Source organism: Argentina silus (genome assembly GCF_951799395.1).
Source record: "Argentina silus genome assembly, chromosome: 1".
NCBI classification, from domain to species: domain Eukaryota; kingdom Metazoa; phylum Chordata; class Actinopteri; order Argentiniformes; family Argentinidae; genus Argentina; species Argentina silus.
The window spans coordinates 14,891,638-14,962,339 of NC_139655.1; the positions used below are offsets into that span (position 1 = coordinate 14,891,638).

The 70,702-nt window shown below is 42.9% G+C and overlaps 6 protein-coding genes across 10 annotated transcripts in view; 1 reads left to right on the forward strand and 5 right to left on the reverse strand.

The window, feature by feature from the left end:
* Positions 1-1,203: 1,203 nt before the first annotated feature.
* Positions 1,204-6,676, reverse strand: sox19b (SRY-box transcription factor 19b). The gene is made up of 2 exons (XM_083669048.1): positions 5,620-6,676; positions 1,204-3,639 (listed from the first exon to the last, which is right to left on the reverse strand). The coding sequence occupies exons 1-2, from the start codon at positions 6,264-6,266 to the stop codon at positions 3,396-3,398; spliced, it is 891 nt and encodes a 296-aa protein (XP_083525174.1). The 5' UTR covers positions 6,267-6,676; the 3' UTR covers positions 1,204-3,395.
* An 8,369-nt stretch (positions 6,677-15,045) lies between these two features.
* On the reverse strand, positions 15,046-23,601 carry eif4a1a (eukaryotic translation initiation factor 4A1A). Of its 2 annotated transcripts, XM_083678972.1 has the most exons (11): positions 23,571-23,601; positions 22,142-22,211; positions 21,705-21,837; positions 20,978-21,117; positions 20,299-20,467; positions 19,450-19,559; positions 18,823-18,966; positions 17,921-18,058; positions 17,459-17,548; positions 16,843-16,922; positions 15,046-16,345 (listed from the first exon to the last, which is right to left on the reverse strand). In XM_083678972.1, exons 1-11 carry the CDS (start codon positions 23,591-23,593, stop codon positions 16,201-16,203), a joined length of 1,242 nt encoding a protein of 413 aa, XP_083535098.1. In that variant the 5' UTR covers positions 23,594-23,601; the 3' UTR covers positions 15,046-16,200. The 2 variants fall into 2 exon arrangements, with proteins under 2 accessions (XP_083535098.1, XP_083535099.1); XM_083678973.1 differs by lacking the exon at positions 23,571-23,601 and having other exon boundaries at positions 21,698-21,837.
* A 901-nt stretch (positions 23,602-24,502) lies between these two features.
* Positions 24,503-31,035, reverse strand: senp3b (SUMO specific peptidase 3b). The gene is made up of 11 exons (XM_083675215.1): positions 30,903-31,035; positions 29,107-29,862; positions 28,671-28,826; positions 28,292-28,403; positions 27,685-27,832; positions 27,532-27,579; positions 27,301-27,378; positions 26,782-26,919; positions 26,223-26,306; positions 26,035-26,085; positions 24,503-25,450 (listed from the first exon to the last, which is right to left on the reverse strand). The coding sequence occupies exons 2-11, from the start codon at positions 29,822-29,824 to the stop codon at positions 25,340-25,342; spliced, it is 1,644 nt and encodes a 547-aa protein (XP_083531341.1). The 5' UTR covers positions 29,825-29,862; positions 30,903-31,035; the 3' UTR covers positions 24,503-25,339.
* Positions 31,036-31,118: 83 nt separating this feature from the next.
* On the forward strand, positions 31,119-48,387 carry acox3 (acyl-CoA oxidase 3, pristanoyl). Of its 2 annotated transcripts, XM_083675195.1 has the most exons (18): positions 31,119-31,354; positions 31,958-32,125; positions 32,466-32,699; positions 33,102-33,176; positions 33,588-33,677; positions 34,113-34,256; positions 34,587-34,675; positions 35,156-35,252; positions 36,687-36,869; positions 37,305-37,427; positions 37,625-37,745; positions 37,913-38,035; positions 38,388-38,501; positions 40,638-40,753; positions 43,069-43,243; positions 43,585-43,652; positions 44,010-44,096; positions 48,213-48,387. In XM_083675195.1, exons 2-18 carry the CDS (start codon positions 31,958-31,960, stop codon positions 48,330-48,332), a joined length of 2,127 nt encoding a protein of 708 aa, XP_083531321.1. In that variant the 5' UTR covers positions 31,119-31,354; the 3' UTR covers positions 48,333-48,387. The 2 variants fall into 2 exon arrangements, with proteins under 2 accessions (XP_083531321.1, XP_083531320.1); XM_083675194.1 differs by having other exon boundaries at positions 31,119-32,125.
* Positions 48,388-57,929: 9,542 nt separating this feature from the next.
* Positions 57,930-68,780, reverse strand: htra3b (HtrA serine peptidase 3b). Of its 3 annotated transcripts, none has more exons than XM_083667140.1 (9): positions 68,267-68,780; positions 63,155-63,254; positions 62,510-62,732; positions 60,512-60,706; positions 60,235-60,267; positions 60,021-60,135; positions 59,716-59,773; positions 59,324-59,419; positions 57,930-59,040 (listed from the first exon to the last, which is right to left on the reverse strand). In XM_083667140.1, exons 1-9 carry the CDS (start codon positions 68,676-68,678, stop codon positions 58,872-58,874), a joined length of 1,401 nt encoding a protein of 466 aa, XP_083523266.1. In that variant the 5' UTR covers positions 68,679-68,780; the 3' UTR covers positions 57,930-58,871. The 3 variants fall into 3 exon arrangements, with proteins under 3 accessions (XP_083523266.1, XP_083523265.1, XP_083523264.1); XM_083667139.1 differs by having other exon boundaries at positions 60,015-60,135; XM_083667138.1 differs by having other exon boundaries at positions 60,021-60,267.
* A 1,612-nt stretch (positions 68,781-70,392) lies between these two features.
* The window catches only part of sh3tc1 (SH3 domain and tetratricopeptide repeats 1), a gene marked incomplete at its 5' end in the record, with an annotated part of 9,965 nt that continues 9,655 nt past the window's right edge, over positions 70,393-70,702 (reverse strand). Inside the window, one exon of the mRNA XM_083667597.1 lies at positions 70,393-70,702. This exon is cut by the window's right edge and continues 874 nt beyond it.

Below are 70,702 nucleotides of genomic sequence, written 5' to 3' on the forward strand. Positions count from 1 at the left end.
CAGATTGTCAGAGAGAGCGAGCGAGCGGTGGGTTTACTCACCCCCACCTCCTCCCTCCTAACCCCCTCCGAAGCACTCATCTTTTCCCCTGCTCCCATCCCCTCCCCTTACTCGCCGATTAGCCGGTGCGGGCTCTCCTATTTCCATGAGAATGGCGACGGGCGGTGAAAGGGTTAAGCCTGAGCTGGAGAAGAAGGGAGACGAAGCCCCGAATGCAACGCTAATTTTCTGCTCGGCGGGGGAGCGAGAGAAAGGGAACAAAGCGCCCCGGGGGAGTCGCCGAGGACTCAGCGGCTTTACTATGTGCACCTGCGAGCTCAAAAGCTACGGACAATGTGCCTCCGAAACGGCCAATTACGGCCGGGCCAGCCACCCGCTTTCTCTCCGGAGAGGGAGAGAAGGAGGGAGGGGAGGGGAGGGGGTGAGCAAGAGGGGGGAAAGTGAATTTTAAAAGAGGGAAGAGAAGAAAGTAAATGATCGACCCTAAATCATTCCGCGCGCTACCCCGCCTCTCCCACCCCGGACGCCCATGTTCTTCCCCCAAACTTTTTTGTTCGCCTCCAAGTTTTATTTTAAGCATCCTAAGCAGAACGGGTCCACCTGTGGTGCTGCTGTTAAACGTAAACTGGCTCGTTTTGATTGAGCGTATGTCGTGATTGTTATTTTCTTAATGATGTGGGACACATGAGGTCATCGCTCCAAACAGCTGAGCACCAAAAGTGATACAACGCAATTCGATTTGTTGTAAAACATTACCAGTCAACTTGATAATAGAAGCATATTGGCTCGTTTGCTAATGGTTTTAAGGATATTCACCAGTTCAATGACTAGAGCCGTACATTTATTTAAAAACATGTCCCCCTTGCTTTATCTCAATCCTATTGCAGTAAATGGGGCTCATATTATTCCCAAATGAATAACCTCAGTGTTGAATCGACCTCTCAATCAAACGTGTAATCTGTACATTATGCAAATGAACACATTGAAGTTCATTCAGCAACAGGAGTTCCCACTATATAAATGATGCGTAATCTTTGAAAAGGCCAGACCTCTACTAATTAGAAATTACAATAATGGTACATAACCCACGAAAAATAAATTTCAAGCAGAGATTTTTTTTTTTTTTTTTTTACTTTTTATTAATACTTTTTTTGTTGCCATTATTGCCATATGAACATGACATTTTTTTAAACAAAAAAAAACAAAAAAAAGACCCTTAGTATAAGAGCCTTAAAAAGAGTTTTATACACTATGCACATCAAAATTGCAAGAGTTTCCTCTCACACTATTTACAAGCAGGAGTATTAACATACTAAAATAAAAATACACAAATTGTTTACAGTAGAAAAAAGTTAACTTTCACACACTTTGATTGCAATGTAAACATTCACATGTGTTTCCATTATTACTTTCAGATAAATTACAGCATTTAAACCCCTCAGGACTTAAAGTAATATTAGTAAGTGACTAATTCCCTTTTCAAAGTTGTGTTAAATTAGTGGATTACACAATACTAGGGGACTGTCAGAACATGACCAACTAGTGAGTCTATACCACTGCTCTGCATCCTAAGATTCACCCACTTAGTAATCCAAATAAATTCATCATACCATACAAAACTCTTAGCAGCACTGGTTAACTAGTCATGAAATTGGGGTTTGAGGGTGCTGTGCGAAAATAAACAAATGAACCATAGTCTTGTTAGAGCTGGCAATTTATATGAGAGGAGATGTTGAACTGTAAACTAGAATTTGAGTTGGTTAAAAAGGAAAATGGAATGTAGGACCTCAAGTATCAACCAGGTGATGGTCCTACCAGACAACTGACAAACTTAGAATATAACAAAGTTACATCAATGTAAATTATGCAGTTTGGAAGTCTAAATTACCAAAGTTTGTTCATTGAATTTAACAGCAAGTTGACCAGAGGATAAGCCTGTGAATAATGTCTGGGTGAATTAAGCTTTTCAAAAAGGGTCAGTTGGAAAAACTTAATTTATCCAAATTGCCTATGAAAACCAAACATAATTCAGTAGTTTCTGAAATAATCAAGACTTTGATTTGGAGGTACAGTAAAGAATGAAATGGAATGCAGCATTTTATAAATTCTCATTCAGTTTACAGAGTATTCTAAGGATCAACTAGTAAAACACCTGCTTAAACACAAAGAGGATGTGAACAGAACCAAGGGAAACATGGGACATTGCCAGTAACCCAACCTTAACAACATTTACAAAAAGGGGTGTCAAATGGTCGTCTAATTAACAAACAATAAGAGGGAACATCAAACACCATTGCAACAACAAATGATGTTAAGGTTTAGACAAACCTAAAATGCATTGTATGGGGGTTGAATGTAGGTTCCAATATCCATACACAAACCTTTTAGAATTAAGCAATGTATTAGTTTGCATTCTAAATAGTTTGGTATTGTGCATATTGGAATAGAGCCATATGCCTCCATTGGATCCAGTGAACTAATAAGATTGTCCAACAGGCTTTTACCATGTCATCCCACGGGATTGTGTTTGTTTAAAAAAAAAAGAAGAAAAAAAAAGCGCACTTCACTCAACGCAAGGCACCAAGAGGCTATACTTATAAAAATACCACTCTTCATCCAAGTCATTATCTGTGCGTTTCTCCCATTCACATGACTAGCAAGCAGCGGTTATATTCAAGCTCATCCGAGAGGCCATCGTTGGGCCAGACAAGAAAAAACTGTTCTAGAATCAGAATCCTCAGGGTCATGTGATTTGTAAGTCACCGGCCATAGAGGATGTTGATTGGCTGACCCGGTTCCCAGTTTGTTGTCCCACAGGACTCTCTATTGTATGTGTCCCTCTGGGTCTGGTCCTGATTGCCCATCGCCGTGAGAGGAGCCAACCAATGCCGAGTCAGGACAATGCGGAGAGCACAATGGCACATTGTTGAACGTTCAGAGCTGCTCGTCACGTGTTGCAACATGGACCCGGAGACTTTGTGAATGGAAGTTAATGATGTGGATTTTTTTTTTTTTAAGAAAAAATTAATCATATGTACACATAAAAAAAACAAACAAACAAACATAATCATCGTCACAAGGGCAAAGTCTATATATACACCCATCAGAGCAGTCCTTCATAACGAGGAGAAGTTCATTGAGAAGGGGCGTCTACACAGAGACTGAGCGACCCAGTATAGGAGGACGGATGAGGAGGAGAGATTCTAATCAAAATGCAGAGGTAGAAAAATAACTTTTCATAAAGTCACTGCTTTTAAACGCAACACGGAACCATTGTGTATGTGTGTGTGTGTGTGTGTGTGTACGCACGCTTGTGGACTTGAGTATTCAGGTCCAGAACAGGTGTGTGTAGTGTACTGTCCATCACACCCAGTCCCTGCCCCGTTGGCTTCTCCCTAGATGTGTGTGAGGGGGACGGTGCCACTGAGGTAGTGTTGCTGGACGCTGGTGTAGCCTCTCTGGCCTGTGGGGTCGCTTGTGTCCCCTCCAGGGATGTACATACTGATCATATCCCGCAGGTCCCCTTGTAAAGGCCCACGGTGGTGGTTAGCTGCACCTGTTGGAGAGTGCGTTGGCTCTGGCTTCACCATGGACATGACTTGGCTGGGCTGCTGAGGACTGCTGCTGTAAGACATCGGGCTGTTGGGGAGATAAAGGAACACTTACAATTTCAAGCTCTAAATCACGGTAAAAGGAGGACATTGTAAGACTTGAGTTTATGACGAGATTATTAATATAACGTTACTATTAAGCCATTTCATGTTACGCAAACATATGTTATAAGCCAGCGGCACCCTCCTGCAGAAGCCCCTGACATTTTATACATCAAACCACCATCATGTGAAAAGTCCCAGTATTTAACTGGAATATTTTTTTTGAGAAGCAAAAATGCATTAGATTAATATTGAGTCCAAGACTATCAAATCTAATATAAACCTTTGAACCTGCATGATCACAGGAGAGGGGGATACAACTGATGTTGCCATGTGACGACCAGGTCTGTTTGATTTAGCTTGACTGGTGCAGTGGAACCAACGGAAAAGTAGAAAACTCCACCTAGCTAAATTAAAGTTTCCACCCAGACCTGGTGCAGACTTGACTGATGTATGACAAACAGTGAATCACTCGCTGGGAAAGCCACAGATTGTGGAATCCTTGTTTACAAAAACTCATGGACCAAGGGACACGGTAGCAAGCCCAAACAAGTTAGGCCACCAACATAACTAACACCATGATGTGAACGGGAGATATCCCGAGTCATGTCCAACTTTAAAACATTTAGTAAAACATTATCATACACCTGGGCATAGCATGGAAGATATTTCATTTTATGTTTATATTTTGTCTTTATATTTATCTCAGTGAATCCCACTGCCATGTCTGGCTTCTCCCAGAGAAGAGCAGTGTTGTTTTTAGTGAGGGGCCCCAAAGCATTGTGGGTAAAAGACCACACACAGAGCTTCCCCCATACATAGGCTACACACAGCTCAAAGTATAAATAAAATACAACCAATGTATTTTCAATAATATGGTCAAAAAAACAGTGCATGTAAAGGAAGAGCAAAGTTTTCAATTAAAGTTAAGAAGACTGAAGTTAAGATCATCTTTGGACCAAATAATGATGTTGCTTTCGAAATGTGCAATAAAATGTTGCATTTAAAAAGAAAAAAAAGTCTAATCATCTCCTATAGGTAAACAATTTGGGGAAAAAACTAAAGTTGAGTTGGATGAGGGTTCCAAGAGCATGAGGCATTCATCTCAATTTCTGACAGGCAAGTAGATCCAGTTTGGCAACTAACAGGTAAAACTAGTGGCTTATCAGATTAAATATTAGCTCAAAGTCTTATGTGACTGTGTGTTTAAGTGTTTGTTAATGTGAATTTTAGTTATTTAACAAGAATAATTTGAGAAATTACAATTTGCTACAAAAAGCGCGCACGTCGTTTAATGTTTATTTTGACTAAACGAAAACCAAAAATAAATCGTTAAATCACAGTAGAAATAAGATGACCCGGGCTTGTTGCATATTGCACGGAAAAGAAATAGAAATAAACTAGCAAATTAATATGGTGTTGTCAAAAGGGAAATTGTGTCTTGGCCATTTGAACATCAAAACGAGGCTATTCTGTGTGTACAATTGCGCTTGCTGATAGGCTTCTGAAACCCGTGGTTATCTAATGGGATTAAACAATTAGTCTTGATTATTGGCACATTCTACAGGACACTGAGGAGAGAAAAGGGCAGAGAAAGTAGACTATAATCTCACTCCAATCCCATCACTAACGAAGCATGGCACACTTCACCAGTGGTTCAAATTAAGATTAACATGATTACGTGATGTTGAAGTTGCAAGACATGCATAAATGTAAAGTATAACCTTTTCTAATTTACAGGCCTAAGAATCAAGCAAGCCAACACAATTTCATTGTCTATATAGAATCTACTGAATTGATGTACCGCGAAACAGATGCACCTGCTCATTAAATCCAAGGATGAAATCACAACTCTGGGAACACAGAATACATATCGGCTTCATCATAAAACTCATTACTCCCTAACTGGATGTATAACTCAACCAACACATTCCCTCGATTATGCAATCATCGGAAGAGAACCCACCTGTAGGAGTTTGCGCTGTTCATGTACGTCTGTGCCGCAGTCATCGCCTGGGGGTACTGGAGGGCCGACAGGTCGTAGCGGTGGAGCTGCTGAGTGTAGCCGAGGGCCTCTCCCTGCATGCCGGCGTAGCCCCCTGTGGGACCCCATCCGTAGCTCTCCATTCTCGGACTCCCACCTTGCCCCTGCGCCGCTGCAGCTGCCAACAGGTTGCCGGCGGAGAGCGGGTATTTGCCAACCTGGTTGTCCTTCTTCAGCATGGGCTTGGTCTTGCGGCGGGGCTTGTACTTGTAGTCGGGGTAATCCTTCATGTGCACCGCCCGCAAACGCTTGGCCTCGTCGATAAACGGCCTCTTCTCCGCGTCGGTCAGCAGTTTCCACTCTGCACCCAGTCGCTTGCTAATCTCAGAGTTGTGCATTTTGGGGTTCTCTTGGGCCATCTTGCGACGCTGGCCCCTGGACCACACCATAAACGCGTTCATGGGCCTCTTGACTTTGTCCATGGGGTCCACACCGGGCGGGCACACTGATTTGGACCCGGGATGAGAGTTGCCCATGTTGCCGGTAACCGGGGACATCCCCTGCGAGGTCTGGTGCGATTGAGGTTGGCCAGAGGGCTTCAGCTCGTGTTCCATCATGCTATACATCATGGCTAGAAGACGCCTCTCGATTAAAATCAAAACAACTTAAAACGAAGGATAAAACCAACAGGTGAAAATTAAACCGTCACAGCCTCTGTCGCCTGGTTACCTGGCGACTTTTGGCCTGGTTTTCCTGCAGCTGAACAAGTGGAGCTAAACGCACCAAGTGTTCCAAATGAACTAATTACTAGACACACCCGAAAACACCGTGGAAACGCACGCACGGGTATTAAATTACGAGTCGGTGTGAAGCGGTCATTACCTCAAGCGAGAAAGTGAACTCACACGGAAAGTTAAGAAACAAACCCTCCTTCAATCAGTATCTCTTTCTTTCTCCTCGCTCGTAGCACAGAGTTACACAGGCAACCACTTGTAGAGCACCGATTCACTCCAACTGAAGAGATCTGCGTGATCACAAAAAGTTCTTCCTTCCACTCGTGCGGTTTTTAGAGATAATTGTATTCCAGCCTTGACCAATCCAAGCGCAAAGCGCTCCCCCGTGCGCGTACTCATTTGCATCACTATAGGCGGGGTGCGGTGATCTGGGTTGGAGCGGAGCACTTGTTGATGAGGGGAGCACTAGACAGTGCGAGTGTGTTCGCAATGAGAATAATAATAATCCAAATATACCCCCCATTTAAAAGTGTGAATTTTGGTCCAATTCTTTATCATAAAGAATTTAATAATCATACGATGACACAGCATTGACCTAGGCCTACTTTCCTTCCTCGAACCATGGCAACATGTAAACAGATAACAATACAACGACAAAACAACAAATTTCTTACGTTTAAGATATTAAATCAATCTTTATGCTACTCTTGTCAGAACTGATCATTTCTTGGGGTAGGCCTATGGCTATAACCTACTTTTATTGCGCGTTAGTGATAGCCAATTGATTTGCCAGTTTTGCTCTGGAAATCAAATTAATTCCGAAGTTCCCTATTTCAGTCCAGAAACAACAACATAGTCTATTTCAGCATCTGAATGAACAACTTTGTTGTGTCTGCGAACGAGCTCGTTTCGAGACGTCTGACCTCTTCAAACAATTGTTATAAAGACGCAAGTCTTTACGTGGCTCTATACATGGTATTGATTCGCTTACAATGGCGCACAGAATGACTCTGGGTCCATGAGAATGAGGAGAAGGTCTGTTGGTTTGGCCAAATAGCGCTTTTATTATGCTCCCGTGGAAGGTCTTTGTTAAGACCAATGTTTCCCAATCCTACCAAGGGGATGCTGCACTATACCAACTTCTTCCATCCTTTGCAGACACTAGTCTTTTGGAAAAGATAGGATACACATCTGACAGCATTCAAAGTGATCCACATTTAAACGGATCTGCTCATCAAAAGTTCAAATAAAAACCTAATCACATAGATAAAGTAGAACAGCCACTAAAATTCATTTTTTAATTAAATTCAAACAACTTTAGGTGGCCTTGGGGCAATTTACTAACTCCTGTTCCTTGCATATGGTCTTTGCTGTGTATATCAGATATTCACTTAGCAGTGGACTCCACTGCATGATCCACAATTCTATTCCACTCAAGAGAACCACACCATGCTATCCTATTACACACATCCGGTCAGATCATTCCTGTGGTGCTTTCTTCAATGGTAAGCAATGCTTAGTGTCTCCTACTTAGGGAGTGTTTTTTTCCCCCAGTAAAGTGTCCAACAAGTGTATAGTGCTCTGAAGTTTAAGGGGGAGAGTGTATTTTGTCTTTATTTGGATCCCCATTAGCTGCTGCCTAAGCGACTACTAGTTTTCCTGGGGTCCACAAAGAAGACATGACAGACGATTACAATTTTTCTCAATTACTTGAGCACATTTATTGAAACAGTATTAGACTTTTTAAAAAAGTTAACATGTTCCCCAGAACAGTTAACACATTTGCCAAAACACCACATTTATTTTGCAAAATGCACTATAACTCTCAAAACTTAGAATACATGTTACAAAAGCAAATCAGTGCATCAAAACAGTATCCTTTGTCATCTAATGAAAAGTTCAATCCACCATTCATTTCATAATTCTCAATAAATCGTAACTATAATCATAAACATGCATTGCAGGTTGGACAACTTTCATTTTAAAACAAAAGTAAAAAAACTGCAAGAATGTCACTCAGCAGAAAAACGTTGTACTATATTGTTTATGGTAAAGTACTTTCATTTGTGATTACAGACTGATTATTAGTTGAACTGTTGAGCAATGAGAGTGTACATGTATGGAGTAGAGATTCACTATAATGGGAGAAAGAGCTATATGCTGTAAGGAAATAATTAAGTTTGGTTTGTCAACACTTACTCAATAGATTTTTGTGTAGAGAGTTGTGTTAGCTGTTTTGCAAAAAGCTGCTTAACATTAGCATTTTGTGTGAAAGCAATAAGAAATTACTAACTGTTTATGTTTACTAAGAATGACAATGATGAACATAAACAAATGTGGCAGAATGGAATGAACTAAAAAGTCACAAAGCAAAGTGACTGAAAGGACATTATAACACAGACAACATTACATAAAGGAAAAGTGGCAACATTGATATACATACATACATCATACTGTACATACATACATACATACATACATACATACATACATACATACATACAGTATACACACACACACACACACACACACACACATACATATATGCATACATACATGCATATATACATACATATCAGAAGTGCTTTTTGAAATATGTGTGCAGTCATATGTCATATGGTCAGCCTCATGAAGTGTCTCGGGTTGGAATTAGAAAAAAAAAACACTAGAGATTCATCAGTGTAATATGACTGGCCATTCAACTCCAAATTGCATTTTTATGTGTCAAAAATGATTTTAACTCTGAGAACTCAGTTCCCAGTGTAACATTCTGGTGATACAGGTTGGACGCATGGCTGTGGGAAGAGTTCAGGTGAGAGAGAAGCTTCCCCCACTCAGACCGACAGTTTCTGTGAAAGTCACCTAGCACCTGACTGACAGACTTTATCCCCTGTTTCTGTGTCTGTCTGTGTGAGTTGCTTGTGGTTTGTGTGGCTTTAGGGGCAGGTCTGAATGTGTGTCTGTGTGTTTGTGTATGTTACAGTGAAAGATGTTTTGTTCTGGGCCTATGGAGTGCTGGTGTGTACTGTATGTCAGGTGAGGGCTTGTGTGTTTATGTTTTGTGTGCTGCAGGTGTGCAACTTTGTGTAGTTTAGTGTGTGTGTGTGGGGGGGGGGGGGTGCAAGTGTGTTTCTGTGTGTAGTTGTTTACGGTGCAGGTGTGTATATGTGAAAGTCTGTGTTTTGTATGGTGCAGGTGTGTGTGTCCGTGTGAGAGGATGTGCTACATATATATATGGTGTGAGTGTGTGTGTGTGTGTGATGCAGGTGTGTTTATGTGTGTGTAGTTGGTACGATGCAAGTGTGTAACCGTGTCTGTGTGTATGTGTGAACATGTTTATTTTGTATGGTGCAGGTGTGTGTGTGTCCATGTGAGAGTGCTTGGTATGGTATGAGTGTGTGTGTGTGTGTGTGTGTGTGTGTGTGTGTGTGTGTGTGTGTGTGTGTGTGTGTGTGTGTGTGTGTGTGTTGTATGGTGCAGGTGTTCAGTCTTTGGCCAAGGCTCTGTTTGTGACTGACAGTAACGCCCTGACGCCAATCAAACCGGGGATTGTGGGGCTCCACTCTGCCGTTTCCGTTTCCAAGACAACCCCCTTTGGAATCTTTTCCAACACTCCCTCCCTTTCTCCTCTCCCCTCTCTTTTTTATATTCAGTTTTGCCCAGTCTATTTTTTCTTTTCCTTTTTTTCTTCAAAAACAACTCACCAACCTCAGAAGAACTTCTGCCTGACACACACACACACACACACACACACACAAACATACACACAGAAGTTTCTCCCCCCTCTCTCTCTCCCCCCTTCTTCACACACGCACATATATGCACCACCCACCACTTTGCCTAGGCCACTCTTTGTCAGTGTAAAATCCTGTTTTCAAGTCCTTCAAAGTTGAAGTCCGCTGCAGCAAGTTACAACAAGGTTTTCATTCCTACCAGTTCACAAAAGAAAGGCACTCTCACTTTTGTCCTCAGCCTTTCCTAAATACTAATAGCCTTGTGCTCAGCACCTGTGCCATTGTACCGTATGTTTACAATTAGAACCCACTAATCACTTAAATGTGGGTTTGGTTCACAGCGGTACAAATGTGCCCCATAATAGAAGCTCTGCTACATTGGATATCCTGGGTATATACTGTGACCTGGTTGTTGTGAACCTTTTTCTTTTTCTTATGTGATATATATTAAACACAATTTCTTGTCATTTATTGTGTTCAGATTTTAAAAAATAAATAAAAATAAATATCATTCCTTTCCTTGCTCCTAAACTTGGGTCCTTGTAGGCTACTTTCTTTTCAACCCTTTGTTGATCTTAAGGCCTAAATTATTCAGGAACTTTCTGATGCTAACCATCAGAAACTTTCTAAGGCAAAACAAAACGTGGACATGATGGAGAAAATATTGAGGCCTGTCAAAAGAGATGGGCCTAATTCCGGGATTACACACGTTTATTATATCATTCACTCGATTTTCTTTCGTCGGTGTGACAGTTTCGGGGTCATTACATGTAATTACTCTCACACCTCCGCTCTCCCCCCCCGGGCGTGTGGAGAAGCATCTGCGGCTCTGAATGCAGGTGTTAATGACCGATACCTGCGCTGATGTTCACTGTCGCCTGCTGGAGAGCTTCACTGCAGTACCGTAGACGATAGCTACTGCTGCTGCGCCCCCCGACTACTGTTCAGCGCATTAGCATTGGTGACAAATTAGCAGCACCTTTATCCATGGCAATGCGCATCGCGACAGGAGGGTAACGGCGAATAGAATAAAGATCGTGTTTTCGAGCGTCGAATCTCACACGTCTCGACTAATATGTCAACGTGAGAGAAACTGAGAAGTGTTTGCACCTCGGTGAATGCTGAGGGGGTGTTCTGAGGGAATCCTGCCGATGTTGGAGAATAAAATAAATATAGAATTACGCACCGCGATAAGCGTCTGATAATCATGTGTAAACAACCCTAATAACGTTATTGTCATGGTGTCTTGGAGAGAGAGAATCATATATTCCAGTTTGCAGTAAAATCATTTGTGGTGGAAAACGTTTCTTACAACATCTCAAACATTATATTTCCATGTCTTAACTTGAGTCTATAAAATCAGTAGGTCTCATGTAGATTATATGTAATCTATTTTTCTGTAGCCACACTTTTGGTAATCTGGGCCTTTTAGGTACAATAATTAATACATCTTTCAAATTTGTGTTTGGCGTAAAAAAATAATTAGGGATCATTTTTAAATCACATAATATCTTAAAAATATATATGTTGTAAATGTATTTTCCTCTGATACCCTAATAATATACAAATGTGGATGTCAGTCAATAATGTGAATTTGAGTAGCATGGCCAGCCTTTGAGTCACAGGACTTATTTCAGTGTCAGAGGGTATATCCATGGGTGTATTAGAGGACTCATTTGCAGCAGACCAAATAATGAGGATTCAAATGCTATGGAAATCACAGAAATAAAAATGGCTTGATGGAAAGGAGAGGAAATCTGAATGAACAGAAATTAAGTGGGATGAAATCAAGAAATAGAGGAGGGAAAAAAGATAGATTAAGAGGGCGAGAAAGAAAGAAAGAAAGACGGGAAAAGGATGGGGGGAACGTTGAAGTGAAGGAAAAGGAGATAAAGAAAGGAGGAGAGCTGAAGAAAAGAGAAGGGGTTTGTGGAGAGGGATGGAGGGAGAGAGTAAGGGAAGGAGGGAGGGAGGGAAGGGGGGGGGTTGTTCCTCAGTCTTCTATGACAGGCTCATTGAATGGGCCTCTATTCTGCCTCTCCCAGCTCTCTTCTCATGTAAATGCTGCCTTCAGTGTCCCAGCCATCCGTCACAGGCCAGAAAGACCTTGGCAGGCCCTTTACGAGCCTCCCACTCGCATAATCCCCTGGCCCACAATCGAGCAGCCAGCAGGGGGGAGAGGGAGGTGGTGGTGGGGGTTACAGCCAGAGTGAAAGTGGTGGATGGGCCACCTACACTGAACACGAATAATAACATACAAAAACATAACATGTTATAGGGTATGGACAGCCCGGGGAGGGGAGCATGGACCTGTTGTTGAAAGAGAGATATGCTGGAATGGAGAGAGAGTAAGAGAGAGAGAGAAGTTTGGGAGAGTGGGGGGAATTATAGGTAGAGAACAGAAGGAGGTGTGTTTATCTGTGTGTGTGTGTGTGTGTGTGTGTGTGTGTGTGTGTGTGTGTGTATGTGTGTGTGTGTGTGTGTGTGTGTGTGTGTGTGTGTGTACGTGTGAGTGTCACGGTATGTTCCCTTGCTTGTGTGTGTGTGTGTGTGTATGTGTGTGTGTGTGTGTGTGTGTTAAGGAATGTCGAACAAGGGTGCCTTCCGGCTGAAATAGGTCCACTATTATTGGAATCAGGAAAGGGATGGTGGGAGAGTACAGTAAATTAAAAGCCTAACAGGCATCAGTGATACAACATACTAATAAACCACACTATATAGTAGTATATACCGGTAGTCCTATAATTGAAAGGTCTCTGAATGCACCTGAGTCATTAACTGCCCAACATCAATGGAAATGCTCACAAAGGCAGATATAATTGTGAGGCAAGGTACCTAGAGTGGTACTAGCTAGTAGAAATACCTAACTTTTGGTCTGTCAGAAAACGACCTCTAGTGGACATTATGTAAAATTACACCTGTAAAATCTTGAAGCCACAGATTACAGGGCGCTTTCTAGGCTTATAACTTTCCACATTTGTAAGCAATAACACTACTATGTAGTCCATATATATCTAAAATAGACGAGAGAGGATTGTAAGAGATGGATATAAGAGTAGGTAGTATGAATCAAGTGCGAAGACAAAGACTAAGTGCACAAACAGTTGAATCATTTAGCCCCTGATTCGGTGCTTCAGTTGGGCCGCTACACACTGGCACATAACACCGGCACCTCAAATTGTGTACTGATTGAGTAGCGCCACCTCTTAGAATATTCACTCTAAAAATGAACGAGCACCTGCATCTATCAGTTGCCTACCAGCATCCTTTTCATTCCACTTCAAGCACGGGCCTGATCAAAAGATATCCCTACCTGATCATGTCTGCCATCTCTGATGTATCTAGGTACAGTGGATCTCGACTCTTCCATTGAAAACAATCTTCTTTATAAATAAAATTATTGCGAAACGTTTTTGTTGCATCATACTTGATTCATGTGAGGGATAAAGACACCAAAATCGGAAACATTCTTTCCAATGAATCACCTCCCTGGATGTTATCATCAAATCACAAGACAAACGCATTTCTCTTTGAAGTTCATTGATTATCTGATACTTCTCCTGTGCATGTTTGGTTCCCTTGCTTCTAACAAGTTAACAATTACAGTGTCATGCAGGTATGGGACTTCCTGGGAAAATAAAGGTTCAATTAAACGTATTTGATTCTAATGTAGTAGTAGACAAGTACCTAAATATTGAAGTCCAAATGTTAAACTCTTTTACACAAGTCCACGAGAATCTATTTCCTTCAAGAGGCCATTCAGTTATACCAACTCATTCTGCATCCCAATTCCTCTACACTTCCCTGAAGTGTGCACTTCTCAACATGGATTTGAAAACACAGGATTAGGCTAAGTATACAGCTTCTACCGCATATGGGGCAGTTTCCAGGAGAGTTTAATTTAAGTCAGGACTAGACCTGAAAAAAATAAATAATAATAAATAATAAAAAAAGGGGTTTTCTGAAAGAGAATTTTCTGATGACTTAGTGCTGGACTATGGAGTCTGTGACTAAAATAAGTAAAGATTAAACAGATGGTCCATGTGAGGTTGCTTCACAAACGATGGATGGAAGACAAATTGAAATGGTTTGTCATGGAGAGCTTTGGAACTACCCGTCACAACACATTTGGACACAGTTTAATCAGTGGGCCGAACAATGGAGGTGAAAAGAAAACTTTAGAAATTGTTCAAATAAACAAACCTTGAAGCCAACTGCGTATAAACACACAATTATTGAGATTCAGCAACAGAAGCAATGTAAAAGAAAATCTGAACTACAGTTTGCATTAATTCAACTAAAATAATTTTTTATTATATATATATATATTATAATTTAATCCTGAACTAGACTGCACATCCAAAATTGTTGCCCTCTGTGGTGTTCATGGGTCATTTCCCCAACATACCCATTGACTAACTGCACTAATCTGAAATTAAACCCACCTCTGGTTAGGTCCAATTTAAAACCTCACTTGATCTGGATTAACTCCAACCTTCCTTCTGGAATTCAGATTTTCTACAGTAGTGAAAGTCTGACCATTTTAAACCATGTCAGAGAAACGCAATTTAAATTAATCCAAGTGATATGAGCAATTTAGTCTAGGACTAGGTTTATACCACCCCTCTGGTGTTCATGGGTATATATACACATACACACTCACCCCTGCAAACATCCACACTGCAGAGAAAGGTCAGATGATTGACAAAATTAATCGAAATGGCCAAGTTAAACGCTAGCATTTCAGCGCTGTCAGGGGTGGCCCTGGGGTGAGTCACTCATCTCCCCCTAGTGGTGATGTCAAACATTGACCTAAAACATGACGTTTTGTAACCCACCCATTATGATCAGAGGACAACTTTACAATGAATTATTTGACTTGAGTTCTTTATTTGTATGGCTTGTGATTGAGAAAACATTAATAAATGCAGGAGACCATGTTAACTTGTTAAAAAGGAGAAATACCTTTATTTAAGACCATTAAAATAAATACTATACAGAATCCAATGTAGAAAAGTTGATACATGGCTTCTGTCTCAAAAAGGTTAACAATTTCATCACATTTTTAATAAATTCATTTAAAAAATAGCACTGACCATTAACTCCCCACATACCCTCAACCCCCACCCTCCCCATGACAGGCATTTTTTTTTTAAACCATGAACAGAAACAAAGACAACTGTATAATCTCTATATACTCAATCATTTGCAGTTTGGTCCTTTCATTGTAAAGACCCCTCCAACATATTTTGGTGAGGTAGGTTACAAAAGTGACACACCACCCTTTCAAATCGGATATTTCTGAAAATCAAATAAACAGAAAAAAAAAACAAGTTGTGACAGTGCAGGAAAAGAGGCAAATTCTCCACATCTGGTATACCTCAAGCCTCCTCCTGCCCCACCAAAAGGTAGGTCTCATAACAAAATCATAATGCTACGTCACAACTTTTTGACCATACAAGATAAGCAGTATAAACAGAATCGCACAGCAGAGATCAGGGAAAACATTTTCATACTCATTCATGATCGCTTTTTCTATACAAACTTTTTTTGTTTCATCATTGAAGCCCAATACCTGGCCTCAACCCCCTCCCAGAGTGATGATACCAATTCTTATATTTTGGATGCATTGCAAGTCCTTGTTAAGTATTATTCTGGTACATAACACTTTCAAAGCCCTGAAGGTCCGTATAGTTGTGCAGCTAATGCAGAACTAGAAACAAACACACTGAAAATAAAGGCCTCAGCAGCCTTCAACAGGGGAAACTGTCAATTGCCAATTTACAGTTTTCCCATTTCACAAATGCCACAAAGTTATCAACTGGGCATATGTGGATACATCAACCACAAAGTAGTTTTTTCCAATGTCCAATATCAGGGATGGGGGGCCGGCAAGGATTGACAGACTCGACGTATGGGCAATGGTAGGAATATGGCCCAGTAAGAGCAAAACTAAAATCAAATAGATAAATAGAATTGAACAGGCCAGAGGGGGAGTAGGATCGGATTACACCATGGGTGAGGAAGAAGGGAGGTGGGATCTGAGGGAGACAGTGAGGTTGGGTGGGGGGGGAGACAGGGAAGGGCGGAATATTTTAGATCAAGTCAGCCACGTTCATGGGCATCTCCTCAACGGTGGTGTTGTAGAAGGTCTCAATGTCACGCAGCGTACGCTTGTCCTCCTCCGTCACCATGTTGATGGCCACGCCCTTCCTGCCAAAACGACCACCTCGACCAATCCTGAGAGGGAAGGGAGGAGTTAGACATTCAGTGGCTGCCTACACTCATCTAATCATCCACTCTGAACCAGACTTCAAGTCCTTGTCTGCAGACTTGATGGGGATTAATAAAAATCACATCCAGTTTCAATGACTGACCAGCAGAGGGGGCTGTTTTCAGACAGACATGGTAAGATCATGGCCCCAGAGTCCTGTGACTCCAAGAACACTGGCCAACAAAACGCTGACCAGTGACCAAGAGCCCCAGGGGATTCTGGGATCAGTTGACACGCATGGGGATCATCATAAAACAACCCCACCCTTACTGGTTCACTGTAAACACTGACCTTTCACATTTCATTGCAGTAATGGTAGGCGTAGAGTTATTAGGGGAGCAACTTCATTATTGGCATACATTTATTTAGAATCATATGAATGTGTATACAGTAGCTCAGGGTGTAAAATAAACATTGGGAAGTGAAAATGGATAGTCGTGCATGACAGGAGTTGTGGTCTCACCTATGGATGTAGTTCTCCCTGTTGGTGGGCAGGTCATAGTTGATGACCAGCGACACCTGCTGGACATCAATACCTCTGGCCTGCAGGACAGAGAGGGAGAACAGTCAGTTACATTGCACAACAACTAAATGGAATGTCTTGAGTAACTTAGGCAAGGGAGTGGCATCATGCTTGAGCCAGCACCGTTGAGCAATACCGGCTAGCGTCATAATGTATATTGCCAAAGGTTGAGTTTGAAATGTCGAGTTAGATGGTGAGTCAGTATCACGTGTAGGGGTTAATGAGTGGAAACTGCTATAAGTCGTGAGGAGGGACTGTGAGCCCAGTCACAGTGGAGAGCAGATTGGCTTCTCTGCCAAAGACCTTCAGTCCTGACACAGCACATACAAGCTGGGAGGAGAGGAATCTTTGGCTCAAATATGCAGTGGGTGGGGGGTAACAGTTTGTGTAACATTCATCTCAAAGTTCAAAGTACAATTGAATGTCTGCTTTAATTCCAAGTCCAATCACTAAGTATCGCTAAATATTTAAAATGAATGAAGTTAAAGACAAATGCACTTGGAAAGGCCAGAGTCAGGCTGCTCATTAGCCATTTGATCCAGCTAGCATCTCTTACCAGCAGGTCAGTGGTAATGAGAACTCTACTGGAACCGGAACGGAACTCCCTCATGATCAGATCTCTCTCTTTCTGGTCCATGTCTCCATGCTGGAACACAGCGCAAGCAAACATACATACATGAGCTAAAAGGAACAGGCTAGAAAAGAAGGGGCATTCTTTATATTGGAGAATGCAGGTGAAACCATCTCACCTACTCACATGCTGTTATTTTGATACAAGTCACAACCACTAATCTGCAAGACTACATCTGCACTGATGCATGAACCCTAGATTTAACCTGCATAGTTTGTGTCCATAGCATGAACCAACCTTTTTCCTCACTGAATAGAGGTGGCTGGGATGAATATGGCTCATACAGTCTTCCCCTGACAGATATAAGATCTGTGCCATTAGAGGACACAGCCTTGCCCAGTGACAGGGGGGGACAGTGAAGGTAGGGGTGTGTGTAACTCTTCTCACCAGAGCAGAGACTGTGAAGTCCCTGGCATGCATCTTTTCAGTGAGCCAGTCCACCTTCCTCCTGGTGTTGATGAAGATGACAGCCTGGGTGATGGTCAGAGTCTCGTAGAGATCACACAGGGTGTCCAGCTTCCACTCCTGAAGGGGAGACACAAGGTGAACACAACAGCATTACTGGATGACCTAACAGTCGTGCCAAATAGACTTTGAAAGCTACACTTCAAATGAACAGTCGTGGGATTCTTAAAATCATGTTCAGTTCCACTGTCAGGTTGTTACCAGCAGAGGGGGCTGTTTTCAGACAGACATGGTAAGATCATGGCCCAAGCCCTCTGACCCCGAGAACACTGGAAAACAAAATGCTGACCAGCGACCGAGAGCCCCAGGGGATTCTGGGATCAGTTGACACGCATGTGGATCATAAAACAGCCCCACCCTTACTTGTTCAGTATAAAACACTGACACCTTCTACATTTCATTGCAGTAAAGGATAGTAGGAATAACTGGCACCCAACTCATTTTCTTCCTTTCTCTAACACTGACTGCCAATGGCACTTGTTCTCAAAGGTGTTATTTACGACGACTGACATAATTGATTCAGTTAGTCAGACAAATGTACTTATTGTAAGTTGCTTTGGATAAAAGAGTCTGTCAAATTACTTAAGTGGTACCTGTGAGTTACTGCAGCTTGATTTAATTACATTGGTGCTATAGAAACCAGAATAGCTGCAACAGGGAACGTGGGCATCAAGCTGGACTAAAGCTAAACGAACAAAGGCCTCTGATGGGCTTTGTAGAATTTACAACCTTGTTTTTAACATCCAATTGTTTGCAGATCTTCACAAGTATCTCGGGTAAGGGCCAGGGAGGAATGTCTAAGTTGAGTTTGGACTGAGCCTCACCTCCTTCTCCACATTGATGTAGAACTGACGGATGCCCTCCAGGGTCAGCTCCTCTTTCTTCACCAGGATGCGGATTGGCTCACGCATGAACTTCTTGGTGACCTCCAGCACGTCCGCAGGCATGGTGGCAGACAGCAGGACCACCTGAGCAGGCACAAGACAGTGAAAGGTTGAATAGAAGTGAACACTGAGACACTTGTTCAGGGTTGGGATATGGTCATCTTCAAGTTCACCACAACCCAATGATTTCTGGTGCACTTTGAACACAATTGGTAAGAAGCTACCACAGCCAGAGGACAGGTGTGTTTTAATGAGTGTAAACTGCTATAAGTCGTGAGGAGGGACTGTGAGCCCAGTCACAGTGGAGAGCAGATTGGCTTCTCTGCCAAAGACCTTCAGTCCTGACACAGCACATACAGGCTGGAAGGAGAGGAATCTTTGGCTCAAACATGCAGTGGTTTGGGGAATTTTCAGTGAAAAACCTTCACTGACTGCTAGATGTCATCCATCTATTACAATTGCTGAACAAGAAATAGGCAGGCAAGTTAGCGGGATGGGGCTAATAAATATCAGTGTAAATTTGACATGAAATTAAAAACAATTTCTATCAGTTATTCTGCCACATACCTGTGTCTGGGGGCCCAGCTTCTGGAAGATCTCATAGATCTGGTCCTTGAACCCTCGGCTCAACATCTCGTCTGCCTCGTCTAGCACAAACATCTTAATGTATTTGGAGGCTGTATAATGGGAGGGAAGAAGGGGCAGTCAGTCAAGTCAGCACTACTATAAGTGTAACATCAAGTAGCTCGTAGTTTGTAGCATCAGTGCCATTTAAAGAGATGGATTATGATGTCAGTGCTCAAGCAACGAGATCCCTTTGTTCCCACTGGTTAAGATATCAATTGTCTGAGCATCAGAAGGACTAAGTTCGGACAACTAGCAATACAACCTAAATGAGCTCCACTAACCAGCCTAATAACAAAAGCGAAGCGACGTCACAAGTACAAGAGGTCTGTCAAGACCCCATCTAATGAATGCTGCTGTATTCAGCCAGTGTGAATTCTGATCATGGCCCCGGAGTCCTGGTGTTCCGAGCACACCAGCCAACAAAACGCTGACTGGCAGCCAGAACACTCAGGGGGTTCCGGAGTCAGTTGACACGCATGGATATCATCATTATACAGCTCTTCACCATAACTAGCTATGCAACTGTCAAACTAAAAGCCTCTAGCATTGCAGAAAGGTTCCTGCATTTGTTTTATATTAAGCCATCAACTAAACTTTAACAAGTTAGAACAAGTTGATCTACAAATTTATTCAAAAGACCAACTATATTTGAATATCAAGTATGAAAGTCAAGTGGCACACCCCTTGTAGTTTGTTGGTCTCTAAATATAGGGGCTGTAGAAATCTATAACACTCCATTATGTCCACTTTGAGGGACAACAAAACCTACTGTCAACCATCACCACTTACACAGGTATTTGCGGTTGAGCATATCAAAGACGCGGCCAGGGGTCCCCACCACTATGTGAGGAGCCTCCGCCTGGAGCTTCTGGACCTCACTACGGACGTTGGTCCCACCGATGCAGGCGTGGCAGGATGCCTGCATGTAGTCCCCCAGGGCCAGGATCACCTTCTGGATCTGAGGGGGAGAGGAAGAGGGTGTTGATATTGGTTTCAGTGATCTGAATACATGACGGGAATCTAGAAATCCAGATTAATTGGGAAACTTGTCCTGTGAAAAATAAATGCGTTTCAACTATGACAAGCCCACCTACTTCAGTCAACAAGAAGGTTGTCTGATATTGTGCCCATAGCATGAACCAGCCTTTTTCCTCACTGAATAGAGATGGCTGGGATGAATATGGCTCACACTTTCTTCCCCTGACAGATATAAGATCAGTGTCATTAGAGGACACAGCCTTGCCCAGTGACAGGGGGGGTAGCGAAGTCTACACAGTGGACTAAATGCAGGTCCCATTTAGACTAGGATAGCATTTCTCCATTTCCTCTGGGCCACTAAATGAGTCTTCATTTCCAAGCTAACAAGCCTCTGAGTTGGCCTATACAAGAGCTTGTAGAGGCTGTAAGATCAATTACCCCAGTGTGGGACAATAAAGCTATTCTGAATTTGAAAACTCTGTAGCCATACCTGCTGAGCCAACTCTCGGGTAGGGGCCAGGACCAGGGCCTGTGTCTCCTTCATCTCAATGTCGATCTGCTGCAGGATTGAGATGGCAAAGGTGGCAGTCTTCCCAGTGCCAGACTGAGCCTGTGCAATCACATCAAAACCTGGAGAGAGAGAGAAAGATATATGTCTGTTAGTGGTTCAATAGAAAACCATAGGGATTTTGCCCCAACCACTGCCAGCTTGCTTTCTAATGGATTAGGGCCAATTAGAAAAGCGAACAAAACAATACAAGTAACATTATACATCCTAGACTGAACCAAAGTGATCAATTTTAGTGATGGTGGCTACCATCATCTAACTCAGTAGACTACACATTAGTTAGTAGATCCATTTGCTTGCATCTGTGCCCATAGCATGAACCAGCCTTTATCCTCACTGAACAGAGATGACTGGGATGAATATGGCCTTGTTCTCTCTTCCCCTGACAGATATAAGATCTGTGCCATTAGAGGACACAGCCTTGCCCAGTGACAGGGGGAAACTAGTTACCATACAGAAGGTCCTGACTTGTATTAAAAAAAACTAGCAAGTCTCAATTTAGAATAGGAAGCAAGCTACCAGTTGATTTTCCTTGACATTGATCAAATGCACCTAAAGACAACTATTGCTTTGAAGCGTCAGGAAACGCTCAGAGTGTATGTGTATCTGAAAGGTGTATAGTATGCTTCCGGTGGTACTCACTACTCACCCTTGATACAAGGGAGGATGGCCCTCTGCTGGATAGCAGAAGGTTTCTCAAAACCGTAGGCATAGATTCCCCTGAGCAATTTCTCACGCAGGCTCATCTCATCGAAACTGTCCACAATCTGGGTCCAGTTGCTCTGCAAAGAGAAGCAGGGGAGGGGGTGGGAGAAACACAGGTTAGTCCATCGGAAGACATCTGAACAGTTGCACTTCATTTTACAGGCTTGTAGACAATGAAATAATTACAGTAAAAATGGCAAATTACTTCTTGGTGAATAAAAAGGAGGCAGGCACTACTTAGCAACATAATACCAGGTATTTACAAAAAATTATGGCAGTTCGGCACATGCCCTCAATCAAGTTTAAAGTCCAAGTGTCAGAAATATGTTTAATAGCATTAGTTTTTATTTTTAAATTGGTGCCTCTTCAAAAAACACTCACCTCGATGATGCCATCTGGCTCCATCCCTTCGGGGCCATTATCTCCCCTGTCTCTTAGAGACTCTCGAGGACTGAAATCAAAGGAGAAAGACAATTAGCAAATTCCCCAAGCGGGCAATGACAATGGAAGCTTCACATATGCATAGGACGCATGTCGGATCTTGAAAGAGCTGGTCGAAGAAATGCTATAACAACGTTGTTTGGTGGGGAATGGCTATGATTTGTGGTGACGTTTTGGCGCCATATGGCCTTGAACGCTATTGAAAAAAAAATATATATATCAGAAATAATTTACGGCCATTCCTTAATACTTTGAAACAGTCTGTAGAGGTTTTTAAAGATGAGGCCTTTTTGTTCTGTCTACCAGCTACATAGGGTGGGGGAGGGCGACATTTTCCGGGAAGAAAAAAAACTGCCCCGTGGTTGACGGGCCGCCATTTCTATTTCACACATTCAAGATGGTCGTATCTCACGGCCCGCAAGCCGGGGGTAGCTGGCTAGTTCACATCGGATATCTACTAAGCCCTTGCTAATCAATTACTTCTGTTTAACTACTTACAGAACTGTTTATTCGAAACCCAAAGTGTGAATTATTAACTCCAGCGTGATACGTCTCAACCAGGCTCGAGCATTAGCTAGCTAGCGATCGAGCCAGAGCCACGGATGGCGCACGCACGGGCCCCGCGTATAGGCCTTTTTTCCTTATAGCAAAGTCAGCGACAGCTATTACACTGAACGTCTCGACAGTTCACACGAAATTCACAACCCCGTCGGATTTGATTAAACATTCAGAAACCGTAGGTTAACTCGCAAATGCTTCCATCATGAGGCCTACCATTGTCTAACCGGTAACTACGACCATGTGCGTGTCACATTCCCCCTGACACGCTTGTGCCATTCAACTCAGGATAAAAAGCTGACCAGACACTTCTAGCAATGCAATTACTCATCATTGACAAAAACCGGTCACGGCACAGAGATATAGCAAAATCGCTGCAGAGGCCGAATTCGAGAAAGGTCGAGAACTGACTCGAAATCAAGTTCGTCACTCACGTGCTTGTCGAGACACCGGCATTGCCAGCGCTGATAAAATGTAGGCAGCAGGGTGATCTATCTTTGAACGGTATACCAGATGTGCTGTTCAAATTCGAAACGTTTTAAATACGAGTGTAAAAGCTGCCAATTAACAGAGTATAACGAGTGGAGGGACCCAACAATTCGTTTTTTGACGAAGAAGCCGGGTGAGGCCCTGCAATCGAATCGGTGCTAGCGTCTAGTCGTCTAGCCTGACTGTCAATCACACTTAAAAGCAACGATTTCGCATCAGCAATTGAAATAAAACGTTAAACAATGCTAAAACGAGAATTTCCTACTTCCATGACTGTTTATCAACACTACGCAACACATATTCAACAACATCTTTTCCTTACCTATCTTCATATTCAGCCGACATTATCACAAAGGAAGAGGTGGTGGTAGAGACCTTTTATATACGACAACGTGATGAAGAAAGTAGTGATTTGATTGCAGTAGCAACCGATCAATCAGCTTTGACCCCGCCTATTACGGTCTGTCATTGGTTCGCTCATACACCATTTAAAAAGTAGGCGTCTGCATAACTGCATTCATTTCCATTACAGTAGGCGGGACACAGTGCAGAACCATCCCACCGCATGTAACCATTGGCTTAAGTGAGTTTAAAGTCGGATTTCATTGGATGTATTTTCCCTCTGACTTTAATAGCGCTCTACCACTGACCCTAGATCTGCCCTTCCGGTCTTTCATACAACACCACCATTCTAAATGGGAATTTTAAACAGACCCAGGAACAGACATGTATGTATTCATGTATGTGCATCACATTTTTGGTAGCCCTGCCCGTATATTCCGTCATTCAGAACGTCGTCATTTCGCAAATTCCAGTCCTCCGGTGTGTCGCAATTAACAGAACATACCAACTTGGATTTCTGTAAGTCTCTGTGTGAGTCACACCTACATCATCAAATAGCCCCTGCATTTTAGTCACACACACTTATTCAATAATGGTGACCATGACCTGCGATAGTATTGTAAATGATTCACACACACACAATAAACTAAAAATTGACATGAGCATCCACCACCACACCCACCCTTCTATAGTGGTTCAAATTGCACCTTCACCCCTGTCCTAATGCAATCTGACCATTCTAACCTTTTTACAGAGCCATACTATAGTGTCATACATCATAAATATGACTCTGCTTTTCCCAGTTGAATCATTCTAGATCAAGGAATCACAGAAAGATCCCCCTCACTCACGCACACAGATCAGATCACACTAGTAAAATCACTTTAATACACAAAGTATAAGAGAGGTATCCACTTTTCATGTCTTCCTTGCCATGTACTTGTTTATTTTTAGCAACCATAATGCGTTTTAGAAGATATGAAACAGTCAATTATGTTCCATCAACTCCTGCCCAAGAGATATTAACAAAAAACAGAACACATACCTATCAACAAAGTCGTCTTAGTTACAAAAAAGAAGAGGGTAACACCACTGATACCATTCTGTAGCTGACAATGGTGATCCAATGTGAGTCAGACTTGGTAAGATTATCATTTATTCAATCAAAATAATGAAACATAAGTACTGTCCTCCATTAAAACCTTGTAACGATAAGCATAGCAACACGTTTACTGACAAAGAGAAAACGAGAAACGCAAGTTCAAGAATAACCACTGTTCCACTCCAAGCGCGTCCGTTTGGGCTGGGTCGGGTGATAGTCCATTGTCATTGATAAACAGAGAAAGAGAGATTCTCCCCAAGTCCTATTGTATGATGTGTCTTTTGTTTTGATGCACCATTTCACTGTAGTAACTGTCAGAGTTTGAAGACTTGGCCTCTGTCAACCACAAGAAAATAACCATAAACATGAAATAAAAACTAGGCTCGTCATAGGAGAGAGAGAAAGAGAGAGAGGGGGAGGGGGGGAAAAAAACAAAAAAAACAGGGCGAAAGGATAAAACACCCTCTGTTGTAGTTGTAGTAAACTCTCTGGATGTCGTCAGAGGAAAAAGTTCCTTGAAAAGTTCCTCTTTTCCTTTCCAGTCACTTGCTCACTCGCTCGCTCCCTCTCTCCCTCGTTCGTTCACTCGTCCGTCCGTCCATCCATCCATCCCTCTCTCACTACCTGGGTCCCTCTGAGGCGTGACGTCACAGCGAGAGCTTGCAGTGACACAGTTCTTTGTACATGAGCCTCCTGAGTTTGGGCATGTCCTGCTGGCCAAAGCTGAACGGCTGTCCCAACGCCAGACACTTGCAGTACTGGAACAAAGACAGAGGACATAGTTTGGAAACATCACAATGCTGGGTAAAAAGGACAGAGCCAGATAAGTAGGGAATCTGTGGATACACTGACTCATCATTGGTGTAAACAGAACTCGGATAACACATAGTAGTACTTATAATAATAACAATATAATACATGCCATTTAGCTGACGCTTTGACCCAAAGCAACTCACTTTCAGTGACGCATGGTAATGGAAGTAGTGGCGGGGGGAATTTTTTTTTAGTTTGTTTCCCCCATCGAAGGAGAACTTTATTATTTATTCCACAGATTGTGTTTAAAAATAAATAAATAAAGTTCTACATATGATTCAACTTTCCGATCATCAAATGAAGACAACAAATGGCAATATTAAATGGCAGTATCAAATCGTAATACTTAGAGAATCGCAATATGTATTAAATCACAGCCTATGTATCTTGATAATATCGTATTGTGAGATCCCATGCAATTCCCAGCACTAAATGGAAGAGTTTGTGATATACACAAGTTGGTCATCTTGATCAAGAGAAGGGATGTGAAGAACAGGAGTGTGAGACTTTAGTGAAAGCTCAGACCCACCTGGAGAACGAATGCACCACAGTCACTGTCGTTGTTTTGTCGACCAACATTCTGAAACACAGAGTAAAAATTAGACGAACCCGTACAAATATTATCTCACACACTCACACACACACAAACTTCATTCCAGTAGAGTAAAAGCAACTTTGGTTACACAACAGTATGAATCATTCTCAAGGCAGGCTCACCATTTTGAAATAGCCTTTCCACCCTGTAAGGAAATCTCGCTGGTCTTTCTTGACTGCCTCCGCTTGCAGGTACTTCGCAATGTGCTGGAAAAGTGCAAGAGAAAAAAGTGTTGAATAATAATACCAATTCAATTTGTATAGTGCTTGTCATTGAAACATTAATCTCAATGTGCTTGAATGATTAATTTAACTAAATACACATAACATTCTACACAAGTATGGCTCAAGAGGATATGCTTCAGAGAAGAAAATCATGACCGTCACTCATACTAAAACCTGTAAGTACTGTATGTAGACTGATGTCAGCAAACAACATGCATAATTTTTTTTTTTTTAAAACAGGCATAAGTTTACACTTATCCTCTCTGTGTCAGTGTTCTAGGTGTAGCGGAGGTGATTTGGAATCATGTTCTCGTGATGAGGTAGCACTGTCTGAGACATTCAAGTGTCTCAGACCTTGAGGATGTCCACTTGGTCTCATGGCAGGCGCTTGTGTCAGGAGACCTGTTTCAAGAGACCTGAGTTCAAACCCTGCCTTTCACATCACATGATGTCTCACCTTTGGGCAGCGGCGATTCAGAGTGCGTTGGGAGTCGAAGTAGGTGATGGCCCTGCGGGGGATGTCGACGCTGACCAGTGACCAATGGACCTCCAGGTGAATGGGGATCAACAGCAGATCCTTCTGGAAGATGTCCACCTGAGAGGGAAAAACATGTCTTTGTGTGTGAGATGGTCATCTTATTTGCAGTTGGGGGTTCTAGTCTGAGTTATCAAACACATGACAGGAAGAGAGGCAGCGGAAGAAACATATCTATTCACTGTATGTGTGGTCTTGGCTTGCTATTTGGGGGTTTGTGCTGTAAACTTAAAAATGCATTTGTCACTATCTGAATAAATGTCTTTGACTGATTGACTGAGAAAGCATCATGAAAACCTTCTCCTTTCCTTACACCTGCTTAAGTTAAAGTTATGTGCCATAATCAAAACTATGGGATGATATGGTGAGTGTGTCTTTTTATACCTAGCACCTGTTAAACAATAGATGTGTGTATACTAATGTGACATTTTCATTACTTACATTCTTTGTCCACCGCTTGACTCCATCGTAGCCTTTCGTCCTCAACTTGTCATAGAAGAAGCTGTTGAAGAAATGGACCTGGGAGAACAAATTTGGGAGAAAGCAATTAGATGCTAGAGAGGCAGGATAGTCTCATTTGATACACAATGAGAATATGTATCGTATGTATTCTATATTTATAAAAAAAAAAGAAAGAAAATTATTGTATTTCAAATGTCTTGTTTTCCCTACCTTCTCAGGCACAGAGTCCATCACCAGATCCCCATACATATTCATGACCTACAGAAAAATAAATATGGTATTACCACAATGCAACGCCTGTCTATAAATAAATATATAAATAGTATGTGTCCTTTGTAGACAATGGTCAGTACAGAGCCCCACCTGGTCGTTCAGCCAGTTCTGTCCATACAGCGTGCTCAGGTCATCCATGGTGAGGACGTGGCGCTTATAGTTCACACGGAACCCTCGCACCATGGCCGTGCCAGACGACCTCTGGTAGGACTGAATTAGGTGCTGCACCACTGTTTTCCTGTGGAAACATGAGAACAGAGTGCAGTCAATAACAGATCATTTGCGTTGGAGTTATTCTTCCTGGTTGGTAATTATTCTTCCTGGTTGGTAATTTCTGTAGTACACGGCTAGTGACTGAGAAAAGGGTAGAAGCACAGATGGTCAAAGTCATCTTCTGTGCAACATTTGAACATCATATTAGGAGTCATTTGAATCAACATCCTCATACTGTGGCCATTGTGGGTGGTTTCCTTAGCCTCAAAATCTCTGAGCACAATGTGTAGGAAGTGTTAGAAAGACTTCATTAGCTAGAGGGTCTAAAATTAGACTGGCATAAGAATTCTAGAACAGATGGATTCTGTTTACATTCCACCTAGTCTTTGCCAAGAGCTGAAGTCTTTTTATGATGCACATTTAAATGGCAGACATCAGGGACACCAGATTGTACAAGTAGATGGTGTGTGTGTGTGTTTCAGACCTGTGAGGCTGAGAGAAGCTCTCACTGAACATGTCCTGTAGTTTCTCCACTACGTCATCAACGTGGATGGGTATCAGGCTCCCATACTGCTGAAGAGATTCACCCAGGAAAGCTGGGAAAACACAATAACATGAACAGTCAAGCTAAGTCATACATGATTGCTGAGTTGGTTGCCCACATCATAGTTGGACAAATCATTCCAACAGAGAGAATCAATCAACATAGAAAATGTAAAAGAGTAGAACTGAGCTTGCCATGCCCTGATGTAACATTTATTTTTTACAGATTACATTTGTGAAATAAATACATTATTTTTTAGCTGTTTCATCATAGAAAATGATTTGAAGAGGTGGTCATTTCACTCAACAACCGTACTTACTATGCACACAGCTCATGTGTTCCTCGGTGAGGGCGACCTCGATAGGTTTCTCCCGCACGGCAGAGTAGGAGGTCTCTGGTTCCCTCCTCCCTCTTTCCCCCATACTGCCCACCTGGCTGGACTGGTACTCACCTGAGTAACCGTTCAACCGGTCGTCTGCAGGGATGACAAAGTTATAGTGAGCATCTTCTAACATCTCTCTATTGTCATAACCACTTTAAGCCATACACTTCTCTCATCTCCTCAGTAAATCCAGTTCAGAATAGACTGGCATCTTATGCTGTCAAATGAAATTGACATTTCCATAGAGAAAAATCTGCCTACATAGGCTTGTAATGACACTAACAACAGTGGCACAGCTTCCTGTTGGATTCTGAAGGTCAGATGATAATCCCCTTCAAGGAGATGAAAGTTTATTCCTTCATTCATATCTCACCTCTCTCAGACCCACTGAACCTCTCCTCCTCTGACTGGGGGCTGCTCAGGCCCTGGTTCCTCCTCTGCCGGTTGGCATAGAGGCTGTACTGGCGCCACCTCCGCGCCCTCCTGTGCCCCAGGGTCCCTACCCACTGGGCCCGCTGGCGCCAGGTTTTCCAGTGCTGGGTCAGGCGGAACCGCAGGCCCGCGTGGGAGCGGAGCTTCTGCCAGCGTCCCAGCCTGCGCTGCCTGAGCCCATTAAGCCGAGCCTGGATAGGGATTCTAGGCACATTCCCTGCTTCATATTCGGCCTCCTCGTCCTCTTCCTGTGGTAGTTCTCGTTGCTGGTGATGCCGATGGTCTGATAGAGATGTGGTCGGCATGTCTGGGACCTCCCATTCTACCTCCGCCTCCTCCCCATCTTCCTCTTCTTCTTCTTCTTCTTCATCCCAGCTTCCACCTTCAAAATCAACCTCCTCTTCCTCCTCCTCCTCTTCAGCATCCCCATCATTCTCCTCCTCGTCCATCTCCTCTTGCTCCATGTACTCTGAGGCATCCCAGACCCTCTCCTTTTGCCCCAGTTTCAGGTGCATGGGGCTGGGCACATGGTGGGTGGAGGTGGGGTCCATGAGGTGCCCCCCAGGGATACCTCCACCCCCACTGTCCTCCTGGCCCACGGCCAAGCCCAGCTCACCCTGCCAGCGGTTCTGAGCTAGGCTGCCACCGCTGTCTCTCATTGTCCACGGGCACCCCACGACCTGCGCCAGCTCGTCGCCTGTGAAGGGAAGGAGAAGAAAGGGGAAGAGCAGAGAGGTGAGATGAAGAGAGAAAATGAAGTGATAAAACTATACATGCAGTAAATCTATGGGTTAATTATATGTGCAAGCTTGATTAATAATGGCACATATACATATTTTAATGTGTGGACCATATTGGATTGATAACTACATGGGCACATAGCTAGATCACAATTTGTAAGTCGTATTGTGCTTTAACAGCTAGTCACTACAGTCATTATAGCAAGAAACTGACAATTTCCTTAGTCGTGCAAGAGCCGATTAGTAAACCAATTAATCACGATAGCCAAGTACGTTGCTTTTTAGCAGGATGCACAGCTAACGTTAGCAGGCTGTGAATTGAATGAGTTTACTGCGCTAGTAGCTAGCTAGCTTACTACCAATTGATACGCCCCTTGAAGGCTCGACGGCCACACATTTAAAAAATGTCATTCACAGGTGGATCATTTGGAGGTAAAACAACTGGTCGCAGGAGTGGTTATCAAGCTAATCTGTGGGCTAAGCTCAGTTTGGCGTGTGCAGGAGCTAGCCTGCTTGCTAAATGAGGGACTGACTAATCTCTGGAACGAAAACGTTAATTTAAACGTTCCATAGTTAATATACAGGTGTGTAAATGTAACCTTCATAATGTTAATACAAATCATAAGCCCATGAGAGAACGTGTATACATGCTTAGAAGCTAAACAACTTTTAATTTGCACAACGCTTCATTCCATTTCAGGAATTAGACTGATCCCCGAATGAGAAGATGGAAAGCATGTCATCTTGATTCGACAGTTTCTAACCCCCTCCCCCCAGCCCCCCGAAGTCAAACTTCCAAACCCCCTCTGTTTTGCAGCCCACAATGTACTGATGAATGCACGTCGTCTTGGCCATTGCATTCTTGGTGAGATAACTAAATAGAAAAACGGTGGAAAGCAAGCAGGAGATAGCTGCGCTAGCTATGCTAACCAACAACAAAAATATACCGGAACGGTCTATCGTACTCGTGTCAAGGATAATGCAACTTCACACTCACCGTTAAACTGCAGTTTTGTGCGAATGTTGGCCTATTTCTGATGTGAAATTCAACGTTTGCGAGGTATGTTTTCAATTCTATTTGGGTATCGGACCAAAACATACGCTATTTTCTGTTAGCTAAACCTCATTCAATGAAGACAGGTGTAGCTAGTGAAGCAGTCGTCACATCCCCCCCCATCTCTTTCCGGTCTTCCGGTTTTAAGAGAATAACAGTTCTTTAGCAGAACGCATGAAAACTTCGTTACACAATTAATGCACAATGCAGCCACGCATATGTCAAATAATTTTGGAAGGTTTGCGAAGGGCCAACGAGAAATAGAGCTGAACTGTGTCAAGACGAATTAATCGTCTCATAGTACTGGAGAACACTGCAAATCCGTCGCGCAGAAAATGCGTCATATATGACCTGGAAAATAGAGAATAGATAGGCAGTAAAACGTACTGTATACGGTAAGATAGACTACTTGCCTGACCTTTATACACGTGTACTTATTATGACTCTTTGACTTCATGACTTTATATTGGCTATACGTGCGTTACATAGCGGAGAAGTAATACTATCGTAGAAGTTGCGAAATGAAGCCATAGTTCATGGGCTCATGCATTGGCAGCTGCACGTAACGTTTATGTTGTTCCGGAACTTTTGACATGCCTGCCCTGTCAACACAATGATGTTGCACTGCGTTGTTGTTTATTTTCATTCAAGGTGAAGAAGGTGGCAGTCACTGTTATGTGGGTATTAGTTTATTCGCTTGTAGGACAAATGTGTCGTTTATCCGGCAGTCTATGTAGAAGTGAGGTAATGATTTTCTCGGGTATTGAACCTTGATCTGTAGTTGATTGTCTGGAAGTGACTCTTGAACCTAGCTGTCAGTGCTCTCTCCCTATGCACAGTCATAGCGTCCTCAGCAGGCAATCCATCAAGCTGTTGATTTTCATTCTAGAGCAGAGCTGTCAAAACGAGGGGAAAAAACAAGAGGTCCCAAATGTAATATCTCTCCACTTTACCTCCATATTATAATTGTAAAGTATAAATAAGGTGCCTTATTCAAGATGAGTGTCCCAGGCTACTCGGAAGCTAAACACAAGGGGAGTGAGAAGATCGACAATGGCCTACCTGACCTTCCCAGTGGACCCCTGGACATCTACAGGAGAAGAGCCTCCTTCAACTGGAAGGACATGGTCATGTTCCTGGAGGGAGAGGATGTGCTAGAATTTAAGGTAGGCTGTGAAAATAAATGTGTAATAAACATGTTGTAAGCTGGTAATTATGTTGTAGGTTACTGTAGTGGAGGTGATTTGAAATGTAAATGTAAAGTATGTAAATCCTTTTGATTTGAGACAATATTATTACTATTTCTAACCATACCTTGATAAAAGATTAGTAACACCAAGGATACTAATACTGGTTACAGTAACCTGTCTATTTCTCCTTGTTACAAACACATTGATTGTTGTATATCTGACTATGTTTCTTCAAAAGGTTTTCAGTAAGGCATAACCTTGAGGAATATCTAGCATTTTTTTGTATATTTTACCATATTTTCTGTTTGTTCAACAGCAACATGTGTTCCGTACGTTGGAGAATGATCCCATATTTGCGCGTCAGCCCGGGGAGGACATCCCCATGGAGACGATGCGTGAGCTGACGTTCCGCAGGGTCAAACAGCTGTTCCGTTATGAGTTCCTCACGCAGGATGACATGATGCAGAACCCGTGGAAGACTGTCGTCCTCAATGACTGTCTAGGGATGTACGACTGGTCCATGGGTGCCAAGTTCTTCCTCAACAAAGGGGTGAGCGTAGTAGTGTTGATAGTAGCCATACAAAAGCAGCTCAAAATCTACGGCCTCACCATCCTTGGGAGAGTTTTCCTGAAAGCTTTGTAACACATTTACAACACACATTGTAAACAATGGCAATGAATTTAAGATTAACTTAAGATTTTGGTGCTATGAAGCTTTCAGGTGTATCGTTTCCTTTATCTAATTTGTCAAGGCCATTCATCAAGGCCATGGACAGGTGTAATTCAGGACAGTGATACTTGCTACAATGCTACTTACCAGGAACATATGGGCTGGCTATGGACTTATGCATGTAGTAGAATTCACGTATGAGATAATACATTTCTGCATGTGTGTCTTCTCAAGAGAAGATATATGACATTTGATTGTCAGTCTGGCCGTGTTCTGTTCCAGATGTTTGGTGGGACAGTGGCTAACTCAGGATCCCAGAGACACAACCAGTTTGTGCAGGATACAGAGGACATGATGGTAAACATTCATCAGCATATACATCCCTTCTCTCTCTCTCTCACTCTCTCTCTGCCATGATTTGTAACACGTACCCACATATAAATAGTAATCTGATATCTCTGTAGTAACGGGTTATTACCATTCAGTGTGTTAAGCAAATATGCCCTTTGACCAGTCAGATCTATTCCCCATTCTAACATTCCCAGCCAGGTATTCACAGCCTTATGTCATTTACAATGCTGTAACTAAAGAGCAGCTTGATAAAGACAACTTTGTGTCCAAAACGGTTACTATAACATTTGTGTATCTACTTAGATACTGTAACTAGCCATCAAGTCCTTCAAATACAACAGCATGACAATAGGACACAATATGAAACATAACCTCTTTGTTGTCCCCTAAGCAGCACCTGTTCTTGTCTCTCCGCAGACGTTTGGATGCTTCGCATTGACAGAACTCAGTCATGGCAGCAATACAAGAGCCATGAGGACCACAGCCAAGTATGACCCTAGCACTCAGGTGGGTGGGACACAGTTCACATACAGCATGGTCTCTATCACACTAGCTATGTGGTCCACTGTGGCTCAGTTGGTGGAGCATGATACTATCAATGCTAAGGTTGAGGTTCATTTCCCACTGGGACAATATATACAAAAAATGTATGCACTCATTGTACTGTTAGTCGCTTTGGATAAAAGCGTCAGCTAAATGGCATATATTATGGAAGGACGCTGCTGGTCTGTTTGTTTCTAGGGATATAACTCATAGGTGGTCTGATGGAGACGAGAATCCACATCTGCTGACATTTGTTAATTCCAAATTAATGGAAAATATCAAGAACCATCTAATTTCCCAATTTGAAGAAACTCCACGGTGATTCATAGATTCTCATCCGATCAGATCTAGATGATAGAAGTTTCTAGTCTACTCAAGTTAAAAATCTGTCTCCTCCAGGAATTTGTGATCAACTCCCCTGACTTTGAGGCAGCTAAGTTCTGGGTGGGGAACCTGGGTAAGACAGCCACTCATGCTGTGGTGTTCGCCCAGCTCTACACGCCTGACGGGCTTTGCCAGGGGCTGCACTCCTTTGTAGTCCAGGTACTGTCTGTCATATCTCTCTCTCTCTCTCTCTCTCTCTCTTTCTTTTTCTCTCTCTCACTCACTCTCTCTCTTTTGAACTAGAGTGGAGTATACTACAGGCTACTACTGCTTTAACTGTTTTAAATGACTATTATACTTGTTATTGTTATATTGGTTTTATATATGTTCCTGTAAAGTGCATTGTGTTGCGTCTGTGTATGAAATGTGCTCGATAAATACAGTTTGTAAAAAAACAGCATTTGCAAAACTAATCTTGATGTATCAAACTTTCCTAATGTTTGTTAGTGATATCAGTGAGATTGTAACCTGGTGCCTTTGACGCTGCAGGTCAGAGACCCCAAGACTCTGTTGGCCGTGCCTGGGGTGATGGTGGGAGATATGGGCAAGAAACTGGGACAGAACGGGCTGGACAATGGGTGGGTTCAGTGGCATCAGTCAATTAAATGTATTTGTATAGCACTGTTTACAAAGACAATTAGTGTCAAAGTGCTTTACAACATGAACATTACAGATAATATAAACAGTAAAACAACATAAAAATACTTCAGCCTGCCATTTCGGTACAATTCAGTCGTGTATTTTGTGGAAGGCAAAATATTGCCCAATGAGGTTCTGTTGCAATTCAAGCCTCCTTCAGTAAGTGGTGGTGAGTGACACTCTCACTAGAACCACTAGAGGGCAGTGCACTCTTATGTTTCACACTGTAGGTCCAAAATGTTCAACAAAGGGAATCTTAGTATGAATGAAGGTTCTAACATGCTCTAAGCCATACAGTAAATCTCATCACAATGATGACGATGATTTAACTATTTGCAATTTATCTATAGAATTGATGGCTATCAGTAAGTAACTAACATGATAAAGGATTATTTTGCTTATTACTTTTTTCCCACAAGTTTTGCAGTATTCCATAATGTCAGAATCCCGCGGGAGAACATGCTCAACAAAACCGGTGATGTCACCCCCGAGGGACGCTACGTGACACCTTTCAAGGTGAGTCGCAGGGCCTTACCCCAAATCCATCTCCTTAATGCTAAGTGACAAGCAGAGAGGCATCCGGACCCAGTCTTTGGTGCGATTCGCCAACTCTCCGATATCAAGACACTCTTACCATGACACCACTAGCGTCCTGTCCAGAGGGTGTACTTGTGCATGAAGCTGCCTCCTACATTAAAAAGATGTAAAATGTCTACAGAAACAGGAAATACTGTAGACTCCAGCCCTATGGGCCATTCTGGCTGGTGCGACCTGGCTCATACAATGCTTCCGTACTTACTTACTATGAAGGTGAGTAAAGGGAACCTCCACCTACACAGCCCATCACATTCCTCTTTAGAGAGAGAAGACTTTTTTTTTTCTCACAAACATACTGTAGAAATATCATTGTCCTCCTAGTTCCAGCTCTTGTCTGGCTCAGAGCACAGTCTATGTTATGTTATGTAAAGACAGGATTCCAACCTCTAGCTCTAGCTATGGAACTTGGCATGGGTTCTACTCAGTCGTGACAGCGGGATGTCAAATGAAAACGTCCAAACAAACACTCTGGGATTGGCTCGCCACGCCTGGACTCACTGGAAGAATCTTCCTACTGTTTTCCTTTCAAATAAACATGGGGAGGGAAGGCCTGTGGAAGCATGGGGCTCTGGAGGGCTCTGGGTTCGCCTGACTGATGGGAACTTACCGAAGGGAGGCTTCTGTGAAAACAATTAAAGACTGGGGTGTAAGACAGGAGACCTCTAATAGGTCTGTGGTTGGGATCCCCTGCAAGGCCTGGTTGGAATCGGTAGCTTTTATTGTCTGTTTTAATGGGCAGCGATGAGCCTGAAGGAGGACTGGGTGAGCGAACGGTTGTTAGTTATTAGTCATAGCCAGGCATGGAACATTCCTCTTTACCCCTGGGACATGAGTAAGGGATCATGTCAGGAGAGGTCTTAAAAGAGCTCTGAATAACCTGTAGCTGTTAATGACATTGAAAATCAGAAGCAGATGATTGGACCTTTACAATTGGACGAGGGGAACACAACTTGTTTCACTGGTCTCTCTGTAGTGGAGGTGATTTTGAATCACTCTCGTCTCGTGTGAGGTAGCCTTGAGATATGTAAACCAAAGTGTTGCCCTTGGACCTTGAGGATGTCCTCTTGGCTCAATGGCAGATGCTTCAGTCTTCCACATGGGAGACCCGGGTCAGACCCTGTCCGTCACATCTCCATAGAGATGAATGTATATGTATCTATCGCTATTGTATTTCTATCTCCCACTCCCCAATCTCTAAGCCATAGTATTCAAAAACCCTGTTGACCCTATTGAACCAGCAGAACTGGTCATCAAACCAATACATGAATACTAAGTGTCTTCCCTCCTCTTTCTTTCTCTCTCTCTCTCTTTTTTTCTCTCTCTCCGTCTATCCTACTCCCTTCTCTCTCTCAGGACCCTAACAAGCGGTTCGGGGCGTCGCTGGGTGCTCTCTCTGGGGGTAGAGTGTCCATCTCCAGGATGGCAGTGGTCAACCTGAAACTGGCCATGACTGTAGCGGTCCGCTTCTCTGCGACCCGGCGCCAGTTTGGGCCTACAAACACAGAGGAGATACCCGTGTTAGAGTACCAGCTACAGGTACAACTAGTAGGCAACCCTGATGAAGGCAATACAGACGAAACGTTGTTTTTTAATAATAAAGACTTACATTTTTTAAGCTAAATAAGTTCCATTTTGTCCTCCAAAAGTAGCTGAATACTTTTGAAATACAGTCTGCTACCCCATTCATGCACTTTGGTTGGACTGTAGTGACAGCACCCTTTTTCACAATTAGCAGGGATAGAATGCCAGTAATGCAAATCAATACTATTTATAAACAAAATATTGATCAATTGGATGAGTGTGTGAGTTTCAGTAAGATGTGAGAGGCCATCTCTTTAAGTGTCACTGTATGGCTGGATGTGTATTATAACGCACCTACTAGAGTGAAATGTGCTGCTTTATTGGAAATGTAGTTTTTGGGGGTGGCTCATCATGTTCACCATGGGTCTGCCTGTTTGTGTGTATTTACAGCAATGGCGTCTCATCCCATACCTTGCAGCGGTGTACGCCCTGGATCACTTCTCCAAGTCCATCTTCATGAACTTTGTGGAGTTTCAGATCGGCCTCATGATGAAGGACAAGAGCGACAGACAGGTAAGGGAGGGAGGGAACACATTGACCTGTGTTTATATATGTTGATATAGTTTGCCCTTGTTGCTCTTTTTTGTGTTATATTTGTGTGTGTGTGTGTGTGTGTGTGTGTGTGTGTGTGTGTGTGTGTGTGTGTGTGTGTGTGTGTGTGTGTGTGTGTGTGTGTGTGTGTGTGTGTGCGTGCGTGTGTGTGTGTCTAGGCAGAGCTGGGCAGAGAGATCCATGCCATAGCCTGCTCCAGTAAGCCCCTGGGCTCATGGACAGCTCAGAGGGGAATCCAGGAGTCTAGGGAGGCCTGCGGAGGACACGGCTACCTGGCCAGTGAGTCACACTACACTACCTTTACAGCTACTGATCACCCAGTGATGGAAAAAAAATTAATAATAATAAATGCACTAGGTCGCTTTGGATAATAGTGTCAGTTAAATGGCATATGTAATATTATTGTTATCAGTGTCCTCATAATGATGTTGCTTTCCTCTCCTCAGTGAACCGCCTGGGGGATATCCGGAACGACAACGACCCCAACTGCACATACGAGGGAGACAACAATGTGCTGCTGCAGCAGACCAGCAACTACCTGCTGAGCTGGCTCCATGCCAAGCACCACGGTCAGTCTCTAACCTGGACCTGGAGGCCTGTTGTCCAAACACTGGTTAAGCCTATTCCTAGAATAATAACAGTAACAGTAATAACAGGCTACTGGCAGTTTGGGAAACTGGCCTGTAAAGAAGCCACTTAAACTGTCAACTTTCACTGTACAACCTTGATGAGGGTGAAATGCCTATGGAGTAATAATTATTAACCTTGAAAGGTTATGAACTGTTGGAGCACAGCCAACTACAAGACATGTTTTTTTATCAGATGTTTTAGTTCAAATTCAATGTTTCATCTGTTTTGGTGTATGCCTGTAACATTGTTGGTAAGCTCCACACAGTCTGAGGTGCTGATGGTGTTTTGTAGATAATGTGAAGATCCAGTCCCCACTGGAGTCTGTGAACTTCCTGGAAGACTTCGACAGTATCCTGGAGACCAGGTTCACAGCAACATCCATGGAAGAGTGCATGGACTCTGCAGGTACGACACACACACACACACACACACACACATTTTATTAACAGGAGAGAAACTTGTACAGGGGGGTAGTGGGGGTGAAGAGGTCTTTAGGAGGGACCGTTAAAATGTAGCCTGAAGAGACAGCGGAAGATTGGTAGTGACTCCAGTTGTTATAAAACGATTCCAGTGTTCTGGTTCTGATGGAAAGTGCTTGGTCATGGTGCCAGTTAACACCCAGGCTCCAGCTCTCACACCTGGTGGAGGGTAAGCAGCCACACTGACCCTCACATGCACCACAGGGCAGGCTGCCCCTGGAAGTGCCTGTTCCATTCAGAGAGAGAGCACTCCATGTCGGTTAGGGGCTGTAACACAGCTTTCAAAGAATGCCAAAAAAAAAGTTAAACACACACACACACACACACACACACACACACACACACACACACACACACTCACTCACTCACACACAGCAGTGGTCTTTTCTCTGCAGTGTTTTGACTGTGTGGATGAATGCCCTTCCAAGGTAAAGGCAGACAGACCAGGCAGACCAGGCTGACTCTCCAGTGGAGAGATGTGAACCTTGGCTCGCGTCCCTCTTCCACATATGCCAAACATCTGCACAGTTTATTGACATCATACCACAGACGGTGACTTAACCCGCCTGTCGCCTAGCAACCCCGGGTCAGGCCTGCAGCCTGGGTTCATTTTAAACGACAAATCGGGGGTCGGGGAAGCGGCCATTTTGTCTCGGTCACGCTCTGTCACCATAGCATCTGAAGAGTGTCACCGCGGACCACGTGTGTGTCATAAAGAGGAGGAGGAGGTAGAGAAGCTGCGTTAGAGTGCAGGTGTATGTTAGACACTGTTGTTGTTTCTAGGTTAATTACTAGCACATGATGTGTCACTGCTTTCCTGTTATAATGGACTGCAGAGTGCACTGAGGCCATGCAGTCGCCATGGCAACAGATGGTAAAGCTATAACACTCTTAAGAGGAATGATTTATTTGAGTCACTTTAGTTTTGTTTTTATCCTTCTCTCATGAGCCCCTCTAAATACGATTTGTAATGATCATTGGTTAACAAAGCTTTTCCAAAATGTTAAAAGCTCCTGATATCTTCTCTTATTGTTCCCTTATCTAACCTTTCATAGCTCACAACGTTTCTCGTAAATGTCTCCACAAGCATGGCACTCCTCATATCCCCCAGAACTATTGGAGAGTCATCTGTTTGTCATTACCGGTATGACATTACCATCTCTTCTGCGTACCTTGGCCCTGGAAGCTGTGAAAACACCACCATACCTGCACTCACGTGCGCGCACACACACACACACACATACACACACACACACACCTCCCTTGTAAAGCCAGCCAAATAAAACACAATCTTATCATGGTCAGGAGTGGGGTCAGTCAGACAGCCACTCACTACCTTTAAGGTATGATCTGGCTCCCTTATGTGTGAAGTGAGTGTTTGTAGTCCCATAAGGAGGCCTATAGCCAATGCAAAGTTTTCCATCTGCTCATGAAGGCCTCTTGCAAAGCCTTGCTTAGTTGAGTGCAGGAGATTGGGTGCACAGGCATAAAGCAGGCTTTTCATTACTTAAGGCCAGGCGATTGTACAGTCATCTACAGTGTCTCATAGCAGACCTTATTTGGTAAACAGCACCGCAGCTTATAACATAAGTTTTTTGCTTCGTGCAGGGGCCCTGAGGAAAGTCTTGAATCAGAGCATTGGTTATAAATACTGTATATTGTCCTGCTGTGACTGTATTTGACCTGACCTCCCTCTGTTGTCAAACCGACAACCCTCTCTGTTAGCCATGGGCTGTCATTGCTACTATAGAGAAAAGAAAGGGAACTTGATGCTGTATGATCTTAGATGTATTTGTTTTGGTACTCATTTGTTTATTCGTCATTCATTATTGTTCTGTATTATCAGTTTGATATCACTTTGTGTTTTTAGAACTGAAGTGAAACTCATTTCCGTCATGAATCCTTTTGAAATCCTTATGTTTTTAAAACTGAAGGGAAACTCATTTGCTTTGTAACTCCACACACTGCAGATAGCGGTGTTACATTTGGAAATGTTTATTAATATAACACTGCAGCCTATATAACCTGTTTCTTCTGTCCTGTTGTCCCATTCCCACCGTAGTGCCGCTGGCTGCCTATAAGTGGCTGGTGTGTTTCCTGTTAAGGGAGAGCCAGAGGAGACTGGCCCAGGAAAAGGCTACTGGCAAGGCTGACTTTGAGGCTCGTAACAACACCCAGGTAACGCACATATACACACTCAAACACATAGGCCTACCCCTGAATGAGTAAGCAGAGCTGTGTGTGTGTGTGTGTGTAGCAATACTCATTTCTCAAGCTTGGGGGAGCAGAAACAGAAGATAAGAAAGGAAAGATAAGAGAAAGAAGAGAGGAGAAGTGTTTGCCCTGGTTGACACAGGTTCAAAGGGATCTCTCTCTCTACCTCTACCTCTCTACCCCCCCCCCCCCCCTCCCTCTCTTGCCCTATGTTTCCAGAGCCCTTTCCTAGGGCAGGTTCAGTAAGATGGTCCAGACTCATCAGTCACTCCTCCTGTCTATTAGCCAATGTGTTTCCTGCAAACACACCTGGGTTATCAGAGTGCCGGGTTTCACTCAGTCTCCATTAACTGCAATGCATTATGCATTATGCAATGCATTATCAACATGAAAGTCTTATACACACACACACACACACACACACACACACACATCACAAGTTGGAAGTTGGCTTTGAGTAAGATCCCACTGGGATCTTTGTCAGGTCAAATTAGATTTTATATTAGATATTTTAATTGTTATGTTACTGTTATTGTGACATTGGCCTACGTTGAGTCTGATGACGAATCATATGCCTTTTCCTTGACCTAAGATACTTTTGCACACACATACAGCACTTGCTTGTGGACCGTCCTCCTATACAGTATTTACATTCTTACACACTGACTGTATTAGCTGTATTCTCACAGTCTTAACATAGCTCAGACCATCTGTTTTAGGTTCGCGGCTGGGGCGAGGGATCATGTCCTGTTAGATGTGTGAGGTCACAGTCACAGCGTGTGTCATCTGTGATGTCCTGTGTTGTGACTGTAACTGTATCTTCTGGAACATCAGCTTTGTCTTCATGGACAATCTGTACAGCAAATGACGAAGTTGACCAAAGTTCCGTACTTTTAACATGGCTCTAGTTTTCTAAGAAAAACTGAATGTAGTCTATTTAGCCTTAAAAGGAGCCACATTATCTGGTAAACACATTTTTTACACATGCCTGATGAGGAGCAGATCAATATTGTATTATGTAATAGCTGTAAGGAAATAGAGTAAACTAATAGGCAGTATATTATGATAACGCATTAAAAGGACTGAGGTGATGGTGATGATGATGAGGAGGAGGAGGCGGATGATGATGATGGTGATGATGAGGAGGAGGCGGATGGTGATGATGAGGAGGAGGCGGATGATGATGATGGTGATGAGGAGGAGGAGGAGGAGGCGGATGATGATGATGATGATGATGATGCGGATGATGATGATGATGGTGATGGTGATGATGATGATAAACAGTGGGAACCCATAGGTTCGTGTGTGCGTGTTGCCTGACCCCAGTAGCCCCTGAGTGTGTGTGTTTATGTGTGTGAAGAGCGAGAGTTTGGTTTGGCACTTGTCCTAGGACAGTTGGCTTAGTGTGTGTGACGTGGTGTTGTCCTAAGCTAAGTCCCTGTATCCGGCTGGTGTGTGAGGTTCAAAACAAGGATTAACAAAGGACTACCATGAAACCGGACTAAAAGGACTGCTATGCATGAGTTCACGGGTCCAATCACAACTCTGATTACCTTTATTCATCAGATTCATCATAATGTGTTGTAATATGTCTAATATATGTCATAATGTGTCTCTAGCTCCTATGATCAATGGTAAACATTTCCTTATATGGTCATTTACATTTTGTTTACAGTGAACATTGAACACCCCTAATCAAAACATACTACATTGCCCCTATGACCAAACCACATTAGTTTGTAAATGGATTGTAGAGTTGGGGTCTCTCCAGTTCATTACCTCACTGTTGCACTGTTACTCTGTGGTTTTAGGCTAGAGGGACAGATGGACTGAGCTGAAGTAGATTCATGGTCTGAAAATAAGTCATTTCCACCCAGGCTGGCAGCACAGCCAAAGTTAGGCCTATCTCATGCCCAGCGGGACCCATAGACCTTGACTGAGACAGAGAGGCTCAAAGGGTTCAAAGGCGTGAGAGGATCTGCGTTCTGTCTCTGCCAATGTGGCACAGGAAGGATGGGCATTGCCCAGTCATGGCCGGACAGACACACAATACTGGGACTGGGAATGGTGTTGTGATAACTGGTTCTGGCTCTCCCCTCTGTGTGTGTGTGTTTATCTGTGTGTGCGTGGGCGTCTGCGTCTGTATGCGTGTGCGTGTGTTTAGGTTTGTCTTTGTTTATGTCTTCATGTTTGGGTCTGCACAGGATTTTGAAATGAGTTATCATGCTTCTCTTTCTGTGTCTGTGTCTGTGTCTGTGTCTGTGTCTGTGTGTCTGTAGGTGTATTACTGCCGGTCCCTGTCCATCGTGTACATAGAGCACACGGTGGTGCAGAGGTTCCATGACCAGACCTGTGATGAAGACACACCAGCAGGTCTCAGACCTGTGCTTAAACGCCTCTGTGCCCTCTACAGCCTGTGGACCCTCAGCAACCACATGGCCACACTGTACCAAGGTCAGTTTGATAATAACAGTAGTGTGTTTTATACTGACGAACAAATAGAAAACAGACTATTTAGATAGCTTCACACATAGTAAAAATATAGAATGAGTTTGTCCACTTTAGCTCAAATAGTATAAGACACAAATAAATTATTTGAGCTCGAAGCTGACTCTGTGTGTGTGTGTTTGTGCATGTGCGTGTGAACGCCTACGTGTGTGTGTGTGTGTGTGTGTGTGTGTGTGTGTGTGTGTGTGTGTGTGTGTGTGTGTGTGTGTGTGTGTGTGTGTGTGTGTGTGTGTGTGTGTGTGTGTGTGTGTGTGTGTGTGTGTGTGTGTGTGTGTTTTCTCCCCCAGGTGGTTATTTCTCTGGGAAGGAGCCAGCTGATTGGGTCCAGACTGCTATCCTCACTCTCTGCTCACAGGTCAGATAATCAAATGTCTATCAATATAAAACAGTCTATCCATTTTAATCCCCTGGGGTGAGTTTCCTGAAACCTTCGCAGCACGAAGATCAGTGGTTAATTAATAGATTAATTCTCATATCAACTAAACTAATGGAGACAGCCATGATTAAGCGCAGATATTAAAATGTCCTGACCTCTGTTTATATTTTGTATCTGTTTGGCTTGGATGACTGGGGGTGATGACCTCAACGTTGTTTTTTGGCTTGGCTTGTAGTGTGCTGATGAGTGTAGTATCTGTGCTGTCTGTCTGTCTGTCTGTCTGTCTGTCTGTCTGTCTGTCTGTTTGTGTTGAACTCTCTCTCTGTCGTGGAGCAGCTGAAGGATGAGGCGGTTGCGTTGGTGGATGCCATTGCCCCCCCTGACTTCATTCTCAACTCGCCCATTGGCAAGGTCGATGGTGAGGTAAGGACCCCCGTGTGAAACCTCTTAGTGCCTCCCCTTAGCTCTTTCTCACACACACACACACACACACACACACACACACACACACTGCACAGCCTGCACAGGGACTAGGGATCAGGCCCACACACCCCTAAAGTTGGAAGGAAATGGCATAGATTCACTGATGACATCATAACAACAACAGTGTAGCCAGAATGTACAGTGGAAGTTCACCTGCAGACATGCATTAACAGCCTGCAAACACCATTGCAAGACTATACTGCTACTACATGATACACGCATTCTGCCACTACAGCCACTCCTTCTAGTGCTGCATAGCTTTTCTACGACGATTAACGACATTATTAGACAAAGGTGATAAAACTGTTGAGTGATAAGAAGCTTAGCTTTAATTGATTATTTGTAATGAAGATGAATATCCATCTCAAACCAGCAACCTGTGTATCTCTCTCTCTCTCTCATCTCCCACTCCAGTTAATTGTTATTGATGGCTTGGACACTGATGTTTTAGGAGGACACTGATGTGTTGAGGAACTTTCTGCGAAAACAGCTCTTAGTCCTCACATTAGAAAAACAGAGCATCCCTTTCAGGGCACAGAGAGACAGGGGAGCATTTGAAAGCCAGACTGTTAACAAAATAGTGACCACACACACACACACACACACACACAATTACTCACATGCGCATGCAGTTACTCTTTCTTTCTCCCTCTCTGTCTGTCTGTCTGTGTCTCTCTCTCTCTCTCTCTCTCTCTCTCACACACACACACACACACACACACACACATACACACACACCGTTTTCCATCATAATCCTGGCTAACAGACATGGTGGTGTTTATGCTTGAGTCGGTCAGTCAGTAGTTCCTGGAAGATGACTGCAGCCTCTGGCTCTTGTGTGTGTCTTCCAGTAACATGGCCAACCCACCCACTAACAACAGCTCAGCATGCTCAGACCCAGTATTGTTTAACTGGGACCTGGTGCTGTATGGACCCATTGTGACAGCTGTTGCAAACAGTGTGTCTCAGACGTGTTGTTGGTCTCCACAGAGCCTTGGGACGCTGAGGGACTGTGAGGAGTGTCTGTTGTAGGGGATGAGTAACGGATGATGCACAGGCAGACAGAGTGTTATTAAGAACTTGGCAGGTTGACCTGTAGGCCAAATGACTAAGACAAGACACTGTGTGAAGGTTAAAGTGTTGCTTCAAGTGAAGCTGTATTAGTTCACTCTTAATAGATGTGTGGTTTTGGGTCTTTCAAGACACGTTCCTTTTTTAATTGCTTTGACATTTTAACATGAGCCAGAGCTCTGCACATGTATCCAGCAGTGATGTTGTTTATGACAACCACACCCAGGGCCAGACCATATCCAGGGTGAGCCAAGCAGAGCTTAGCTAATACTGGGGTGAGGTCAGTGTGATAGATAGTGGGAGGGGGGGCGTCGGCCACGACAACAAAGCCATGCTGCTTCCAATGCCCTGAGTTGGGACCTCTGTTGCCAGGCAATGCAGCAATGGGGTTTTAACCCAGGGTAATTCCAGAGTTTCCCCAGGAGTTCTAATGGAATGGGGAGGAAAGCAATGAAGGAATGTACGGGTGGGGGTGAAATTGACTCTGGACACTTTGCAAGTGGTGATAATAACAAAGAAACAGAAATACCCTTGAGTAAATAGAACACAGATATTTTGTGATACTTGAGAGCAGTTATAAAGGCCCAGCAACACAGTTATAAACATGACAGATATCCTTATCCTGCCTAACTATGTATGACATGAGAGCAGTGATGATTAACAGATACTGTAGAAGGGAAGGAAGCCAGCTCTTTGCTCACCGCTGCTCTGTTGTAAGCAACATATCACCAGCCTGTTATCATGATGGATCATGCATGGTTATGATGGGTATTATGTCACGATGTTGCCCTGTGTGTGATGTCACAATGTTGCCCTCTGGTTGAGCCCCACTATAGCCCCACTACCAGGGGTCGATGGTTACGGTATGGAGTGTGTCTCAAGCCCCCCGCAGAGCTCAGTATTGATGATGGAGATCAGATGAGAAGAACCAGGGCCCGTATTCACAAAGCATCTCAGATCAGGAGTGCTGATCTAGGATTGTTGCCTTTTAGATCATAATGAATAAGAATACCTGGTTAGGTAGAAAGACCTGATCCTAGATCAGCACTCCTACTCTAAGAAGCTTTGTGGTTACAGGGCCCTGTTCACTCACCAGCCACTTTATTAGGTACACCTTGCTAGTACCGGGCTGGACCCCCTTTTGCCTTCAGAACTGCCTTAATTCTTTGTGGCATAGATTCAACAAGGTGCTGGAAACATTCCTCAGAGATTTTGGTCCATATTGACATGATAGCATCACGCAGTTGCTGCAGATTTGTCGGCTGCACATCCATGATGCGAATCTCCCGTTCCACCACATCCCAAAGGTACTCTATTGGATTGAGATCTGGTGACTGTGGAGGTCATTGGAGTACAGTGAACTCATTGTCATGTTCAAGAAACCAGTTTGAGATGATTTGAGCTTTGTGACATGGCGCGTTATCCTGCTGGAAGTAGCTATCAGAAGATGGGTACACTGTGGTCATAAAGGGATGGACATGGTCAGCAACAATACTCAGGTAGGCTGTGGCGTTTAAACGATGCTCAATTGGTACTAAGGTGCCCAAAGTGTGCCAAGAAAGGATGGATCCATGCTTTCATGTTGTTTACGCCATGTTGTTTCGCAGCAGAAATCGAGACTCATCAGACCAGGCAACGTTTTTCCAATCTTCTATTGTCCAATTTTGGTGAGCCTGTGCGAATTGTAGCCTCAGTTTCCTGTTCTTAGCTAACAGGAGTGGCACCCGGTGTGCTCTTCTGCTGCTGTAGCCCATCTGCTTCAAGGTTTGACGTGTTGTGCGTTCAGAGACGGTCTTCTCCATACCTTGGTTGTAACGAGTGGTTATTTGAGTTACTGTTGCCTTTCTATCATCTCGAACCAGTCTGGCCATTCTCCTCTGACCTCTGGCATCAACAAGGCATTTTTGCCCAGAGAACTGCCGCTCACTGAATATTTTCTCTTTTTCGGACCATTCTCTGTAAACCCTAGAGATGGTTGTGTGTGAAAATCCCAGTAGATCAGCAGTTTCTGAAATACTCAGATCAGCCCGTCTGGCACCAACAACCATGCCACGTTCAAAGTCACTTAAATTACCTTTCTTCCCCATTCTGATGCTCAGTTTGAACTTCAACAGGTCGTCTTGACCATGTCTACATGCCTAAATGCATTGAGTTGCTGCCATGTGATTGGCTGATTAGATATTTGCGTTAACGAGCAGTTGAAAAGGTGTACCTAATAAAGTAGCCGGTGAGTGTATAACCCATAATCCACCTAGTCCAGCTGTGTCACCTATGACAAATCCTAACTCTGTATTTGAAACACATGTGGAACAAACTGTGTGTGTGTGCGTGTGTGTGTGTGAGAGAGAGAGAGAGCGAGTGAACGAATGAGCAAGTGATTCTTCATTTTCTCCTTAATTATCAGAGTGTTTTTGTAAACATCAAGTCAGCATTACTCAACAAGCTTTTCTCAGAAACGCATCCATTCATAACAACCTCTTTCCAGAAACTAGATTAACCCAGATTAACAGATCTATAAACTCATATCTTATCCATAACTCATAACTTAAACATAATTGTGTGTGTGTGCAATGAGGTTGCTGTCTAGTGGTTACTGTCTCTTATTAAGTGTGGCTGGATGGGTTGTGATTAATACTGTAGAAACATGAGGAGATCTGATGAAGGTCAATGCCAAAGACTGACATACTGTACTATGACACCCCTCCAGTGACCAACATGAGGTTGTCATTAAAAGGCCTTACTTAGGCAACTACAATTAGGATTAACATGATTAACATAAAGATACACACTCATGAGTACACACAACTGACTTATATGATAAAGGTTTACACACACACACACACACACACACACACACACACACACACAGTCAGTGTACTAGTGTACTATCTCTCTCTCTTTCTCTGTCTATCTCTCTCCTCTTTCTCTCTCTCTCGCCCTCTCTCCTCTGTTCATCCCTGATCACTTCTTCCTCTTGTGTTCTAGCTGTATAAGAACCTGTGGTCCACGGTGATGCAGGGGAACAAGGTTCTAGAGCGGCCAGCCTGGTGGGCTGAGTTCTGCTCCGACAAACCTGTCGTGGGTTCCCTACGGGCCAAGCTATAACATTCTGGAACTGTTCCACCACCAAGTCCATCAGCTCAGAAAACATCCTGGACATCCTCCCTGAGTGGTTCTCTGAAAGGAGAGCTGTATAGAAAAGAGTATGGTGGAGTCACACTAATGCAATTACTATCACTCTATAAAATAACATATACAGTCATGAGAAAAAATTAGGACACCCTATGAAAACCTTTGTCTTCTTCAACATATTCAAACATATGGACATTTGATATTCATTTGAACAATATTGAAAAATTGAGGTAATATAACTAAACAAATACAACTGAAACAAATTATTTAAAAAATGATTGGTAAAATGTAATTAATAGAAATGCAATCTTCTTGTGAGGAAAAAGTTAGGACACCCCTACATTTAGTTCCACTTAAAATGCCTAAAATTATAATAAAGAGCACCACATCAGGTGCAAATGATTAGAACATCGTTACAGAGGATTTTGGAGGAGCCTGTCCTATTTAAACCTCAGATATTTAGTTTGGTTTGCTCTTGATTGTTGAAGTGAGTTGCATCACCATGGCGAGATCAAAAGAGCTCTCTGAGGCCTTCAGAAGAAAAATTGTAGATGCATATGAGTCTGGGAAGGGATATAAAAAGATCTCCAAACTATTCGAAATTGGCCATTCCACTGTCCGGAAAATAATTTACAAGTGGAGAACATTTAAAACCACCACCAACATGGCCAGGTCAGGCCACCCAAGCAAGTTCAGCCTAAGAGCTGACCGAAAGATGCTTAAAGAAGTCTCCAACAATCCCAGAATGTCATCACGAGACCTACAGGTATCTCTTGCCACAATTGATGTCAAAGTACATGCATCCACCATAAGAAAGAGACTGAACAAGTTTGCATTACATGGGAGGTGTGCAAGGAGGAAACCCCTGCTGTCAAAAAAAAACATCAGGGCAACACTAAAGTTTGCCAGAGAACACCTAGAGAAAGACCAGAACTTCTGGAACAATGTGCTTTGGACAGATGAATCCAAAGTTGAACTATTTGGGCACAGTAAGAGTAGACATGTTTGGCGCAAAACCAAGACAGCATTTGAGAACAAGAACCTCATACCAACTGTGAAGCATGGGGGTGGAAATGTCATGGTTTGGGGCTGCTTTTCTGCAGCAGGGCCTGGTCAGCTCACCATCATAGAATCCACTATGAATTTTGTATTGTATCAGAGGGTGCTTGAGGAAAATGTGAGACCATCTGTTCAAAAGTTGAAGCTGAAGCAGATGTGGACCATGCAACATGACAATGACCCAAAACATTCCAGTAAATCTACCAAGGAATGACTCAAGAAAAATAAATTGAGAGTTCTGGAATGGTCAAGTCAAAGCCCGGATCTTAATCTTATTGAGATGCTGTGGATTGATTTGAAACTGGCTGTGCATGCAAGACACCCCTCGAACATCACACAGCTGAAAGAATTCTGCAAGGAGGAGTGGGAAAAACTTTCTCCCAATTGATGTCAGAGACCTGTAGACAGTTATAAGAAACGTCTAATTGAGGTTATTTCAGCCAAGGGGGGCAATACTAGCTATTAGGGCATAGGGTGTCCTAACTTTTTCCTCAGTAGGAATTGGCATTATTGTTAATTTTTCGTTAAATAAATGATTACAAAGTTACATTTTCATAGTTTTTTGTTCAATTACATCCCCTTTATCTATAGACATTGTTAGAAAGAAGATAACATATTGATATGTCCATATTTTTAAGAGAATAACTTAATATTTTGGGGGGTGTCCTAACTTTTTCTCATGACTGTACATAATTGAAATATGAATCACATTGCTATGGGGGAGTGTACAGCTATCAGACATACAAGAAGCACTACTGTCTGTACACCAGAGTGTGTCATCAAGACCTAAAACCAGCCGATGTTACTCTGCGTTATAGATTTCATATGTAGAAATTTGGGTAATTGTTGGAAATGTGTGCCAATTTAGAGATATGCCCAGAAGATTGTATCAGACAAAAAGGTGAATGCCCTGTTCACAGCCGTGCAGCTTAGCAAAGAGAAATTGCACACTTTTAACCACGATCGACCTAAATATTAAAAATGTGCAAATTGGACCGAACAACGCATTTCGCATCTGCTTTGTCAAATTGTATCAGACGTCATAGACATGGATCTATGCTCAGTAATAACTAACTAACAATATTCCAATTGATCTACTGACATGAAATCAGCTACCTATTGTAACACTGCATACGGTTAATTGTAGAGTCACTATGTTTTATAGATAATTATTGTGACATGTAAGATATGTGATATATTCAGCGCTTATTTTGATTGCCAAAACATTTTGTATTTGTCTGATGTGTATCACATACATGATACTGTGGTCATGAATAAATGGAAGAAATCATGCACATTTTGTAAAAAATAAAAATGGAATAAAGGGTTTGTAAAATAAAAGACTTTTACTTTTACTACAAATCGCCTACAGTACATTCATTGCATTGTCAGATTGTTGTTTCAGTGAATGCCATACTACAGTGGCTTCAGAAAGTAAGACGCCTTCACCTTTTCCACATTTTGTTGTGTTATAGATTCAATTTAAAATGGATTAAAAACAAATATTTTCCCATCAATCCACACACAATACCCCTTAATGACAAAGCGAAAACACGTTTAAAAAAAAGAAATTGAAATACAAAAATACCTTATTTACATACGTATTCAGACCCTTTGCTATGACACTTTTAAAAGTAGCTCAAATTAGATTGCAAGGATAATAGCTGATGTCATTTTGGAATTAATATCTTTGTTTTTATAGGGTCTCTAATTTGCATAGAAATAAATGACACACTATGTGGATCAGGTTGTCATTACAAACTGAGCAAATGGAGAGGAACAAAACTGCACAGGAATGCGACCCTGAGACCTGGGGAGACTTACAAAAATCATTCAAAAAGTTGAATGGCAGAGAGGAAAAAGTACAGTCGATGGGACAACATCATCAGTCATTCTACAAAATTGGTCTATAACCAAGTGGCCAATCTCACATCCATAATTGTGTTTGCAACAATGAATTCAAGTGATACAGCAAAGAAAGTGGCTGGAAATGTGTTTATTTGGTTTTACTAAAAAGCATTAAGTTTAGTGCAAATCCAGCACATGCAAGGCAGTTTCCGGACCATCCCTCGTCTGAAGGATAGTGGTAGCTGCATCATGTTATGGGTATGTTTGTCACCGGCAGGGCCTGGGGAGTTTGTCAGGATTAAGAGAAAATTATGCAATTTGCTGAGTTCGTAGTGACATCCTAATCCACACAGTGTGTAACTGATTCCTATACAAACCAGATACTATAAAAACAAAAGATATTTATTCCAAAATCACATGAACTATTATCCTTGCACTCAGATGAACTCAATTCAACTTGTTGAGTGACTTGTTGAAGACATTTTTGCATTTGAACAAATTTTAAGAGTGTCATAGCAAAGGGTCTGAATACTTATGTATATGAGGTATTTCTGTATTTCAGCTTTTATACATTTAAAAAAAAAAAAAATGTTTTCGGTTTGTCCTTATGGGGTATTGTGTGTGGATTGATGGCAAAACATATAATATGTAATATATATAACACTTTCCAAAGCCACTGTATATACATTAGATATAGACATCAATATAGACATTCATTAGACATAATACATTTACATCATGAGGTCAGGCTTTTTTTTTTAATATTGATGTAACCATTAGCAACTGTGGTCATGTAATACTTCAGGAGCTTTTCATATATGCTGTTTTCCTTCATTCCTATTTAATGAAATCCACATTGTGCATTCCAATCAAAATCAGATTACATCCCTCCTCAAACACACAAAACATTTCAAACTATTGTTTTTATAAGCTGGCCTTGTGGATGTATAAACAGCTATGGGCATACAAGCTTCTAAAATTAACCTAGTCTTCTAAGCAGGGGACCAGCATGTCTTCCATCTATGGGTTATAAGGTTTAAAACCCCAAGATCCTGTTGACCCAGTTTTGTGTTCAGTGTTAGTGTTAGGGTGAGTTAGCCAGGTCTGTAGAGGCAGGGTCATTACTCAACCTTACAACGCTTGTCCTCCCCACTGGTTTCAAGTACAGCTTGCATAACTTGGACATGTTCTGCCCCACATTTTACTGTGTGTGTGTGTGTGTGTGTGTGTGTGTGCATGTGTCTGGTTGTAACTTTCACTTAATCTCAGAGAGAAGTACTTTGTCTTGAAGTGTTTGTTTTACAGTTTCCCGGCATAAGTTAAGCAACTCCCATCAGATAAACTCTGAAGGATGTTTGAGAGGCAGAAGTGTGTTTCCAAGAACACCATTTAAGGTATGCAGCTCATTGAGAAAAAGCTAACCCAGTCTAAACACTTGCCTTAAAACACAATTGTTTTATAGAAACTTTTCTGTGAGAATTTTCAACGAGGTCTGTCTCAAATCTGTCAGGAATCAGAAGCTTGTAAAGCGTTCTAACGACTAACTCATGTTAATAGACAGACAGTCGACACAATTTCAACAACATGAAGTGATGTGATGACCACAGACCTAGGCAATTCATCCATGTCCACTAACCTACATTGGAAGATCCAAAAAATGTGACTGCTTAAAATTCATTTGTTCCTGCTGAGGACGGGCAAGAAGACCACAGTTGCTGGCTTGGCGCACTCACAGTCACAGTCTAAACACTTGTCTTTATTGTGGATGACCGACCCTTAGCATGGAACAGCATGTTTTGATGTGTTTTGGTTGCTATATTTCTCCAAGGTTGACCACTGATGAATCTTCAGTCTGCATCCTCCTGTTCATCTAGACTGTCTGAGCCAGCCTTGTTTTCTCTGTCTCTCATTTCTCCCTCCCTCCCTCCCTCTCTCATTTCTCCCTCCCTCATTTCTTTCCTCCCTCTTTATGTTTGCTCCATCATTCTTTCTCCTCTTCTCCTATCTCTCTCCTTCCCTCTCTATGTCTACCCCATCACTCTCTATCTCTCTCCTTCCCTCTCTATGTCTACCCCATCACTCTCTATCTCTCTCCTTCCCTCTCTATGTCTACCCCATCACTCTTTATCTCTCTCCTTCCCTCTCTGTCTGTCCCTTTGCTATGTTCACTGACCGTGCCATTCTATGCATCACATTCCAGACATACATTCTAGAACCCCCTGAGAGCTCCACAAGGCCAAGTCTGTCTCATTGTTTCAACCGCACGACGAGTTCATAGAAATGAATTAAGAGCACTGTAACTAACATCCAACTGTCAGGTCACCAACACAAACAAATGAGGCCGGGTTCATTGTAAGTCGGAGGACGGGCTCATTATAATGCATGGAATGGAATGGAATGAGGAATGGTATCAAACACACGTTTGATACCATTCCTTCTTTCGTTCCATACATTACAATTAGCCCGTCCTCTGATTTCTGCTTCCACTAGCCTCCCCTGGTGTATAATAGCCTGCTGTCAAACAGCAGTGGGTAACCTTACAATTATGGTCTTGACATACAGCAGCCAAAAACAGAGTGTATCTGTTTCAAAGTTAATGTTGTTTATTGTCTGTGCATCAGTGTGTTGTAGTGTTAGCAGTGAGGATGAAGATGACACATTACAGTGAAATGTGTTCAATAAGGGTAGAGGTAAATCTCGACATAGTTTATGCGCTGGTGTAAGATTGCTCTGGTTGGTGGTTTAGGACTGTCTAAGACATGTACGTGTGTGTATGTGAAACAGATACGGAATGGAGACAACAGCTGTTTCCAGGCCTGATGAAGAAAAAGAGAAAAGGAGAGAGAGAGAGAGAGAGAGAGAGAGGAGGGATATTACCTCTTGTAGCTCCCCCCAGTCTCCCCCCAGTCTCATAGATTATGTTACTCAATAATGGGATCCATACAAGAGAGTGGACCTACTTTGGACAACATGGCGATTGTTGATGTCCAGTTTGCATTACTCTATGTTACATCAAATTTAACAAGGCTCTACACTAGGCCTGTATTTAACACCAACTTTACAGTCATCTTAGTTGACTTCCTTCTTAGTTTGTTTGTGTGACGTTGAAAGTTTGTGTTGATGTTGTGAAACATGCAACGGGCTGTATTGGCATGCAAACAAACATGGCTTGATTCCTCCCATTCACTTTCATCTAGATAAAAGAAACCACACATGAATTACTGCCCTCAGATATCCTCTCATCTTCTTCCCTCATGGACTTCCTTGGAGCTGCTCCAGTGACAGAAGGGTCTACTTCCTCTTATGGTGGAATGTGGAAACCTGCCCACAAAGACAACTTCCTCTATTCATTATCTTGTATGAATTAATTGATGACATCTGTTTATCTACAGACACACACACACACACACACACACACACACACACACACACGCATGCATGCATTCTCACATGCATGTACACACACACACACACACACACGTACACACACACACACTGTTTTCCACACTGTTCTCTGCATGTACCACACACACACACACACACACACACACACACACACACACACACACACACACACACACACACACATGCTGGAGAAGTGAGAGTAACTGTTGATGTCTGTTTATCTACAAACACGCACGCACACACACACACACACACACACACACACACACACACACACACACACACACACACACATTTTCCCATGCAAACACACACACACACACACACTTTCAGTTATAACCACAACTGCAATGCACACAGAATCAGCCAGACACTGTGGCTACTCTCATTTGGGGTCCAAAAAGTTTGTTTTTCATGGGTTGGTGGAGAGCATTAAAGAAACCCCACTGGGATACCCTCCAAATTCACAACAGTGTCAATACTCATTCATCAAGGAACACCAGCGAGCCTGTAGACTTAGACTATAATAAGAGCACTTCACCATTTATAGTATATCAACCCTCCACCCTTTATTTGGAAACACTAAATTGCATGTTGGCTTTGAAATTACAGCTGACAAAGATGAGACAGTGAGGGAGAGGGGGGGGTAGAGAGAGAGAGAGAGAGAGAGAGAGAGAGAGAGAGAGAGAGAGAGAGAGAGAGAGAGAGAGAAAGGGAAAGGGAAAGGGAAAGAGGGGGGCAGGAAAGATAAGAGTTTAATGTGGGAAGAGCTTTGGTCTTAGCTCTCCTACAGTAAATGCAATGTCTGCCTGGCCGACTCCCCACTGACTCCAAGAGCCAAACACAACCAATCCATCCCAACTCACATTAGCAAGCTAGCATTAACTTCAAATTAAGTATTCTGCCAGCTCTCCAACTCATAAGAGATGACATCATAAATCTTTGGGGAGGACATGCTTCACTGTCTGGATTGTGAAATGAACATTGATATATTAATTAGATTTGACTATAGATTTACGAGTCAAAGTATGACTGTTATCTGATTATACAGTGCTCTTTGTCATGGTATTTCAACACAGTGATGATTCTCAGGATATGGTGTGAGCAGGGGAGGCTGGTGGAGGTAGAAATCGTGGGACGGGCTCATTGTAATGCATGGAATGGAAATTAAATGTATTATAAACAGTTATTCTACAGTAAGAATTTCTCACATGCAATAGGCACTAAGAGAGAGCTCCCCTCTTCAACACAGGATAGAAATCTGATATGTTTCTGTAATACTTTTTTACACACGTGTCAACTTTTTTATAAGACTATATCCTTCCTTGAAGGAGCTATAGCTCTAAATCACAGGCTGGGGTGACCATGTTGAATTCATCAGTTCCCCACACAGACAGATATTCAGACTGGGGTTTGGACTGGATGGGCGATGCTGACATGCTTGTTCTCCTCTGCCAAGAGCAACAGGAACTACAGGGAAGGGCTATTATCAAGGCCTCTATCTCATGTAGCCACCAAACATCCCATAATGCCCACTAGGAATGAACCAGCTCAGCAGAACACCAGAGTTCTCCCATCGAGAGGCTCTCAAATACAAGCAGGGTGCGGAATAGAATCACTTACTGTTTAATACCTTTCACCAACAGTGTCTGTTTCATGACTGAAAACCCAAACTCTTGAATCTCTGAAACAAAAGCAGGAGAAGGAATTTAGTTTATTTAATGTTTTATCACCTTTCACCTAGTACCATTTCTTGAATCACAAAGTTGAAAACCAAACATGTTGGCTATGAGGATCCTTCCTCTTGTCATAGGGTCCAGTTGAGGCTGGTGGAGGTAGGAATCTGAGGACGGGCTCATTGTAATGCATAGAATAGAATGAGGAATGGTATCAAACGTGTGTGTATAATACTATTCCTGATTCCATTCCATGCATTACAATGAGCCTGTCCTCCAATTTCTACCCCGACCAGCCTCCCCTGATAGTCCAGGTGGTGGTTGGGTTTCATGTGTTCCTATTTGGGTTGGTGCTACAGACTCCCTCCTAAAGACCTCTTCATCCCACTACCCCCTGTACAGTTTCTCTACTGTTAATAAATTAATAAAAATAAATAAATAAATAATAATAATAATAAGTCTTCCTTCTTCTAGCATTGTGACTGCCAACGGCCCCTGGTCCTCGCATAGATTACTTTTTCTTAGGATGACTGATGGATAGATGATTCACTTACTTAGACAAATGTATTTGTTCTAAGTCACTTTGGATAAAGGCGTCTGCTGAATGGCAAAAATGTAATGTAATGTAAATGTAGACTCAGTGTGATAGTATGGGGCTACACCCTCCTGTTGTACCATGATGATATTTATACAGTGTTTTCACAGCGATGGATAAACCAGGACCTGAGCCCCTCCTGGTCAATATTGATGGATGAGAAATCTATCCAGACTAAAACATTTCTCTGTGTTGTGGGAAGATGGTGTATATAAACTGCCTTACAATTGAGATAAATAGAGATTTCACACAGAGAGGACTGTTTGTTAAGGCTTCACCATGCTAACACTGTACTGCTCAACAGTTTATTCAAAGTTCAAAGTAATCAAAGTAAGTTGACTTTGTTCTTTTTCAGCAGATTCACATTACTAAGTATACAAACTCAGTTTAATGCAGTTAGTCAGTTCAAAATTCCACTCAGTTTTCAGGTCACCCTCAAAGATATTTGAACCCAGATATATACTGCTTACAGAGCAGACTGTGCATCAAAGAAGCTAGCCAACTGTTTAGAGTTAGTCTTGCTCTGTCACTATTAGTTATTAATCATGCTTGAGTTTCCCCCAGACATACAGTTTCCTTCCAGACATCTGCATGGGAATTACATTTACAACCTTCTGCGACAGGAGAGGAAAACTGTACAACCATTTTAAGACCCTTAGAATAACATGAATACATCTGACATTGTTATGGCTGATTATTATGGCGGGAAACCCCACTTCTCTGAGGACTTTAACATGTACCCCCAAGAGGCTTCCTTGACAATGTTTGACTGCATTCTAAAATGGCTGACTAGAGATTGTGGGATATTTACTGCTGCCTGTTGAAAAGAGCTTAGCCTTGTTTCCACACAATCAAGGTGCTACGGCACTGCAGTGCACTCGCCTGTATGGGTCATTGCAAGAACGTCCCATGACCTAGATACATAAGTGAGAGACAATCTGGACAAACTATTTAGAGATGTAATACAACACAGCCTTATTACTTTATAAACATTTTATTTGTAAAAAACAAAAGTCACAAAATCACAAATCAAATCACTCAAATCAATCACTCAAATCAAATCAGGCTATTTCTATGGTGATAAATCCTGATATGTAAACATTTGGTCGGTTTGACGATAAGTCATGATAAAGATGAAGCTGAAGATAAAGTGAGTGTATTCATACCAAGCACAAGTCAATCATAGTATAATATAGCATTCAGCAGCGGTGAATCAGACATTTGCTCACATTGTGTCCTTTCTCCCAGCTCTAAGTGTAGGTCTTCCTTTCAATGAATGACTGACCCATAAACAGTGTTCACATTTGATAATGGAATGGTTCTTGCTGACAGCATTGGACATGTAGCTCCTCTGTATGCAAAAGGGTTCTATTTATCAGAAATAAAATCATGTAATGATGGAAAATATTTCACCTTGAACTAACCACTTGCTAAACTTGTCTTACCAGTGTCCAATTCCATTGGGAGTAAATGAGTCTCACAAAACAGCTAGTATGTTATGGCAAAGACATATTGTAGACAATAAAAACAAAACAGCAATATAAACAACAACACAAATCAATTGTCTTATTTTGCGGGGCATTCAGACATCCAGCCCTGAATGCATCCAGGGTGTTTCTGATGGACATCCAAGCAAGGGTCTTGAATGTCCTTCCATTGAAGTTCTGTTTGTGTCTTTGCTGTTGTTCTTCCCCTTGGCTTTGGTTAGGAGTCACCCTTAGGTACAGATCTAGGATCAGCATACAATCCCCAGATCCTAACTATCACCATGAGGAGAGGAACAACACACAACTGACCCTAGATCAGTGTCTATACAGTGGGAGGGACTCAATCCACCCCCTCCTCCTCCTCCTCGTCTACACTCCTCCTCTTCCTCCTCCAGGGGGTCGCTGGCGCTCCGACACTCGATAACCATGCATGTTGCCATGGTTACTGCATGAGGACGTCAGGCTCGATGTTGAAGAGCAGGTCGTCGTTGCCGCGCCTCACCTCCAGCAGCAGAGCGGTCTCCTCCGTCAGCGCCCCCTGCAGGTCAGCCGTGGTCATCAGCGGGCGGCCGTTCAGCTTCACAATGATGTCGCCGTCTCTGATGCCTCCTCTGAGAAAGGAGGGAAATTCGGTGGGATTGTGTAAATGATTAGGACAAAATGTTTGCACTCATCTGGCTACAATAGTCCAAATCATTTGTGCACCAAGAAAAGGAAGATTTAGATTTAGAAGTAAATTTTTTAAAGAAACATCAAAACCACTGGATGTCAATGCACCCTTTGTTGATGATGAGAAGGAAAGGCTAACATGGCTTGTGAAGTACTCTCAGCTCAGTACTACATTCATCAAGTGTCAGAAGGCCGCACACTGTATTCGATGTGGCTGGGACCTACTTTTGGGCAGGTGAGTGAGGCACCACTTCATGGACATAGATGCCACTGCTGACATCAGGAAAGTCTGGGTTCTGCTGCTTCAGCTCCTCAACCAGCCTACACACACACACACACACACACACACACACCCACACACACACACACACACCCCCACCCACCCACCCACACCCACACACACCCACCCACCCACCCACCCACCCACACACACACACACACACACACACACACACACACACACACACACACACACACACACACACACACACACACACACAGTAGTTAGGTATGGAGGCACATCGTTATTTGGTTGAACTGCCAGTATCATCATCATTGTCATCATATCATCATCATCATGATCATCATCATCATCATTCTGCTTATATAAGACTTACGCTTGTGTGATGGTGAGCATCCTTATTCCAATGAACCGTTTCTTCACTGATCTCACTTCTGTAAGAGAATAAATATATTTACACAGATGTTGAGGTAAAAGCAGCATCTGTCATTGATGAACAGCACCTGAGGTTTTGCACTGCTCAATCCAAAAGTTAGCAAGATCATTATACGTAAATCCATTGTAAGCTATGGCCAAAAGATGATTCATGCTTTTCATGATATTCACCCTATGTTGTTTTGAATTAGAATATAATCAAGAGGTTTTAGTCAGTTTGGGGTGTTGGTGTAGGCCTACCTTTACCTTTGCCCTGTTTGTCCATTGATTCATTGAGGAAGCGTGTGATCCTGTCAGAAGGGATAGCAAAGGAGATGCCAGCTGCCACCTTCAGGGTGTTGATGCCAATCACTTCACCATCCTGATAGCACAGACAGACAGGGGGACATACTGTCCTGTAAGATCTGGCACACAGCTGCCCCAACTCAACGCCATCAATGAAGAAATGGGGAGCACTTACCAAATTGACGAGAGGTCCACCTGAATTCCCATACTGAAAGAGTAATAAAACAATCAATCAATCAATCAACTATAAGATTGCGATTCAGATCCAAAAAAGACGGGTCATTCACATATGGGTCATTAGTAATTTCCTTGTGCATTGAAGTTGCATAGTTTTAGTGAGTAAAATCTTGAGCTTGAGCTTTATATGATCAAAACAGACGGCTACATACTGGATTCTGAGTTGAGTCTGAGTGTGAATTGGGTAGGATTTGTAGTCATATTGAGTGTCTCACGTTGATGATGGCGTCAGTCTGGATGTAGTCCATGTCAGAGTCTTTGATGCCCAGCTCCTTCCCGTCTCTCTGGGCCGTGCTCACTATCCCTGTGGTAACCGTGTTCTGGAGGGCGAAGGGGCTGCCAATGGCAACCACAAACTCCCCCGGTCTCAGGTCAGCAGAATGGCCCAGCAACAGGACTTGTAATTTTTTCTGAGAGGAGAGACAGAGATGGAGGAGTGGGAGGGAGGGAGGGAGGGAGGGAGTTGGAGATGGGGAGGGAGGGAGAGAGGGAAGGAAGGCGTGATATTAGATGGAGAGAAGGAGAGAGGAGGGTGGAGGTCGAAAGGCAAAAGAAGGAGAGAGGGAGGGAGAAATGTGGTTAAGTAAAAACACATGCTCACGAGATGGATAGTGCAAGAGATAGAGAGAAAGAGAGAGAGAGTGCTGTGACGGAATTCTTTAAGGTGGAGTGCTCACGCATCGCCTTGTCTTTCTCACTCTAAGGTCCATTGTTTGGGACTTTTGCTGATGGACAACTTGTGTAATAGGGATGGTCTCCCTCTCTCACAAAATCCCCCTACATATCCCTAGAATGGTAGGGCTGTGTAATGAACAGTGCACCTGAACCTAAACCATTCAGCCTCACCCTAGGGGGGAGTGTGTGGTTTCACTACGCCTCATTAATCCTATCATAAACATGACTTGACAGACACCAGTTGTACTGTAACTATTCACCACTCCAGACTTCTGGCCCTAATTAAATATCCATTCCATGACTCATTATATTAATGGAATTACCCCCATTTTTGAACAACACGCCCTTCCCATAATATTGAACAAAACAACTGTTATACGAACCAGAACATAATAATAAACACACTATCTGACCTTTTCCATCCAACAGTCACTGCATCATCATCCTTTCACTAAGCATCAAGTCTGGTGTGGATATCTCATAGAGAGTCTGGTGTGGATCTCATAGAGAGTCTGGTGTGGATCTCATAGAGAGGTGCTCTTCAAAACAATGAATAAAAGGTTTGTTGTAGTGGTCCTATACACAAGAATGTGCCCAAGGCAAAATAAGACAGATGTCATCTGAAAATGAATGATATCATTTCTGTCAATCGTATGAACTACAATAGTGCTTTAGTGTCTGCCCAGCAATCCAGAGCCATTAGTACATGTACTATGATCTCTGTTTGAGATTTAGAATGTTCATGGCCACCATGATGGCATCAAGAGTTCCATGATAATTGCCTTCTATAATACGCTGGTAAAGTGGAATGTCACTGGAGATACCCAAACAAGCTTGCAATGCTGTAACACTAACACTGAGAATGCTGATATTTGGCTGTCAAACTTGATCCCATTGTCATAAAATCGACTTGTGTTCATGATTTCACTTTCCTCATCATCCCAGAAACAGAGACAGTGTGAAAACTGAGGAGGTGAGAATATTTATTTTCAAAAATTGATTTTCAGCTATATTAGTGAGTGGTCACGTTAGCCAAGTTACTTGTACCAGTACCAGTATTGTCTCAAATATCAAATAAAAATGTGTTACACGCTAAGAAAATAGCTAAAATAGCTATATTTACAAGTCTCCTATGGAGCTTCCAATACAAACTTGCGATGTTTGTCCCCAGACAGCTTCGTTGTCATGATAATCTTTGATTATTCATGATTGTGATTCAATCACTTTACCAGTGTATTAGAATGTCATTTAGAATGTGATTGTCATGGAACGTTTGGGGTCAAGAAGGAGTATAGTTGGCCAAACTCTGCATATTCATCAGGGGAGGTTGGTTGATATGGAAATCAGAGGACGGGCTCATTGTAATGCATGGAATGGAATTAGGAATGGTATCACATGTTTGATACCATTCTATGCATTACAATAAGCCCGTCCTCAGATTTCTACCTCCACCAGCCTCCACTGCTATTCATGGTTCTGAAGCAAACATGACCTCTAAGTTCAATGAGATATTACTGTAAAATGACTCTCTGTCTCACCAGTGGGTTGACTTTGATGGTGGCGATGTCAGACTTCTTGTCGATGTCTTTGATGGTGGCCTCGTACACGTCACCATTGTGCATCTGTACTTTCAGCTGCTGGCGGCCCGACACAGGCGTTGTGCTGGATACTACGTGGGCATTGGTCACGATCAGACCTGTCTCTGACATCACAAATCCTGAACCGCTGGACAATGGAACATTCCGCCCGAACAGTGGGTGTCTAGGGTCAAGAGATCAACATGGGGTGTCACAGGCAGTGACTATGGCCATAATTCAATCAATTGCAGATAGTGGTTAAGTGAACTGCAGGTTCACTCAGAATGTTTACTCTGTATTCTGTCCTGGCATCAATGTCTATGAGAGAGGAACAGCTTGTGGGTTGTGTCTTACATTGTGTATTCATACTATTTTAATACAATGTGGGTTGCCTATCCACAATTTATTGATTTGGAGCCTACAGTATTAACCTGACAACAAGGGCAAGTTTGGATATAAGCATAGAATTACTGTATACCAGTGGAGGCTGGTAGATGAAGAAATAGGAGGACGGGCTCATTGTAATACATGGAATGGAATTCATTACAATGAGTCCATCCTCCGATTTCTACCTCCATCAGCAATTATATAAAAAACACACATTACCTGAGGAAGAGTTCTATGTGCACCACAGCAGGAGCGATCTTCTCCACCACATCAGCTATGAAGTTGAACTTGAACCTCGCACTGATGGGGTTAGAAGTACCTATACTAGCAGGAAGAAATACTCATGTTAGTAAGAAAGCCACTCCTCTCCTTTACCATTACATACATATTCAAGTACAAAGACAGATCCACTGAGCAGATCATTATACAAACCAAATCAAGGTTTGATTATATTAAGCCTGAAGATTATATTTAGCTCGAGGTGTGGCCAAAGACATTTGTCCAACTCCGGTCAGACAATAACGTTCAATTCTATTCTATTAAAAAGTGGTTGGCTATAGCGGAGGCTGGTGGAGGTAGAAATCATCAATCAAGAGAATGGGTTCATTGTCATGCATGAAATGGAATCAGGAATGGTATCAAACAGTTTCATACCATTCCTTATTCCATTCCATGCATTACAATCCCATTTTACCTCCACCAGCCTCCACTGATTGTCTACTGTATTAATAGCAGCATGGATTACATACTTATTTGTGTACCCTACACAGCACTACTTTTCCCTTTCATACCCACCCCTTCCTAAAGCCCCCCTCAGTAATTTGGTAGAAAAACGAAAAATCTGCTGCTCTGGGCCATGAAAGTGCGGTGGTGGGGCGCAGCAGTACACTGATGGTAATAACTGATGGTTATTTCCAGCTCATGGTGGAACAGCGGCATTTTCCTCAGCTGACCGCGGTTTCCTATGACTGCCTTGGCTACAGATCTAGCATCAGCTCCACCCAGCTCCCCCAAGCAAAATCATTTCAAGTCAGGCGAAAAGGGAGAAAACTGACCTAAAAATCTGTTTCTACATGTGGGTTACTGTGACCGCCTTTGGCATCTGAACAATCACGTTGCAGTTCCCTTTTTAGAGTTTGGAGTGCAAACAGTCAACATGGCCTGGAACAACCCGGTGCTGTGCTAGTGACCGAAATATAGATATCATGGTGTTCACTTACTCACATTTATTACATATCTATTCAATATCTATTACATCTTTATTACACATTTATTATCTATGATCAGTAGAGTATGTGTGCAAGGAACCAATAATTACACAATATCAAGAGAAAAAAGAGGAATTATGCTATTAGGTTGTAAACTTAGCTTCTTTCTGGGTTTCAGGGATAAACAGTAAGACCATTCATTTGTATCAATGCACAAACATGAACTTCAAACATTGAGCTATGCTAACTCTGGAGTTAAAGATGCAAGCTAAGGGAATCTTGGGGGCATATTTCAACACAACAAAATTGTCCTCTTTGGTCGACTAACCAAGCATTAAAGGAAACCAGCTGATGGCACAATCTTGGCAGTGCCACTGGAAAACCAACCAAGCTATTATTCTGAGTTGTGCGGGATGGCCAATAATGATGACTTTCCTTTCGTCTGTCTGTGCGCCAGAATCCTTTACAATTTTAGTTTCAACCTCAGTGATGCAATGCAAATCTATGTGATAGATAAATCCTGGAAAGTGTGGTTTGGAATGAAGAACAGTTTGAAGATGCTTTTGGAGAGGGGGCAGGCAATTTGATGATAAGAGAAATGTGAGTTTAGGTCTTAGTAATAATATTAAGAACACATCAGGAAAATGTATATATGCATCTAAGAAGTAAATACAACATGTTTTATTTCCTAACTCAAGTATCCCACCACTCAATAGAGGAAATGACCTTCAAGAATAACAAAGAAACCTTGAGTAATTTGCCAGTCTAGGAGATTATGGAATCTGTCATCTCTCTTAATAAACACCCTAATTGGCTTGACTTGGATGACTTGAAACAATGATAGGATTAAGGGCAGAAACCTCATCAGTCATCCATATCCCTCTCCAACAATTAACTCTGTTTACCCAGTCTTTGAAATGCTTCAATGGCACTGGCAGTCACATGTTCTCAAGCTCTGACACACAATAAAGACCCTTCTGATCAAAGACATGGCAAATAGGATACGCCATGACTCTCTGCTCTGCTAGAGGACTTCCTGTAGTGTGCACATCTCCGTGTAAGGACTCAGTGATTTACCATCATGTCTTTAGTCTTTACCATCATGCTCTGGGGTCAAGTAGCCCCTATAGTCACAGATCTAACTAAATCTTCCAAAATCCTACACTAACCATTAGTGAGGAAAACTCCAAAGTGACTCAAGACCAATGTGTATAAGGGGAACTACCCCTAACCCTAACCCCCCCCTGTGCTCCACATTGTACAATGGAACTCTGTTTCCCTCATCAGGGTAATAGTGCTCCTCCAGTCTGTTCTGCAGTAGCCTGGAGGCTGCATCTCACCTCTATTTGTTCTGTGTACAGTGGTTCCTCTCTAAGCATGTTCACACTCCATTTAGTTCACACACGCACGCACGCAGGCACTCACATACGCACACACACACACACACACACACACACACACACACACACACACACACGTGTGTATAAGTTTGAAGATGATGCTGTGAACGGTTGACGTTCGGCAAGCTGCTGCAACTTTTTGTGTGCAGAACGTTTCTGCTAATATTTCTTATGACCACCAAGCACTTTTGGACATTTGAGCGAATTCTACTTACCATAACTATGATCTACCGCACCTGGATCCTGACTCTGTACCGCTCGCCAACACACCTGGACAATTACCCGGTAAGCGACGGCACAAACGGCGGAGAGGGAGGAGATCTGCCATTCTAGTGAGGCTGAGACGCCATGAGAACTGTCCCCCCGTTTCCGAGTATTCTCCTTGCCAATGTCGAGTCACTGGACAATAAGCTGGACGAACTTAGAGGGAGGATAACTTTCCAACGGGACATAAGGGATTGCAATGTTCTTGGTGAATCAGGATGGCTATTCAATTCATCGACAGGACTCAACAATAGACTTGGGCAAGCGCATGGGGGGAGGGGTGTGCTTCATGATCAACAACAACTGGTGTGCTGATGTGGAGACAGTCTCAACCTTTTGTACTCCCGACCTGGTGTACATGATGTTAAAATCAAGACCTTTCTATCTACTACAGGAAATCTCATCTGTTGTCATTCCTGCCGTCTACATCCCACCTCAGGCCGACATTGCTATTGCACTCAAAGAACTGTACGGAATAGTTAACAAGCAGGAAACGGCACATCCAGAGGCCGCTTTTGTGGCTGGGGACTTCAGTCAACCAGAGGAGAGTTCTACCTAGGTTCCATCAACACATCTCCTGCCCTACACGAGTGGACTACACACTAGATCACTTCTGCTCTCCCTTTCGGGATGGTTACAAGGCCATCCCCTGACCCCCTTCAGTAAATCTGATCACACCTCTATCCTGTTGTTACCAGCCTACATGCAGAGGCTGAAACAAACAGCACCAGTGACGCGAGTTGTTCATCGTTGGAGTGACTAATCAGATTCTATGCTTCAGGATTGTTTTGATTCCACTAACTGGGACTTGTTCGGGGTCTCCGCAGACAATAACATCAACAAATTCACAGATACAGTCACTGGTTTCCTGACGAGCTCAACAGCTTTTACGTTCAGTTTGAGGACAACAACATCAAGCCCCTCACAAAGGCTCTCGCTGCTCACGAGGATAGTGTGCTATTGATTACTGCGGCTGACGTGAGTAAGGCTTTTAAGCATGTCAACACCCACAAAGCAGCCGGCCCAGACGTCATCCCTGGCCGTGTCCTCAGAGCATGCGCTGACCTTTCTCTGTCCCAGTCTGCAATCCCCATCTTGCACTCACGTCTGTCATCATGAAGTGCTTTGAGAGGCGGGTTATGATCCACATCAACTCCACACTACCTGCCACACTGGACCCACTTCAATTTGCATACCTCCCTAACAGATCCACTGATGACGCCATTGCTTTCATCCTGCACACTGACGTATCCCGCCTGAACAAGAGAGATATCTATGTGAGAATTCTGTTCATTGACTACAGTTCAGCATTCAATACCATAGTCCCCCCCAAGCTTGTCACCAAGCTCAGGGACCTGGGTCTTAACACCTCCCTGTGTAACTGGATCCAGTGGTCACACCACACCCACACAGTGATCAGGACAGCGTCAGAGCCTGTTTTTTCCTCAGGCGGCTGAGGAAATTTGGCATGGCCCCAGATCCTCACAACCTTCCATAGGTGCACCACAGAGAGTATCCTGTCCGGCTGTATCACCGCCTGGTACGGCAGCTGCATTGCCCTTGACCGCAAGGCCGAAAAGGATGGTGAAAACGGCCCCAGCTGTGCAGGACATCTACATCTCGGCTACTCTCTGGCAAACAGCAACGGAGTATCCGGACCCAGACCAAGAGGTTCCGGGACAGCTTCTACCCGAAGGCCATAAGACTGCTCAACTCACACCACCTCATACCCACCCCCCACACCATGTAATTGTTTTTATTATTACTTAACTGTTGCAATGTTAAGGAGTTAGCATTTAATTACACTATATATGGCTGTATTCTGTGTATATGACAAATACACTTTGATTTGATTTGATTTGATTTGACATACACACGAGGTAGATGAGGATGACGCCATGTATTGACTCTAGGTTCTTGAGGGGGAGCCATATTTATTGTCCTAAACACACTTACACTTGTATATACTGTAGGGCTAAAGGGGAAACCAGGGGAACTGCCTCGTCTGGGCAGGAGAATGCTCATAAACAGAACGGACACAGGAAATGCACATAAAAATCACACAGGAAAACATACATAAACCCTGAGAAGTGAACTCATTCATACAGGAGCTGCCAGTGTTTTTTTTTATAAGGAGAAGCTGTAGTGTGGGGAGGGTTGGGGATGACGATAGAAGACCATTAGGAGACCACAGGGACTTTAAGGGTTAACCTTAATGACCCAGAGTCAGTCTGCTCTGCATATCCTGGCAGAGGCGAAGAAGGGTTTTAACACTGCATGATCCATTATGTTCCAAATAAATGGTTAACACTATTTAATAAACTATTTAAACTACAGCTGCAGGTGGAAATGTTATATATAGACCGTGGTAAACAAATTAATTATGTGCATATCTGCTGTTACTGCTTAATGTTTATGTATGGTATGTAACTATGTTTTTTGAGACACAAATGACTTACCTATGTTGGTTTCACACGGTCCTTTCTGCACCTGGTTGATAGCCGTTAGGCCTTGCTGCAGAGCCTTTCTGTTGGTCGCCTTCAGCTGACAAATGTTGCCGTACGTCTTCCCATCGCTTCCGCACACCTTCTGGCCCAATTTGCACTGGCAGAAGCCTTTGGCGAGCCGCTTGCCCGGGTGCTTGCATTCGAGTCCGTCCCCGCAGGGCAGGTCATCTTTGCGCCCGCAAGGGTCGCCTTCGCCTTGCGCGCAAACCAGGCAGCAGTTGCAGCGGTCAGGGACGTAGCCGCTGGGGCAACTCGGGCTAGGGCACGTACTCACATCGCACCGCGTTGGGCATTTTGGTTTCGGCTCGGCCCTGACCAATTCCTCGATGCAAAAGAAAACCGTGGCATACAATAGAACCTGCATCGTTTGCAATCAAGTACGACGGAATATGTGATAAACAAAAAACTTCACGAAGAAAAATGAACAAATAAAATAACAGTTTACATGGAGGTCATGTTCGTCGTAAAACGGTAACCGGTGATTTGGAAAAAGTGAATGCGCAACGGTCCACAGTTTTACACATCACTGTCCTAGTGTTGTTGAGACAAAGTTAAACTTGCAAGAGAGACATTCGTTGTGAATAACTTATAAACAGTCCTCCCTTGATCCACATTAAAAGGAAAAATACATTTCTAAAAAGACATGCATAACAGATAATGCATCACAAAATACTCGCGTAATGATACGTCTAGTCGCTGCAGTTTCTGCAACTTATTTGTGTTGATTCCGAGGAGGCTCCATTGAACTGAGTGTCAGCACAACAGTGCAGATTATTTTTCTCTCTCAGGTTTGAGAAAATTCCATATCATTTGGGTCTGCTCCTATGAAAGCGCTGTAGTTCTGGAGAGGCGGAGACCTGGCAACTCCTGGAGGCGGAGTTGGACCTCTCCACCCTTCCATCATATTCAGCACGAATATTGTCATCATCATCATACCCTGCGATGATGCATGACTTGAAAATTAACTTAGTTGTTAGAACATTGCCACTGTGATGCACATCATCACCTCCCATGCCAACACCCAATTCAGTTGGGACCAAAAAAAAGCCCAATTGAATTTGTGCAACGATGTAACTATTCTGTTTTCACAGACTGTGGCATGCAGTCAGTCACAAGTACTTGGTTTTCCTTTAAAAACATTGAGTAATTCATTCCTCAGATGTGGATGTGATGGCATGTTTATTTACAGGCCTCCATGTAAGGACAATTTAAGATGACCAGTCCAGCCGGTTGGCTGGTTCCTGCAGATGTTGGTCTGTTTTTAGCACATATTTTTCTCTGGCTGCTAAAGGGGAATGGACATATCATGGGTAGGGTAATACATGTTTGTTTGGGTAGAGAAGAGGGGTGTCGAACAAGTCATATGTATTTCACGGACCGTTGGCATGTTTATTTGAAAGCCCAACGTCAATCACTGTTGGCACTTGGGAGGAAACACTGGGGCCCTTTGTTCTGATGAAATACGTCCACTGAGTTTGTGGTTAATGGTGGATATAGCACTTGGTGATATTTTTATTAGTCTTAAGCATACTTTCTGTGTTTTGCTTAGGCCTGAAAGACTAAATTGTGACTAAAATGTCATATTACTACAAAATACTCATTATAGTGTTTTAGTACAATTCGCCCTCTCCTTTTTTTTTATTTTATTTTTTACAACATTTCAATGGTGAAGCTATTGAAGCATGATTTGTTTACATTTCACAGTGGAGCATATTGTTCATCTGGAAAGCCTTTGAAGTGTTTCATGTTTGTGATTCCACTGTCAGGTGTCTCTTTCACTGTTCCTCCATCTGGTGAGCAGGGGAGGCTGGTGGAGGTAGAAATCAGAGGAGGGGCTCCTTGTAACAAGTGTTTGATACCATTCCTTATTCCATTCCATGCATTACAATGAGCCCATCCTCTGATATCTACCTCCACCAGCCTCCCACGATTTATACCTCCACCAGACATTATGGGGGCATTTTAGAAGCACTTGCTCACACACACACACACACACACACACACACACACACACACACACACACACACACACACACACACACACACACACAGTACATAAATGCTTTGAGATGGTTTATTTTAGCATATGTATGATAAAAATAGCATCACAGTGATTATCAGATTGTCAGCAAAAACAACCAGGGAACAAAGAAGAAACATTCTTGGCACATCATTCCACATTTGATCCATGCTTCCTTTTTAGTATTATTGATATGAAAATAAGTAATTCTGGAAATCAGCTGAGCAGTCAATGTAGTCGTTACTGTCACAAAGTAATTCACTCCACTATAACCTGCAACTAGGCCCAGACTAGACCTTCGCTATGTTTCAATCAGTGGAGGCATGTGGAGTTAGTGTTTGATACCATTCCTCATTCCATTCCATGCA

Excerpts from the sequence above, each read along its gene's own strand:
- sox19b (XM_083669048.1), bottom strand. The coding sequence starts at position 6,266 with ATGATGTATAGCATGATGGAACACGAGCTGAAGCCCTCTGGCCAACCT. Across the intron at positions 3,640-5,619 it reads AACAGCGCAAACTCCTACAG|CCCGATGTCTTACAGCAGCA; the intron begins GTGGGTTCTCTT and ends TCTCCCCAACAG.
- eif4a1a (XM_083678972.1), bottom strand. The coding sequence starts at position 23,593 with ATGTCGGCTGAATATGAAGATAG. Across the intron at positions 21,118-21,704 it reads CATCCTCCCTTGTATCAAGG|GTTTTGATGTGATTGCACAG; the intron begins GTGAGTAGTGAG and ends CTCTCTCTCCAG. Across the intron at positions 20,468-20,977 it reads CCCGAGAGTTGGCTCAGCAG|ATCCAGAAGGTGATCCTGGC; the intron begins GTATGGCTACAG and ends TCTCCCCCTCAG.
- senp3b (XM_083675215.1), bottom strand. The coding sequence starts at position 29,824 with ATGAGAGACAGCGGTGGCAGCCTAGCTCAGAACCGCTGGCAGGGTGAG. Across the intron at positions 28,827-29,106 it reads GTTCAGTGGGTCTGAGAGAG|ACGACCGGTTGAACGGTTAC; the intron begins GTGAGATATGAA and ends TCATCCCTGCAG. Across the intron at positions 26,920-27,300 it reads TCAAGCGGTGGACAAAGAAT|GTGGACATCTTCCAGAAGGA; the intron begins GTAAGTAATGAA and ends TTTCCCTCTCAG.
- acox3 (XM_083675194.1), top strand. The coding sequence starts at position 31,958 with ATGAGTGTCCCAGGCTACTCGGAAGCTAAACACAAGGGGAGTGAGAAG. Across the intron at positions 32,700-33,101 it reads AGTTCTTCCTCAACAAAGGG|ATGTTTGGTGGGACAGTGGC; the intron begins GTGAGCGTAGTA and ends GTTCTGTTCCAG. Across the intron at positions 38,502-40,637 it reads AGAGTGCATGGACTCTGCAG|TGCCGCTGGCTGCCTATAAG; the intron begins GTACGACACACA and ends TTCCCACCGTAG.
- htra3b (XM_083667138.1), bottom strand. The coding sequence starts at position 68,678 with ATGCAGGTTCTATTGTATGCCACGGTTTTCTTTTGCATCGAGGAATTG. Across the intron at positions 60,707-62,509 it reads CCATCAAAGTCAACCCACTG|AAAAAATTACAAGTCCTGTT; the intron begins GTGAGACAGAGA and ends CTCTCCTCTCAG. Across the intron at positions 60,268-60,511 it reads AGACTGACGCCATCATCAAC|TATGGGAATTCAGGTGGACC; the intron begins GTGAGACACTCA and ends TTACTCTTTCAG.